This window comes from Bicyclus anynana, chromosome 21 (assembly GCF_947172395.1).
Source record: "Bicyclus anynana chromosome 21, ilBicAnyn1.1, whole genome shotgun sequence".
NCBI lineage: Eukaryota > Metazoa > Arthropoda > Insecta > Lepidoptera > Nymphalidae > Bicyclus > Bicyclus anynana.
The window spans coordinates 2,870,193-2,925,040 of record NC_069103.1 but is presented as its reverse complement, the minus strand read 5'-3'; the positions used below and the strand labels follow the sequence as shown (position 1 = coordinate 2,925,040).

The following is a 54,848-nucleotide window of genomic DNA, read 5'->3' as shown; positions in this document are numbered from 1 at the left end:
CGTAAACATTTGTATTCTGATAACTTTCGAATCCAAAGATTTCAGGAGAAAAAAAAGAAGATGAAGAAGAAGTAATGGCAGTACGCACTGGCAGTGTGGTTAGCTGGTTGTTTAGTTATCAACAACAGCCAGTGACGGCACTGCCTCTGCGTGCTCCCCTGATCCACTGAAGAAGAGAAGAGAAGAGAAGAGAAGACTACTTTTATCCAATAGTGTTCTATTAGTAGGAGATACGAATTAAAAACCACCTTCACCCATCTGTTTAATAGATGAAAAGTGTTTTAGAACGTTAAAAATATAGGTATTGTATGCTTCTATTAAAAAGTGGATGCACAATCAGCGACCAATAAACGACCACTCAATGAGTGCCAAGCACAACTTCGTGGCACTCAATTCAAGTAATCGCATTTGCAAATACAACCTTAAATGCTTAAGGTTGAATTTGCTCTGAATTTGGGATTTTTTTTTAAATATAGAACTATATTTATAGGCCTTTAGGTATAATTTTTTAAAACTGTCAAAGCAAAATTGACCAGTTTTTAAGTGAAATTTTCTACATGATTGTGTATCCTTTTATTAGAGGTTAGTGAAGTATTGCAATCAATCAATCAATCAATCAATGTATTTATTTGCAGATACATGCGTACGAGTAGGTACATATATTGAATAATTGTTTATTAAATGACAGTGATAATTAGTAGCTATGCCATTTTCAATGCGTATGTGTCAATGTCAATATATAAAAGTTGGGAAATTAAAAAAAAGGAATAATAATAAATATATTTTTCAACTCAATAAACAAGTAGTTCCCTTGCTTCCACACTAGTTGTCACTGTATCTTGGAATAATGATGGGTAAAGGTCGTTTCTAATACGGATCCTAGTGTATGTATGTAGTACCTAGTGCTAACATACCGCATTCTGTTTACAGCCACAAAAGAACGAACCAACAAACCTTCTGGCAACATGCAGAATCGTAATAAATAATAGTATGCATTTTACCAGGAGGTTTGTTCTACTCTACCTCCTTTGGAGTCTAGTCTAGAATGGACTGAACAAAATGCTTTCTATCAGTTTTATTGCTTGTTTTATTAAGAATATCCAATTTTATATCTTGACACTATCCCACTAACAGCCAGTCTATTAAAAAAACGCAAGTATTATAAACACAAGAAAATAACTTATAAACATTAGTTTGTATTTTTAATACTTGTCTGATATAAATGCAACGTGAAAATTTTAAGGACTTTTCATACAAACTTTGAACCGCTATTTCACCCCACTCTCATTTTAGTTTCGCAACATGAAGAATCTTATAACCAGCATATAGCATGAAATCGCATTGTGCCAAGTTTCAGTTAAATTCATCCAGTAGTTTCAGAGTTTAAAAATGCCTGTTTTTAACTTTCTTGACTTTTTTTATAGATTCGCTATAAGTGTGAAAATAACATGATAAAGTGCTTGATAAAACAAGAAATAACAATGATATAAAGCATTTTTACAGCCCATTTACTCGACACCAAAGGGGGTAGGGTAGAACAAAAGTATGGACCAACAAACCTCCTCGTCAATTACAATCGTAATGACTAATGTGCATGGTTTTCACTATACGACTTAGACGAATTATTGTATAGGACCTGCATCGCTAGACGTTACTTTTCTGTCAAAGTACATGATCAACGATCTAATGTGATTATAAAAACTGTCTATAGTAGGTATCCATGTTTCATTGTTGTAATCGTTTCGTTAAAGGAATTGAATGGTTTAAAAAACGGGCAAAACCTTTTTGTTTAGTATAAGATTTAACTAAGCTCGCTTTCCTTTTTAAATAACAGACTTTGTTCGTGAAAATGGGTGCGATACTGGTCCTTCTAACTATGGGCCTCATAAGAAGGCTCAAAGTAACTCAGCGTGCGATGGAGCGAGCTATGCTTGGGGTTTCTCTGCGTGATCGAATCAGAAATGAGGAGATCCGCAGACGAACTAAAGTCACTGATATAGCTCAGCGAGTCGCGAAGCTGAAGTGGCAATGGGCAGGCCACATAGTTCGAAGAACCGATGGGCGTTGGGGTCCCAAGGTGCTGGAATGGCGACCCCGCACCGGAAAGCGCAGTGTTGGTCGACCCCCCACTAGGTGGACCGAAGACATCAAGCGGGTTGCAGGGAGCCGCTGGATGCTGGCGGTTCGAGACCGTTTTGTGAAGTCTATGCAAGAGGCGTATGTCCAGCAGTGTACGTCCATCGGCTGACAATGATGACTGGTCCTTCTATCTGAACTTCTTGGTCTGAGCTATACGATTACTTTGGCCTACTTAGCCCCAAAGTAGCCGCATAACCCGTGTACTTAGATAATGTTTAAAGCCAGTTTCGGTTGAGGAGCTGTTTATATATTTGTGCTTAATAAGTTGTCCGGATCTCTAAGCGACGACAAATTTTTTCATGTAAAATCAAGCATTCATGATTAACGTAAAATTTTGATCCCACACACACTCGTCATTCGCTCGTTTGCTAAATGTAAGGCCGGAAAACCGGACACCGGTTATTTTGGCTGAACCTAATCGGCTTTATCTATCCGGAACCTGGCAACACTATGAGTATCGGACTTTAACGCTGTTCTTCGTCGTAAAATTGCTGGTTTTTGGAATTTAATCCGTAAGTCAGAGGACAAACTTGTTAAAGTCGTCGCTCAGATATTCCCTGACAACATATTCTTCAAAAACTGGGCGGTTCCACCCAGTTCCTATTCTTGTGAGGATCAAATATAACCTATGTTATTTATTGATAATGTAACTCTGCATGGTCCAATAGCTTCGGAGCCAAATTAAGAAAAAATCAAATCTTACCCCCTTTCAATATCTGTTTAGATACTTCTAAACTAACATTATAAATAAAAGGGTACAAGATTTGATTTTCTGTGGCAGGACCGTCTATCAGGTCAGCTAGTTATTAATAAAATGACCTAGAAATAGATAAGTAGACGAAAATAGTGTAAAATTCGCACGTAATAGCAGCGTAGTGATGTATTGAAATAAATGCAGTTGCTTTCAGGTGCATCGGTGGGCCGGCAGCCAAAGCGTGCCTTGGACACGTGTGGGGGCGACGATTTAATTAGACGTATCCTCATTATGTGCCGTCTTCACTCTTGTAATGCAAGACATTGTTGGCATTCATGTCACAAGGTTGTAAATTCAGTAGCGTACCATCTAAGACACCCTCAATAATGTCACTATTTTTGCACTTGCCAATATAGGTTGCAAAGGAGATGGTCCAAAGTTGTATGGAGCCCAGGATCAGTCATTTTACCCTAGCAGAAATAAAAGAAGATTTTTTTTAACTATATTTGATTTTGTATAATCTATTATCGCCGCGATGGCCGCTATTAAAGGAGATCATTCATTTTGGGCCCTTTTTGAAAGTGCCGGCCAACGAAAAAAAATAGCACGAATCGTTAGAACTAGTCATTTGGAGTAATAGTTAATATGGCATGAAAGTTGTAGGAGGGCTCTGAACCAAATTATACAGGTTCGACGATTCGTTATTTCCATACATTTTGTCAATTTTCAAAAGTGCCCGCCAAGAAAAAAAACTGGTACGTATCGTTAGAACTGTCCATTTGGAGCAATAGTTACTACGGCTCAAATGTTGTAGGACTGCACTGAACCAAGTTATACAGGTTCGATGACTCGTCACTTCTATACATTTTACTGAGTTTTGTAAGTGCCCGCAAACAAAATAAATCATACGTATATACGTTATAACTAGCCATTTGCAGCAATAGTTACTATGGCATAAACATTGTAGTATAACTTTGTGTCGAGTTATACAGTTTCGATGATTCGTCCAATCCATTTATTTTATTGATTTTTTAAAGTACCAAAGTTCACAATGCTGTAGGTTCAGACCAAACCTACAGCATTCTTGACATACTAAATATTACTCCAAATGGGCAGTTCTGACGATAAGTGCAGTGATAAGTGCATATTTTTGTAAAATGGTACTTTAAAAATCAATAAAACATATGGATTTGACGAATCATCGAAACTGCATAACTGGACACAGAGCTATACTAAAATGTTTATGCCATAGTAACTATTGCTGCAAATGCTAGTTACAACGATACGTATTATTTATATTGTAGGTGGGCACTTACAAAACTCAAAAAATATGTATAGGAGTGACGAGTCATTGAACATGTATAACTTGATTCAGAGCAATCTTACAACATTTGTGCCGTACTAACTATTGTTCCAAATGGGCAGTTCTAACGATACGTATCAGTTTTTTTTCTTAGCGAGCACTTTTGAAAATAGACAAAATGTATGGAAATAACGAATCGTCGAACCTGTATAACTTGGTTCAGAGCCACCTGACAACTTTTATGCCATATTAACTATTGCTCCAAATAGCTAATTCTATCATGTTTTTAATAAATAGTGTAGTAAATAGTAGTCTGTGACGGATATGACGACGCTTGATCTCGTGTTGGCTTCAGTGAGCTCGTGGCGTTCGAGCCGTCCACATCTCTTATTGTGTAGTTTTTTATGGGTTAATTGGGATAGGCGGGGAGAGTGACTTGAGTGGAAAAGGGGAGTGTTAGTCGACTATCAAAGGTACCTTTAACCCTACACACATCGTTCACAAGTACGTGACTTCACTCAAGGTCATTCTCTACCAATCTAGGGTCTTATTTTGGTTACAGTTTGATTTGTAAATTAAGTTGTCCTGACAAGTGTTGTGAATCATAACCTTTGTTCACATTAGTTTTCCTAAATTTGTAATCACTTTTGAGTCCTATAATATCAGAAGTGGGATAGAGAACTTGTGGCCCCATAGTAAACAATGTTAACGACGTAGTTTTAAACTACCCTAAATCAGGCCAATCGTTTTTCATGATAAGTTAAATCTGGTATGAGAGATCATTTTTCATAAAAAGAGGGTAACAAATAAAGTGAGTATAGTACACCGATGAGTTTTACATTACGGTATTGTTAATTTTGAAAGTTAATAGTGTGTGAATCGTGATTTCAAGTTTTAAGTATTGACGGTATAAATTTAGTATTGACGGTATAGACAGAAATTGTTTAGAAATTGTGTTTCGCGGTGTTTTCGATGAATTTTTGCGTTAAAATATAATGACAAGACGCGAAATGTTGCCGTATAGATTTTGTGTTAATAATTGCAACTTATAACTGTTTGAAGTAGTCTGTGACGTATATGACGTCGCTCGATCTCGTGTTGGCTTCAGCGTGCTCGTGGCGTTCGAGTCGTCCACATCTCTTGTTGTGTAGTTCTTTATGGGTTACTTGGGATAGGCGGGGAGAGTGACTTGAGTGGAAAAGGGGAGTGTTCGTCGACTACCAAAGGTACCTTTAACCCTACACACATCGTTCACAAGTACGTGACTTCACTCAAGGTCATTCTCTGCCATTCTAGGGTCTTATTTTGGTTACAGTTTGATTTGTTAATTAAGTTGTCCTGACAAGTGTTGTGAATCATAACCTTTGTTCGACATTAGATTTCTTAATATTGTAATCACTTTTTGAGTCCCATAATAAATAATTGTATAATCTACGTATTTACTTTCGAAATAATATTCATTATCTCTCAAGAATTGCAACAATAATAAGGGTAATAATGGCGGATAGATGACATTTCAATGCATAATCGATTTGACGTTTGCTGTCAATTGTCATGTCATATTTGCTATACGGGCGCCATCTTGATATAACTCAAAAACTTGGGTTTTTATTTTATTTATTTCTTTTTATTTAGTTAGATTTATTCACTTTAATAAATTTTAATAAAATCCTTTTATTTTTAAAATTTTAATGATACACGGGTACGGGGTACAAGAATGGACCTGAAATGGGCCATCTCCTTTTGCCGAAATTGCGAATGAAATAAAAAAATAGTACCTAAATGTATATATGATTAATTAGGATAATGAAGGTTTAAGAATGCCACTGCTGAATATCAATCTGAATTAAAGAAGCTTTCAAAACAATGTGAATATTTTCTATAATTTATTTCTTATACCAATTAAATACCAGATGAGGGTATCTATTATTTATGCCGGATCTCGTACCAATCGTTAAGATCGAAACACTGCGTGGTGGCAGAAATATAAATAGAACTAAAATCACTTTAAGTAGTTACCTACATTAGTGCATTTACCAGAAGGCTAAGTTGGCTGGAGCCTAGGGCGGCAGATTTTAAATATGACCCCATAAACTTTCTCTTCTACAGAAATAAAGAAAATGTAACGATAATTTTAATATTTTAGTCCTGTACAGTCTTACTATAATATTAAAACTTGCAATTTTACACAATTTATTGTATTGATTCGATACCTATCGAATTTCAAAGTTCAGTAGAGGCTGCAAAAATTCAATTGCCTACATTTGTAAATTATCCGCCACTGAGTAGATACCGACGATATATTATTAGGTAGGTAAGTGTATTACAGATTGCTAAGATAAACAGTTATGATATTAAAGTAATTTCTATACAAAATGTGTTTTATTCACCTTTATAAGACTCCTTCCCCTTAAACTAAGCTCAAAATCTCCTCACCTTATAGGATTCTAAGCTTACTCCATGCAGCTATAACGTGGTTAAAGACACATAGTGTCAAAACTCATTATAACACCTTGAACATCATGGCTCCGTATTAGGTACCTCGTCGTCTACCCGGCGACGCCGCGCTTATAACTCGCCGTCCGCGCGCTTACATCACTTTATATGGTCCGAGAGCTGGAGGACATGCAGGATAAACTTTCAATTTGCCTCAACTACCTAAAAATGACCATCAGATTTGACTATACATATAGTGACGTAAGCGCGACCACGGCGCACGGTAAGCGTATCTGGGGGCGAATTTACGCTCCTGTGTTCTTTGAAGTATGGAGCTACATATAAAAAATACGGGACGGCTCGAGACGACACGGAGCCGGTTCATGTCCGAAGCGTTATAATGAGTTTTGAGCTTTATGGTGACGTTTGATTCATTAACGGCCACTGTCAGATGTAAACGATAATGAACGGGACTGACGGTGGAACAGGGTCTCCGAGACACCGGGGATCGTCAGGACCAACAGCTTAACAATTCGAGACACATGGGTGTGTACACAAACCACTTTTGAATTTTGAATTTTCGAGCTGCTACTGGCAATAGGGACGATGACTAGGTTTCAATATATTGATTTTTATGAGATATTCGGGTAAATAACCCAAAAATAGCAAATGTAAAACCAAGATTGACTGGGTGTTTACAAAATAAAAAAAAGATTATAAAATTTAAAAATCAATTAAAAATCTTTTAACGTAATTAGATGAAAATATATGAATTTTTAAGAAATTAAATATCACGTGTCTCAAACGGTGAAGGAAAACATCATGAGGATACCTGCATACCAGAGAATTTTCTTAATTCTCTGCGTGTGTAAAGTCTGCCAATCCCCATTGGGCCAGCGTGGTGGACTATTGGCCTAACCCCTCTCATTCTGAGAGGAGACTCAAGCTCAGCAGTGAGCCGAATTTGGGTTGATAGCGACGATGATGATATGAATTTTTAAATTCCTTACATTCAATGCGACATTTTTCACTATATGAAGTATGAACATAAACATTAAACACACAAATAATGAAGATATTTGTAATTTTGTTTGAACCCCCAGTCAAAGCTTACGAACTCTCAGCGCCCACGTCATTCTTTCATGACATTTATTATAGAGCGTTTATCAGCGATCCGTGGCCTTGCTGCAAAATTGACCCTTTCTAAATCACTATAACTCCAAGTTATACTAGAATCATCTACTATTAGCTTAATATAAATACAATTTAAAAGACTGTCATCATCCCTATATCGTGCATCAATTTGGTCCCAGGGTACAAGAATGGACCTGAAATGGACCATTTCCTTTAGCCGAAATTGCGAATGAAATAAAAATATAGTACCTAAATGTATATATGATTAATTAGGATAATGAAGGTTTAAGAATGCCACTGCTGAATATCAATCTGAATTAAAGGAGCTTTTAAAAACAATGTGAATATTTTCTATAATTTATTTCTTATACCAGATGAGGGTATCTATTCTTTATGCCGGATCTCGTAATTATCGTTAAGATCGAAACACTGCGTGGTGGCAGAAATATAAATAGAACTAAAATCACTTTAAGTAGATACCTACAGTAGTGCATTTACCAGAAGGCTAAGTTGGCTGGAGCCTAGGGCTAGAGATTTTAAAGACCCAATAAACTGTCATTCTTTCATGACATTTATTATAGAGCGTTTATCAGCGATCCGTGGCCTTGCTGCAAAATTGACCCTTTCTAAATCACTATAACTCCAAGTTATACTAGAATCATCTACTATTAGCTTAATATAAATACAATTTAAGAGACTGTCATCATCCCTATATCGTGCATCAATTTGGTCTCGTGTTGGGCTGAGATTATTCTTAGACCAACGATAATGATATATACGAGTAGGTATATAAATATATAATGCAAATAAACACAAAACTGTGCATGTATGCGCTCTGTGGAGTATATAAATTCGAATCACTTTTTGTGGTGATTTAGTATGCACGTATCAAATAGTAGAAAATCATTGCCAACTTTCAGGAAAAATATGCACAAAACCAAATTGAAAATTGAAAAAAAAACCGGCAAAAAAACTGAAAAATTTGAACGTTTCAGGAGTAACATGTTTTTTTTTGTTTATTTCAAATTTCAACATCACTTTACAGTTTACACACATTAATGGACTACGCCGTTATCAATAACAAATATCAGGCATTCAAAGAGGTAGCTTTTTTATATTATTCTTGCAATTTCATTTGATACACTTTTCAGTATTTGTCGGAAGAAAATTTTTAACTCTTATAAGCATAATTTTAAAAAATATTGAGACAGGATATGAAACATACGAGTATGGTTTATAATTTGGCTGATACTTTGCCAATTTAGATAACGTTTTAGTTTTGGTTTTAGCATTTATTCAGAGTCTCTAGTGGGAGTTTTCAATATTTCCATACTAATACTATCGCGTTAACGTAAACACGAATTTATGAGGAATTGAAACAGTTGTGCAGTAGTGCCACTAGATGGCGCTGTTTCAATTATTTGGAAATTCGCGTTTACGTTAACGCGATAGTAACAGTATCAAACTGCCACTAGGCCCTCAAAGGCCCCTTTCTAAGGAATTGAAACAGCGCCATCTAGTGGCACTACTTGACAACTGTTTCAATTCCATATAAATTCGCGTTTACGTCAACGCGATATTTATTATAACACACAGATCTGATATCAATACTGTAAATCGTCATTTGTTAAAAATGTATGAAAGATGATTTGTAGCATTATATTGTTTTTTTTGGAAGCATTATGTTTTACTTGGTTAGATTTTAGTGCACCAAATTAACTTGTACTCTCAAATCTTTAGCGGCGATTACACCAGCCAAATACTGAAAAGTAATACCGTAGCTTACATTATAAGTATCTAAAGGTTGATTTACATAGCCGGGCAGCAGGAAGTTCGACGACGAGGCATCCACCCTCACATAAACATATACACAGCCATAGTTCGGGCAAAAGGATGCGATCGCTTAGGCCTCATTCGCACGAGAGTTAAAAAAACGTTACGATATAACCCAGCGTTCACGCTTTTATAACGTTCTTAATTTAATTCATGGTCTATTTCCAACGTCCACAATTGAAAATGCATCACTTCTCAATAAAAAAGCATCTGAATGTATGCATTTGTTAAATTGGAACGCTTTTTAACGTCCGTTAAAAAAACTCTCGTGCGAATGAGGTCATAAAGTTGAACAAAATTGAAATACGTTATTAGATGAGCTTACACGAAAATTGCATGTATCGACCCGGCTATGTGTACAGCAACCCTTACACGAATCTCGTACAGTTAATAACACCGACACACTATACCATTGCCACTAATCGTTACAATATCATAGATAGAGAGCCCACGACAAAACCGACAAACGGTTTAGACATTACTTTTTTTTTGATATGTGTGATTATTGCTGAATTTAAAAAGCGTAAAATATTTAGAATGAGATGAATTGGAAAAAAGTCCAAGATGTTTTTTTACAAAAATATTGGCCATTAAAGTAATGATGATGATGATGATGATGATGATGATGATGATGATGATGATGATGATAATGATATAGAAAACAAACAATGGGAAACCATAAATAAAATGAAAAACGAAAAAAAAACTAAAGATTTTAATAAAAGTAATGTTTTAATTTTACGACCCATTTTAACTATACAGACATTTCAATTAAAATGAGATTTTACGCGCGATTCCGTTATGGGATTCCGCTTTCGGTGCTGACAGACGAACCGATTTGTATGGTCGGTCTGATCACGTCAAAGTAAAGTTACCAAATACTGGTACTATCACAAGAACAAGTCGCTATTTGGCCGCAATTCAAACAAAATATAAAGTCCAGGATCCGGGGAGCATTTTTACAATTTATTACTATCAAGTTAATTTTTCGTGAGTAGCTTAATTTTGATGAGACGCTCAATTTTTATATTTACAAAAATTCTTGATTCTGGTAGCTAACTGGGTTACCAGGTAATAAAAATTTCAGTAAAAAACATCTGATTAGTAACAACTTTTGATAAACTCCCTTCCTCCCAACTTGTAGGTAGGTATCAATAACGAGGTTTATAAGTTGTTCCTCGAGTACTTCGGTCACATTGCCAGGAGAGGAGATAACTTAGAGAAACTTGTTATCACTGGCAAAGTGGAAGGGAAGAGACCTCGAGGACGTAGCCCGATGCGTTGGTCAGATCAAATCTGCACTACTCTCGATACAAAAGTAGACGAAGCTCTACAAGTCGCGAAAAGCCGAGCCGCATGGCGTGACATCGTGCGGGAAAAAGTCGTGAATATATGATAGGGGTCACGACCCTCAGTGATGAGGAACACGACGCGGAGAGAGAGAAAAGTTGTCACTAATCAGCTGTTTTTTTTACTGTTGCTTAATTAATAGTTATACAACTTAACAGCCCCAATGTCCCACAAATTGCGTAATACATTAAACGTTCCAACGCTCAGATATTTTTATTACCTGGTAACCTAGTTAGCTACCAGAATCATGAATTTTCGTAAACATAAAAGTTTAACGTCTCAGCAAGATGAAGCTCTCACGCAAAATTAACCTGATAGTAATCAAATTTTAAAAATGCTCCACGAATCCTGAGCTAATGCCTGGTACGCCTCAATAACCAAGATCGCGTCGTAAACGATCTACAATCCGACCAAAATCGTGTCACCTGAGAACACTGCCTGACCATTGCATACTTATAAACCTTATTAATCTAAAGGTGCAAAATGTTCACTTAAACTATTATTTTTTTTAATGTTAATCTCCCTATTTAACGCAGTCAGTTCGAATTCATCTACAAAAGTACAAACAAAATAAATAACTAGCAGTAAAATTTTAACCGACAGTACACACTTGGTTATTATTTTGAACAATAATTAATAAAATACAACAGAATTATGCAAAAAAAAACAAACTACCATACAAATAACATGATTTGAAAGTGAACCCACTTAGATTTTGGTATAGATGCAATTAATATCCAACTATTGAAATAGTAGTAGAATATAAAGGATTCGACAAATTGAAGTCAATAGCAATAAATGTTATCACAACAATCTAAGTCTCCATGATCAGCATGTAACGGATATCCATCCACCATAATATGCTGATCAGCATTTATGAGGAATTTTATGGTGTTTCTGACTTGCTGATCAGTATTTATGGGAAATTTGAAGGTGTTACTGACTTGCTGATCAGCATTTATGGGAATTTTTATGGTGTTGCTGACTTGCTGATCGGCAGTTATGGGAAATTTTATGGTGTTGCTGACTTGCTGATCAGCATTTATGGGAAATTTTATGGTGTTGCTGACTTGCTGACCAGCATTTGTGGGAAATATTATGGTGTTGCTGAATTGCCAACTTCTGTACCAATTACACGTACTATCCAGCGATATCCAAGCATGCACTGTCGGTTATAACATTATACGGTTTCTAACTATCTGTTAATTAATAAAAAAATATACAGGTACTGCTTACGGAGAATTAAGCGTACAAAAGTAAAATAACGTGGACGTTGGGACATAATATGAAAATGATGCTAATTCGGTTGTACAGAAGACCTAATCCAAACTAAACCAACAGATGTATTTGCCAACCTATAAACAATATTTGATGTAAAAAGGGTACACTCTTGTTGGTACTGCCATGTAGAAAGGGTACACTCTTATTGGTACTGCCATATACGGTTGGTACGGCAATTTTAGTGTCTAGTAATTTTTGTACAATCGAATTAGCACCGTTATAGCTGAGTACATACTGTGTTCGCATATCTGCTACGTATAATTTGAAATAAAGGCACACTTGTCAAACAAAAACATACCCTATTGAACACTGTAATAAAATCGTAAATTCTGTGCCGTAACTTAACTTTGTATTTTCATAAATTTTGGTACAGAGAAAAATTTAACCTTGCAGCAGAACATACATCCCACAGTATTTAAAACAATTTGTCTGACACTAATACATGAACAGTCAAAATACCAAGCACACTACAGAGAATATTTAGTGTGGTGACAATTTGTACAGATTTGCGAACACAGCGTGTGATTTACCCTCGAATGTATCTTTTTGACCTCATAACAATCGACATCAGCAATAAACTACGCTAACTTATAAAAGTGTACTTTACAGTAGAGATTTGTAAAGAGTTGTAAAGGTATAAACTTGATGACATTTATATTAATAAAGATACGTCGTATTTAAATATTTAAATTGTTTATTCTAATACCCTATTTTTATTTTCCTTTATTTATATCTTTTGATATAGCACTAGTTAACGGTTGCACGTATTTTTAACCCTCTTCAAGAAAAGGTTTCTCAATTCGACCGTATATACGTATATTTTTGTCAATAAAGTTTTACATTCTATACACATCTAACTGATGTTAGCGAAGTCATGTATCATGGCATCTCACTGTCTTTTATCAACACTCCTCAATGAATATTCCCCAAATTTCGTTGAAGTTAAATCCCCTTAGTATTTATATTGTTTTACTGACATTTCTTAGTAATAAAACAATGCTATCAATTTATTAAATAGCTTGTATCTGATTTTTATGAAGATTTAAAAATTTTAGAACCGCGCAACACAGTGACCCGAAGTACAGTTATTGGCAAATTAGCGATGCCCCGCTCACTCGTTTTCACACCCGCGCAGTTCTTTCCCCCCGTCGCCCGCATATCATGGGAGTGCCATCAAAGAACTTGCCAAGCTATGGAAGCAGTGCACTCCCCCCCCCCCCATCCCCGCACACTCCGCTAATAATAGTTGGCGTAATTTAAATACGAATTTTGAAATCACAAAAAGTACATCTCATTTGAACTTGAGCGTGGTATAAAATATTTCGTAATTCCGTTATTTTTGCATATTTCTTTACGATTTTTTAATCACAGAAATAACCTTATTCAACATAAAAAAATGTTTCAGCCATAATTCAAGTTAGCATAGTAGAAGTTGCTGGTGTCGAAATAACAGGTGCCTTACTTTGCTAGGTTGTCAGAGTGAAACGTATTTGGCGCAGAATAGCAAAATAAAGCAATTATTCATTGGTATTTCATAATTTAAATCATTGTTGGATTCGCTAGACATATTGACTTTAACATAAATACTCTTTGTAGATCAAAAATCTACATTCGAGGAAAATATAAGTAATAAAAATATTTAAAGCAAGTAATAAAATCATTACAATCCCTGTGAGTAAAGCATTACACGTATTAAAAAGACAGTGGTGAAGTTAAATTATTATACATATTACGAGTATATATAAACGTAAAGAGGCTAAGATATAAATAAAATTGAAAATTTTGGCGACGCTATTTAAAATAACATTTCATTTCATATTATCTATGTAACTGTTTATGTGCTGTGTATATGCGATACAATCGCAGAAAACTAAATATAAGGTAAGAAAAATGCTGACAGAGCAAATATTTTGTCATACGTGTATGAAAATGATTGATGCCCCGACGACTCAGTTGATAACGCACTTACTATAGTTAGATATGCAAAAATTATCAAGTAATGTAAAATATTGCATTTTCATTACCTTATTATTTAGTTATGCGTCAATACAATATATACTATACTAAGTCTAATGTACTATTAATATAATAAAGGCATGTCTACATCACTGTTTATAATTTATTAATAGTATTACCTTCCCAATGTTCAGTTCCTCAATCCAACGTTAACACGGTTAGGTTGAAAGGAAATAGGAATCGGCCTTGGCTAGTTACCACCATACAAAGACGTACCGAAAAGCGATTTATGGTAGGCGTCCACATTACCGCACCGTACAGTGCCCGTCACGAGATATTGTGTTAGTGAAGTTAGCAACATTTGTACATAATTACGCTCCTGTCTCTTTTTAATATTCGTTAATGTTAAATGCGCTCCGCACGTCTCGATACCGTCCAAACGTCACCTCAATGGCTCCACGGAAGATCAGCGCGGTTTCCTCACGGACCCTGCAATATGCTGAGTGGAGACCCTTTTAGGATCACATCATGCTATGCAATGTATTTTAAAATGTTTTTATTCTCTCTTTCCTTTGTATGATGTGTATTCTGAATTTCTTTCTTTAAACTGCGAAATAAATCAATAACGGCACAAACGGCGCGGGCGGGGAGCCGGCTAGACGCGACCGCGCATCTATACTCATTTCGCAGCTAACTTCACAAACATAAAGATACGTGGCGAGCACTATACATGTCGGACGCATGTTACCGTAGATAAAATCCGTTCGATGCGATCCGACGATACGGATCGGTGGACGCACTTGTATATTTCAATACAAAGAATACTAAAATCCGTTAGATGCGTTGCAACCGATGCGTACGAAGCGGATCTGTGGACGCCTGCCTTTAGCGTTCTTGTACGATGCCACATAGAAACCGAGTGAGGTAAAGGTAGAATTTTGTACCACTTCCAAGTAAGTACAGTTGGATGCAATCTTTATAATAACGTCTGCGACATAAGATGCGGGATATTAGCTTCGCAAGTTCGTTAATGATATGCGGGCGACGGGAGGGAAAGGACTGCGCAGGTATGATGTCGTACCCCCCTCCCGGCCCCGCGGACTTTCGGGTGGTTTACGAACGAATTTGAAAAGTGTATAAATGTCTCCCATTGACCTCTTATAATAAAAGGACGCACAATCATGTAGAAAATTTCACTTAAAAACCGGCCAATTTAACTTTGAGTTTTAGATTGTTGGTAAAGAAAATTATACCTAAAGTCCTATAAATATAGTCCAATATTCAATAAAATCCCAAATTCAGAGCAAATGCAACCTTAAGGATTGAGTTTAAGGTTGAATTTGCAAATGCGACTATTTGAATTGAGTGCCAAGAAGTTGTGTTTAGCACTCATTTAGTTTTTGGTTTTGGTTGCTGATTGTGCATCCATGATGTCTCCATGTTTCCCCACCGTGTCAACGCGGCATTACAGTAAAACAAATTTAAATACAAACTACCGACAAATTAGGGCGGCCAACTAATAGCTCCCAAATCACGACCAATCACAAGAACTTTTAATATATAGGAACATAAACATTTTTACAAAAATATGCAATTTTGTTTTTTCTCATTATTAGGTAATCATATTTTGGTTTTGTTTAAACTATCACCTTTGTTCATGAGACATCAAAACTTACGAAAATTACAAAAAATTAACATTTCTGTTAATTAATTTTAAGTTTATCGACTAAATAAGACAAATAGCAGTCTACTATACTCGTTTTGCAGTATTTTAAAGACTTTCAAGCTTAATTTTAATTTACAAAAAAATATGACAATTTTGGTCATTATCGCCATCATTTTTAAATCATGTTTGACATGACAACGTGTTGATTCGATGGAGCCGGCTGCACACTCGAAAAAAGATGACGTCATGCGTCGCACCCTCGCTCTAGGGTTGCCAACTTTTTTTACAAGAAATAAAGTATATTCTGGTCTATGAAGATTATTAAATAGTATTTTAGAAAAACGAACATTTTCTTTTGATAAATGCAAACATTCCATCAGTATTTTCTTATGACGTTGTCACGTTTAATTAACGCCAGTAAACCTAAACGTTTAAAAAACACCGACTTCACAGACAATCGATTTTTTTTTAAGATTTATAACAATGCGACAAATATTTAATTTTGTAATTTAAGAAATGTCGCATTTTTTAAAACTATTTTGTGACTTTTATAGAACGTTTGAAAGGTCATGAACAAAAGATATTAACTATTTTAAAAGTATTTGAATATGTACTTGTTAGTCTACGAAAATATTTTACAACATAAAAGCGATAATATTAAAATGTTTATAAATAATAATGAAGTATTTAAATTACATGAATAATATTTATAGTTTCAAGGTCAATAGTTACTACATGCTACAAAAGGTTTTGCGACAGCCTTAGTCTTTGATGACGTAATAGAAAGAATACTTAGTATATATTATGTATACTGTTAGATTGTAAAATACGTCAGTTTATAATCTCACTCGTGATATTATAATCTGCCGTCATATTGTGAACTTAAAATACTGATTACAATTTAACGTGATATTTTTCGGTATATAATCTATCGGAAGTGAAACCGTTAAATTGTCAATCAGGATAAATTTACCATAGGGTTACAAAAATATTACAACGGGCATAATAAAAATATTAAAAAATTACAATGGACGAAAGAAAAAAGTAAAAGAAAGAAAATCGGAGGGGAGGCCAGTGCGTTAATTTTTTTAAACACTTAATGTATGTAATGTAACACTGTTCTTCCATTAGTAAAATGTTGTTATTGTTAATTATAATTTAGTCAAATCTAAAGTTAGGTTAGGTTAGGTTAGAACATGACAATTCGCATGCCCGTAGGTCAGTTTTTAGGTGTAATAAATAATAAATAAATATGTGATGTCACAATTCTTGAAGTATTTTATTTGACTGACATATGTGTTTCATTCCTAACACCGAACGGTCTGCTGTAAGGCCGACCAATCAGGGGCAAGTTCAGACAGTTGACGTTTTAAGATTGCAATTTTAAGGTTTCACTTCCGCTAGATTATAATATACCGAAAAATAACACGTTAAATTGTAATCAGTATTTTCAGTTCACAATATGACGGCAGACTATAATATCACGAGTGAGATTATAAACTAACGTATTTTACAAATTAACGGTAACATTTATATCTCTATCACACACTTACAAATGTATATTATTGCTTATTCGCTCGCACAAAGACGATGATATGTGCGCTGTTGGGCTTTGTTCATAAACTTTAATCAATTATATCAATAATAATTAAGGCTGAAGCAAAAAATCCACCATTGCAAAAGTGATCCAATTATTTTCCAACTGTTAGATCACTTTAGCACTGGGCTCAATCATCAGCAAACACAAGGGTACTTAAGTAATAATGACGGTACAAAAATATAAATAACAGTACGTACTATAAATAAAAATTGTTTTCGGAATTTAATTCGGGTGACTTTTAACGTAACTTTACTCGTACATTTCAGTTTACCTACGTAACAAAAATCACCATCTTGATAAAGGAATCTTGAAGTAAATAATTGTTGAATTATCGTTAAACATTTTCCGTGTATAGTTCTTATGCAATTTAAATACAGTTTAAAATGCAATGAATGATAGTAAGCACTTAAAAAAATGAGATAAGTTATATTATAAGGCGAACACCGCTGTCTGTAATGATGTGCTTTAAGTGCATTTTTATTATTTGAACTAGTTTTGAACCCACACGGGCCCCTTAGTCATGAGCTGGTTCTTGCAACGCGGTACGATCCAAACGTATAAAAGTGTACTTTTCAGTATGCGCACTCTCCGCTCATTATAGATGTAAGTATAGTAATTTATACCGAGTGATTTCAATTACGTGATGATATAAAAGTATCTACTTTTACATATATCATCACGATTTTACACTCCCTCATTTTAAGACATTTGACATTAAAAACGTTTTTGCAAAAATTCAAGTTAGCGTAGTATAAATTGCTGGTGTCCAGCTTTCCTGAGTAACTCTGTATTTTATTATTATATGCGTTTTTGTTTTCAATGATTTTTGGAAGACTATAAAAACAATTTTTATTTATACATACTTACTTGACGAGTACAAATTTCACAAACGCCTACATATGTATTTATTCATTATCCATGGAATATTTTAATACCATCATACAACATACAAACGTAGAGAACAGTTTAAAGCAAGCAGTTCCATTATCTTACTAAATGTATATAGCAATCACAGAAAAACTCTACCATGATGCACTTGCGTCCAATAATGTATTGAGATATCTATATCTTTTTTAAAAATGCATTCGCTGTTAGAGCGCGCGCACGATAAGTTTGCGCGTGGCCAAAATCGGAACTAATCAAAAGTGCCGTCATATTGTCATCTATCTCTTTTTTAAAAAGAATATTTGCCATATCTTCTTTAATAAGACCAATATACCCATTCCCCTCGCAACTAGTCGGGAAAGACTATTAGGAATGGGAACGACAATAGAACGGGGCAGGGATCGAACCACCACCCCTCGGTGAGGAGTGCGACCGCTCTTACCGTTAAACTATTAAGGCTTCACTTACCTTTAAACTATTAAAACTCTATCTATCTCTTGGCGGGTAAAAGATATCACTAATGATGGCAACATAATTGCACCGCCATCGCCAGTCGCGCGTACACTTATCTTGCGCGCACTGTACCACTGACTCATCCCGAAAAATCTATGGTTCCCGAGGGATTTGTGAAAAACTAAATTTCACGCGGACGAAGTCGCGGACGTCCGATAGTTTTACAATAAATCAAAATCACCAGTTGAAAAGTTTGTAGTGAGTTAAATTTAGCGGAATTATTGCAAATTGTTTTTTATCACTATAATTACATTTAAAAATATTTCTTTCTATTTTAATACGTCCTTAAAAAATTAATTATAATAGAGACATCGCAATACATTATTGGTGCTTCCAATCCTCGATACAATGAGCTCATGCACTATAAACTGTGACCAGCTAACTCGTCTTTAAAAAAAAACAGAGTCACTGAATTCTATGGGCAAATCAGAAAATTCAGTCAGCAATGCTGATGACAAAGATATTGGTGTGTTCAGTGGCGTGCATAAGGTTAACTAGATTAAGCTCTATACGTGCAAATTTTACAAAATGGAAAATCTCTCCAATCATTGTAATAAATGCTCAGGGTATGCATCGAGTTTATGCATCTATGAGGTGCACGTCACTGAATGTGTTGCTAACTAAAGATGTGTGTATCGTATCGACATATTCGTAACTTTAAACTCGTTTTTTTAAGTGTTTTAACTTTAAAACGTATTATTAAATCAAAGTAAAATAGTTCGAATGCTCCTAGTTTTAAAGTCGTAAATTATGGTAGCGATGAAAAATTTTTCAAAATAAAAATAAACCATGCATAAGCTCATTTCAAATTTATTTATACAGAAATAAGTGAGAACCGACAAATTTATTAAGAATTGAAATTTTATTGAGTAAATGATTCTTATTACTCCAATTCATATTATTAAAAAACAAATTAATAGAAAAATAAGATGTAAATTTATCATATTTTTGGACTTTGACGTCTTTTTCGGACGTTTAACTAAGTCAAACAATAAAAAAAATCAATTTACTAAGTATTTGATATTGTATTAATATAAAATTAACAAAATAATATTAATACTGACAAAAGTTAGTATACGTTTTTTTAAATTAAAAAAAAAACAAACTCTACACACATTAAATGCCAATTTTAACATTAAAAAAATTACACTATTTTTTTATCTAAAATGATACTTATTCGATTGTAAGCCCTAAAATAAATTTAGTGTACTGAAAATTGTGTGAATTTTGAAACATTTTTAACGAACTAATTAGCATAAAACAGAGGTTTTTGAATTACTAACGTATGTTATGTATGTATGTTAGTATGTCCGTGACATATTGAAAAACTACTGATCCAGTTTCGATGGAGTTTGTGTTTTAAATGTACATTCCTCAAAAAAATGTTTTAGTATGTAAATTCTATACTGGATGTACAATTTCCTTGAAAAAAAAAAATTTTTTTTTTTTCTATAAGAAAAACTTAGTATAACAAAAATCTAATCAATTCTCAAATAAGTTTCATAAAATTTAGATTTGATTTTATAATAAAATGACTTCTAATACAGCCCTATCTTTTATATCATAGAAGGACTGTTAGACCATGTTTCTTAAATTTTTTTCTACAATTAAAACTAAAAAAAGCTCAAAACGAATTTTCCGAAATAATTTATCGGGGCTCCCTTATCAATTCATTCTAAAACACTCGCCATTTTTAAACTTCTCTCACCAAAATCCTACAATTCACTAGACATGCACACGAGAACTTAAAGCATGAAGAAACTTGAGACTACGATTTACGAATTTGTTCCTAAACATATAGTACATTAAGGTATATTTTAGCTTAGCATAAGACGTTTATTATGTTATGAAGGTGCACTCGACGATATCTCCATGGTGACCGCGGCAGGTACCTGCATCTGGAAACGGATATATTACTATAGTCTGGCAAGTTCGTTGACAACACTCCCATGATATGCGGACGACGGGGGGAAAGACTGCGCGGGTGTGAATTGTGCGTGAAGGAAAGTGACGAGAATCAGTGTTGGGTTTTCATTCATCGCTACACGCCCCACGGCCCGCGTGTAACATCGGGAGTGTTACGAACGAAGTTGCCAAGCTATACTAAATATTTTCATCATAGTTACTGTCGTAATTATATCGCGATCAAAATTATTTCTTAAAAATTCTTAATAGGCAATTGACACTTTTTTTTAAATGGTCTTAAATTGTTCATTATCGTTCTACTAGATTGAAAAAAGATATCATATTCTTTTGTGACATGATTACATGAAAATTTTAATTTTTAAATATTTTTTGACAATACGATCCATAACTCCTGTCGGCCATGATGGTCTATATTTCAACTGTATACAAACAGAGCAACGTTTAGCACAACAAGTTACATTGTGACGTCACAAAACGGTGGACAGTGTTTTTGACGTTTGAAAAATTTTAAAAATATACATGAAATTTAAATTAAGCTATGAAAGAAATCCTTAATTTTTATTAATCAATATTTCGATTCCTTATTCCATGTACTATGCGAAATTAATGTTGTTTATATTGGTTGTCAAGACAACCAGATAACTTATATTTCTTCTTTTTTTCCTGGGCCTTTTCCGCACTTGGCCACTAGGGTTGGCCGTTGTACGTAGGTTCTTTTGGTGCTGGTCCCCGCTGGAGTCTAAATAACCCCGCTGGAGTGAAAATAACTTATACATATCAATATTATTAAAACTGATTTTTATTTAACATTTAATAGAAAGATTTTGTTATTTTTGTTTATTTGTGTCCTTTTTTCATATGTTACGAATGGATTTGCCAAGCTATAATATACAGGAAGAAATTTTTTTTAGTGCGGATATTTTTATATTTTGTACATAAACAAAATTTAATTATCACGTATTTTTTCTTTTTTTTTTTTAACTCAAAAATAACAAAATTATCGTTAGCTAAAGTTATTTACTTTTGAACAGAATTTTAGGGTCACCCTATTGTGCGTTTATTTTATTTTCGTTTGATACCTAAAGGACGTCACCAGATTACTTTTAAGCTGAATATATCTTGTTTAGTAATAATATGTACATTATTTTGTTATTTTAGAGACATAAATTAAAAAAAAAAATTACATAAAATGTATCGAACTGTTTGTAGATTTATATTCTATTAATGATACAGAACCACGAAAAAAAATATCCGCACTAAAGACCGAATCACCCTGTATAAATAAAATAAAAAAAAAAAAAAATACTGCTGGAACACGTCCATCATGTCCAACGCGCGCTCGTCCAGCACTGCTTTCCAACGCTGCAGCCAGCTCCAGACCTTTGTCATTATAGACCCTCTGGAGTGTCAGTTACCTTATTCTTCTGGCCGTGCGCCGGCTGGAACACGTCCACCATGTCCAACGCGCGCTCGTCCAGCACTGCCTCCAGCGCTGCAGCCAGCTCCAGACCCTCACCGAAGGTGCTGCCACTCTCCGCTGACAGGAACGAATGAAAAATTAGCGACTACATCTTGAGGACATTAACCATGAATAGGAAATAGTAGTCTAAGACGGATATGACATCGCTCGATCTCGTGTTGACTCGTGCCGAGGCTAGATGGCGCGACTTGTTTCCGTAAAGAGTAGGGATTTAGAGAGGGGTAGCGATCGGTTGGCGGAAACGACTTGCGATAAAAGGTGTACGTTGTACGGTCGGCTTTAATATGCTCGTGGTGTTAAAGCCGTCCACATTGCTTGTCGTGTAATTACTTTGTGGGTCACTTGGGATAGGCGGGGAGAGTGACTTGTGTGGAAAAGGAGAGTGTTTGTTAACCCAACGTTTACAAGTGCGTCATTCTCTGCCACTATAGGGTCTTATTTTGATTACAGATTGATTTGTTAATTAAGTTGTCCTGACAAATATTGTGAATCATTTTCTGCTAAAACATGATATATTTCTCTTTCGTACGTTTACAAACTAAGGGCGACATTTTCTGGTTACTGTTTGTACTCGTATGTAAGAGGTACTTCTATACTGATTAGGTAATTGTATAGTATATATTTATCTATTTAACTCCAATGGGACATAAGGGAGCGATATTTTCTATTTCTTTGACTGTCTTTTTCTCGACTCAAGATAAAAATTATTGTTGTTGAATCATGCTACATACACTGGCAATAGATTAAAGCATAAGATACCATGTGAAGTTTCTTTGATCCTTAATATTACGAGTTTACAATCATTTACCGGAGAGCTTAAAAAATTTAAACGCTGTGCAATTTAAAGGAAGAATATACAAAGTACTAATCAATAAGGAATATTACACGATTGACGAATTTTTATGGGATAAATATTTTTATAAAAGTGTCAATAGGCATTTTTATAAAAGTGTTAAGTGGCAATGGGCGGGGCACATAGTTCGAAGAGCCGATGGACGTTGGGGTCCCAAAGTGCTGGAATGGCGACCCCGCACTAGTAAGCGCAGTGTTGGCCGACCCCCCACCAGGTGGACTGACGACATCAAGCGAGTCGCAGGGATTCGCTGGATGCAGGTGGCTCAGTATCGTGATGTTTGGAAGTCCCTACAAAAGGCCTATGTCCTGCAGTGGACGTCCATCGGCTGATATGATGAAATATTTTTATATAAAAAAATGTAACATTTTAATATTTTTGAATTGAAATTATTTTCATTTGATTTTTACTAGCATTTTTTTTATGTGTATAATGTAATTCTTGCCAGCCAGGCAGGCAGATTGTGATTAAACCACACTTATTGATCAACCGCATTCTGGCAATAATTTTTGATTTTTTTTACAACTTGGCTTAAGCTGACAAGATATTTAGTTGCTAAATCCCAAATTGTATACCAGATTTTTCCATCATCACTTTTAAAACATCTTTCAACTATTAAAACAAGTATGAAGACATACTTGTATCTTGTATAAATTTTAACATAAAAATGGAACTGACTTCAAAGACGTATTTCAGTTCTTTTAGTTTTAACACAAAATTATCAACCCGATTTTCATGAAAATGAAATGGGACGAATCTGGAAGTATACTTTTTTAAGCAAAAAATAACATACGCGACGAATAGAGAACCACCTCTGTAAGCGACGCAATTGTATATTTTATTTGTAAATGTTTTAGTAAAATAAACTGGCCGGGCATATAACGGAACGTATAACGTTCAAGGGAAACTGTAAGTTTTGACAGATTTTTGAATAAACCCAGTTCGTTACGAATTATCCAACTGTCAACATCCCTTGCAACGATATACGTCCCGAAGAGCTCATTTTCGCCGAATATTTCTGTGTTTTGTTTCGTCCGTTACAACCTCCTTTTTAGAAGTCGGTTAATAAATACGTTACCTTGATTAAAGAACTCCGTAAAAGCTTCATCTGGTATCTGGTTTAGTACTGATGGGTCCAGGATATCGTCTGGAGGTACTTGTCCCACCTCTGTTGAAACGTAACCAGAAATTACATCATATTATAACATTAATAAAATTAAATGTGAGGTTTATACCTGTAGAAATTAATAATTATTGTGTTGTTGGGGTATTGTATTACGTAAATTAAGCAATGGGAGTAGAAAAACCACTTTATGTTAGTTATCTGGAAGCTCATTAAAAACATAGACAAATATTGATTTAATTACACATATTAAAGTTTGTTTATATTAACAGACACAGTGCGTCACAGACAAGTAGCATGGCAGACACCCACAGACACCGTCTATTCACACTGCCCAGCAGGTAGCTAGAGACACTTAAAGTCCTTTTCAAGCGAAGGAAGTCCCACAGACGCGGCGCTAATGGCTTAATGGCCCTCATTGTCATTTGATAATGGCGTTCTTATTGTCGTTTGTGTAAGACGCTGTCAATTTTAGTTCAGGTTTCATAAAAAGGGCTCTACAGACATGAATTACACAGACAAAATATTCTTTCCGCGAATACTGGCCGTGCGCGGCCCGTGTCTGTCAACATCTGCACGGCCGCGTTACTATAGATATAAATACGTTAATAAACACTGTATAGAAAAATATTATTTTGTCTGCCACGGCACGTGTCTGGCACGCTGAATGTCTGTAGATATAAACGGACCTTTAATGATACATACCTAACACATGCGAGTTAGTCACAGTCATGTATTCGTTTTCGCTCAAACCACCCATTGCGGTATCTTCTGAGCTGTCGTACGCGGAGGAGTTCGAACAAACGTTGATCTCTGAAATAATTACACGTAACACATACAAACTCACACACACACCCATTCCATATACAAGTATGAGTGGATTTAGGATTATGTTCAACAAATTGTCTGACAAAATTACCATTTTCTTTCTTTATCTATTTGCAAAAAATGGCTGAGGTTGTAATATTTTTTTATAACACATTTGCTCTTGTGTCAAGTGTCTCTTATTTCACCATTTTCAATATAGTAATGTAAAAGTGCTCAACATTTTATGAATAAAATTAACTTAAGCTACTCTAAGCCTCGTGCCAAAAAATCGTCCAATAGGTACTTAAAAGCCTATCAAAATTTCATCATAAAATGGAAAACAAGCAATAATGCAAATTCATTTTTAGAAAGTGTGTTTCCCTCGCAAATATGTTGTAGAACGTCATACGTGCGATTTGCTAATTACAGCCTCTGCTTACGCCTCTGCGTCGCCTACGGCTCAGGCGAGCAATATTGCCTCGGCTATAATTTTCAACTTACCGCACTTTTATTATAATGTACTATTATTTTATAAAGAAAGAAAGAAAGAAGGTTTCTGAATACGACTGTATACCAGTAGACAACAGACTGTATATATTTTTTGCAGAATAGATAAAAAGATATATTTAAAATGAAGTGGTAGCATTGTCAGAGAATTTTTAAGAGGCATATCAGACCCGCCAAAGTTTGGAAGATAGCTTGAAAAGAAAAGGTCCACCACCATAGCCTCGTTTAGTTTTCTGATTCACCATAAATATCACATACACAGTTAAGCAGTATGGTCATGAATAAATATTTTGTTCCTTGGTCTATAGAGAGACGAATATCTTAGCATTCCATGGATTCACCGTGCGGGTGCTGGATCCATCGCGTGGTAGAGTGAAGAACTCCGAGCAGAGTCTTGAACTTGTGACTACAGGATGTAGGGTTAAGGAATTCCATGACGATCGATTAACACTCCCCGTTCTCTGCTCGTCCATTGACCTCGTAACCTTTTAAGACGCTAGGCGCACGAGGTCCATTGACCTCGTAACTCTTGGAGACGCTAGGCGTACGAGGTCAATTGACCTCGTACCGCAGCGACGTGTTAATGCAAACTTTTTTCTAACTGTATTTGTACATTGCGAGTGCAACTGTACACCTTGGTTAACGCAACCAATGATGTTGATCATCTTACCAGACAAGGACTGCGTGTGGTTGGGCGGTCGCTTCGGCACGAGTCTCCGGCGTCGCTTGGCTCGGCGCGGTGCACGGGGGGCGCGGGGCGCTCGCACGGCGGGCACCCACGCGCGCTTGCGGACAGCCTTCGCCGGCTTACTCTCGCGGCTTAGGAGCTCATAGTTATCCTGCAAATTATTTATCTTATCAACATTTTTAACCTATATTCGGCTCACTGCTAAGCTTGAGTCTCCTCTCAGAATGAGAGGGGTTAGGCCAATAGTCCACCACGCTGGCCCTACGCAGACTTCACACACGTAAAAAATTAAGAAAATTCTCTGGTTTCCTCACGATGTTTTTCCTACACCGTTTGAGACACGTGATAGATTATAATATACCTACCGAAAAATAACACGTTAAATTGTAATCAGTATTTTCAGTTCACAATATGACGGTAGATTATAATATCACGAGTAAGATTATAAACTAACGTATTTTACAATTTAACAATTATATACATTGATCGTAGATCGTTAGATGGGCCTCTAAAGCGTCGCGGAATTTTCATTGGTTTCGCACATTGAGTATGTCATCACTCGTAACACATTTTTCTTTATTCATATCGTGGCTTGTATTATTACACTTCCAAAATGAACAGGAAGACATAATTAAGGGATTAAAATAAGAAAATACAGTAAATACTATATAAGTCCACGTCCACTCACAGCATGCTCTTGTCTATATATATAAAAATGAATTGCTGTTCGTTAGTCTCGCTAAAACTCGAGAACGGCTGAACGGATTTATCTTATTTTGGTCTTGAAATGTCCGTGGAGGTATAGAGAAGGTTTAAAAGTTGGGAAAAATTGGGATAATTGCCGGGAAAACCATAAAAGCAACCGTTTTCTATTTTCCATACGTTTAAGAGTCAAGGGGTAGGATAGGGTAGGGGTAGACTAGTGTAGAATTGGGATAGGGAAGAAGTGCACAAAAGTCAAGGCGAAGCTTGTCTGGGTTCGCTAGTTACGTAATAAAATAAGATGTGCGTGCACGTCTTAGGGTAATGACATAAAATTAAGCGTTCTTTAATATGGAGGAGCCTATCTAAGTATTTATATCGATGCCCGCACTCACCCGCTTCCACGCGTGCTCGGCGCACAGCGGCGTCTGCTCCTGCAGCGGCAGCAGCGGCTGCTTGCAGCGCTCGCCGCCCGCGAACACCGCCGCGCACGCCGCGTACAGCCGCTGCTCGGGCGCGAGCGTCGCGTGCGCCAGGCAGTGCCGCGCGCACGGCAGCGGCGAAGCGCTGCAGCGCTCCTCCGCGCACGCGGCCGTCTCCGCGCGCACGCTCTCGCTGCCCGACCAACCGCTTTGTCTACAACACATTATAAAATAAATTAATGTTAATTTTTTTTTTTATTCTTTACAAGTTAGCCCTTGACTACAATCTCACCTGATGGTAAGTGATGATGCAGTCTAAGATGGAAGCGGGCTATCTTGTTAGGAGGAGGATGAACATCCACACCCCTTTCGGTTTCTACACGGCATCGTACCGGAACGCTAAATCGCTTGGCGGTACTTCTTTGCCGGTAGGGTGGTAACTGGCCACGGCCGAAGCCTCCCACCAGCCAGACCTGGACAAATTAAGACAATCTCAATCTGCCCAGCCGGGGATTCGATCTCCGTCTTGTAAATCCAATGCGCATACCACTGCGCCACGGAAGCCGTAAATAAGGGAGGGGAAGGTTTTTGAGGTCCCAATAAATTAATTTTATTTATTTCTACTCTGTATTATATTTCTCACTGAAAACGACTAATAATTTATTTATTTATCACACTAATAAACACACAAAATATAATTATAAAGGTATATATATTTATATGATTATTTATTATGTTCTTATTATTAATTAGTAACACTTCTTCTTGTTGTTACCGCCCGCGTCACCACATGGCTCCACGGAAGACCAGCGCTGCGCTGGTGCATCCATCACTAGCGTAGCACATGCTGAGTGGTGACCATTTTGGTACCACACACATCATTTTTTTTTTTGGATTTAATTTAGTTATATTAGTTTAATATCTCTAATTTATTAGTTCACTATATTTTTAAAATTACTTTCTTTAGTATTTAAGTATTTGTTGTCTTTTGTGTATTGTGTGTGTGTGTGTCCAAATAAAATAATTTTGTTTCTTTCTTTCTTTACATAACAACCATTTCACAGGACCGACCAATATCGACAAACCGAATGAGAGGAAGTGACATGGGAGGTAGGACATAAAATTACGGTTGAATCTATCTATATATATAAAAATTAATTGCTATTCGTTAGTCTCGCTAAAACTTGAAAACGGCTGAACGGATTTATCTTATCTTGAAAGGGAACTGGGAAAGTGAAAGACGCTGTGACGCGGGTGGTAGGCTTTTACCTCTAATACATTGACATTTTACCTTGATTAACTTACGACGCACACAAGATTTTATGAGACTTTTTAGACAAGTTTTTTAAAAGACCAAAATGAAACTAAGTCGCTTTTTTTATGTAACACAATTTATTATCTCTCGTTCAGAGAGATTCTTATTTGACTGGGTTACATCCAGTAGCGTGCAGTCTTGTGTAGTCTCGGATAGTCTCATGGGTAGACGGCCTAAAGCGCTACGCTGTCGGAGTTCTGTTGCGACAACGGAGTGTTCCACTTGATCTGATCAATTAATTATTGAGTGCCGTACACAATGTCCTGGAATGGCGACCCCGCACCGGAAAGCGCAGTGTTGGGCGACCCCGCACTAGGTGGACCGAGGATATCAAGCGGGTTGCAGGGAGTCGCTGGATGCTGGCGGCTCGAGATCGTTGTGTTTGGAGGTCCATGCAAGAGACCTATGACCAGCAGTGGACGTCTATCGGCTGATAAGGTACACAATGACTGGTAGCGTGCGTCGCCCAACGCATCTCGCATCAACGCAGGTGTGGCATGCAAAGCGTTAATCCGTTGCAATGACGTAACGCAACACACTAATGAGGCATCTACCTTACCTGGTGTTGTTGTAGCTACTAATTGTAAAGCACTAACTTAAAAATACTAATATTAAAACAGGCGACTTTTTATTTTATTCATTTACCTTAATTTCCTCCTTTCTTGCAAAGACAACACGGTAGACATTCCTCGCATAGCTAGCAAGTGGTTCATAGTTTGCGGCGGAATACGACAAGACTTGCTGCTTTGACCACTCAGCTGTTTCTGTACAAAGAAAATACTCATTATATATTACGTAAAACAGGAAAATAACAAAACCATACTTACAGTGGAATTCATAGAAATAATGGGGGCGCCCCCAGGAGATAGTTGAGTGTCGAATTTAAACTCCATGAATTTTTGTTGAGTGTCGAATTTAAACTCCATGCGTTTTTGTTGAGTGTCCCTCCTGTCCCCTGGGGGTGCCCTTGCAACGTCTATGAATTCCACTGTTAGTCATTCATTTTATAAAACTCTAAAAATCTATGATTTTTTACTTTTTATTTTGTAGCACGAGTTCTACAATCGCTAATTACGTACAGTGGCATACACTACTCTTTCTGTGATAAAAGAAATAAAAGAATTAACAAAACTTGCTAAATAATATATAATTGGCGTTGAGCGTGTGTTTAAATTCCATATTTTATCTATGGTCTTTGGCGAGCTGCAGCAAGGTGGCAGCCCTGACCACCTGGCGCCGCATAGCCGCGCGGCGCAGAGCTAGTATCGCCTCGCAACTCTCCGCCGCACTCTCCTCTACACAAATCGCTATGAGGCCTAGGTCTGGTAATAATAATGATACCTTGATAAGGGATGCCAAAGCTCTATGTTCTCTATGGTCCTTGGCGAGCTGCAGCGAGGTGGCAGCCCTGGCCACCTGGCGCCTCATAGCCGCGTGGCGCAGAGCTATTATCGCCTCGCAACTCTCCGCCGCACTCTTCTCTACACAAATCGCTATGAGGCCTAGGTCTGGTAATAATAATGATACCTTGATAAGGGATGCCAAAGCTCTATGTTCTCTATGGTCCTTGGCGAGCTGCAGCGAGGTGGCAGCCCTGACCACCTGGCGCCGCATAGCCGCGCGGCGCAGGGCCAATCTCGCCCCACGACTTTCCGCCGCACTCTCTTCTACGCAAATCGTTCCGACGCCTAGATCTGGTAATAATCAGTATCACTTAAGACAGATATTTTTAAGAAGTGACCTTAACTATGATGACAGACATTTAACAAAAAATTTTGAACTTTAATCAAGAAGTCTATACCACTTGGCACTTTTAGAGGTTGTTTATTTAACACAATCAAAATTTATAGATTTGTTGTCTTTCTTTGTGATGTTTCTTATTTCTTCCAATCAAAGTACTCATGAATGATTTGAACCAAAATTATTTAAGATTTATTTATTTAATCTATGGCTAGGATCTTTGTGGTATTGCAAAGAAAATTATTCCTTACACAATTTTCAAACATATGAGTTTAAAATTAAAAAAACGTAATGAGAAAACATATGGGAATCAAAAAATGAAGATGGATGAAAAATTTTTTAAATATAAGAATACTTACAAATAGTTATCATAAAAACCGCGATTTATTTACCGATTTCCGGCACATTATCGTCATCGCTGCTACTGCTCTCGAGTTGACGGAAGGCATTTGGCCTCTTGTCTTCTAGAGGACCGCATTGGAACAGCTCCTCGCCGGGTGCGTGCCACGTTACATTGGGCAAAGCAAGTGCTCTTGGTTGATGAGGTATCCGTTGCAAGGCCTCATGTACAGTCGGACCTCTGCCTTTACGTGGTTTCGGTTGGGAGGTTTTGGCTGAAACAAGCGTATAAAAATTGGTTAGGTTTGGAAAATTTTGAACTTTGTCATAAAGTAACAGTTTTTAAACAAACTCATTGACTCTAATCCATTGACCTCTTATAGTAAAAGGTCGCACAATCATGTAGAAAATTTCACTTAAAAGCTGGGCATTTTGCTTTGACAGTTTTAGAATTATTGGTAAAGAAAATTATACTACAAATAAAATAATTTAAATATAGTGCAATATTAAATAAAATCCCAAATTCAGAGCATATTCAACCTTAAGGATTGAGTTTATGGTTAAATTTGCAAATGCAACTACTTGAATTGAGTGCCAAGAAGTTTTGTGTTTTTTGGTTGCTGATTGTGCATCCACTTTTTAATAGGAGATTGATGCTCTACACCCAACCTACATATCCCAAGTTATGTGCCATGAGGTGGATTGGGATGATAGAAATACAAAGAGAAAAACAGAAATTAATTATACTAAAACCACACTTAATGTGTACTGTTTCAAATAAAGGTAAAAAACGCATGTCACTTTATAACTTATCTCTTTTGAATTATGAATTTTTATTTATAGGATGTTATTCAAAATATATAAACTATATCTATTTGTTCTAAGCTAATTAATCAAATTAATTTTCATTAGTTTAACAACAAATTAATTACAACTATTATTAGGTGACTAATGAATGAATAGCTAGAATACCCTCATTTTTAATTTGTTTGTTAGAAAACAATGCATACAGAGTATGGCTTAACAAACAAATTAAAAATGAGGATTTACACCTCATCCTAAGTACACCAGAAAAAAATCCAGATGTCTTCCATATTGATTGCTGGTAATAGCACTTAAGGGAATTGATGGTTTATGTTAGTTATATTATATACCAACTTCAATCTGATATACTCAGATCATATTTTATCATAAATATATGTTTGTCATACATATTTCATCAGTATATTATATTTGTTACTACCTACTGTTCTATGAAATCCAACTGATATCCACAGTACTGTTATATATAACCTGGTTTCATTAGAGGTTATAATTAATGGTCTTAAAAGACTTTTTTGTAATTTTAGTAGCAATTTAACTTAATATAAAGTAAATATAAAAAATATATACTTCACCTGCTGCAGGTTTTTTAACTGTTGGCAGCTTTAATGTAGGATTAAGTGGGGTGAAATTTGGTTCAGTTTTAATTGTTACAGTGTTTTCAATGACTCCTTGTTCCCTTTTAAAGACATCCAAAAAGGTTTCCGAATTGCTCTTTTTGCCTGACGTTTTTTCACTTGCAGTATTATTAGATGTATTGCTTGATGGTACATTTGTTGACGAACTACTTGGATTTTGTAGATTCTGATTGCTTGAACTAGACACGCTAGCACTACGAACTTCAGCCAATTTTGGTTTCACCTGAGTCTTTGCTTTCGGAACTTTGGCATTTACTATTTTTGTTTCAACATGATTTGGTGTAGCAGTTTTTAAAACTGGTGAAAAATGGCCATTCAGAATCTCCTTATCTTGTTTGATAATCCCATTAGTTAAATGAGGAGTGATGATAGATTCCGAAACTTTAAGGCTCTCTACATGGTTAGGTTTTATATCAACGCTATTGTCAAAAACAAAATTATCTTCAGTGTGGCTGACAGTTATCTCATTGGCAATGACGTCTGAATCGTGAAATGTGTACAATTCATTCGGATCTATCTTAAATTTTGTATGGAAGAAGTTGTCACTAATATGAGGTATGTACTGTTCACTGTCCGAGTCGTGAATGTACATTACTTCACTACCGCAGCCGCCGGAGACACTCTCAACGGCCATTTTGTATTGTGTCGCACAACTGCCATCGGATATATTTTGGGTAATACCACTGAAACTGTAAACAATACAATGAGTATTAGTGCTTTTATGTCACCATCATCATCATCAGCATATTTTAAAGCACATTACAGGGCCAGACCTTAAAGACTCCTTATAGGAGACGGGATATGGTGCTTAGACCCACCACACTGCTCCAAGGCTACTGCTTTTAAGTATAATACCTAGTACCTTAAACATTTTCTGCTTTAAAACAACTTAGGGGTGAGTGAGTTGTGAGTCCACTTAAAACACAAAGTGTATAACTGCACAGTGTACAAAACACATCTTAACATGGTGATAATATTCACATATAACCCCCCCGTGACATGTTTTTGTATACTGCACAATTTGGAATGTTGTACGACAACTTTAGTGCGGACTCAAAGTTTGATTTATACTATACCGTTATAATCTATATTCTTTCATAAATGTAGGTAAGATCACAGTTTGAAACATTTATTGCTCAAAAAAAGCTGAAATTCTCTATACTTAGTACTGACAATCGATGTTAGTATAGCAGTAGTATTACATACACTGTTATTTTCAAAGAGAATAACATAAAGTAACTTTAATGACAGCAATTGGCATTTACTACAATATATGGAACTAACATGCAGTTTATCATCATCATCATATCAGCCGATGGACGTCCACTGCAGGACATAGGCCTTTTGTAGGGACTTCCAAACATCACAATACTGAGCCATCTGCATTCAGCGAATCCCTGCGACTCGCTTGATGTCGTCAGTCCACCTGGTGGGGGGTCGGCCAACACTGCGCTTACTAGTGCGGGGTCGCCATTCCAGCACTTTGGGACCCCAACGTCCATCGGCTCTTCGAACTACGTGCCCCGCCCATTGCCACTTCAGCTTCGCAACTCGTTGAGCTATGTCTGTAACTTTGGTTCTTCTGCGGATCTCCTCATTTCTGATTCGATCACGCAGAGATACTCCTAACATAGCTCGTTCCATCGCCCGCTGTGTGACTCTGAGCCTTCTTATCAGGCCCATAGTTAGCGACCAAGTCTCGGAACCATAGGTCATCACTGGCAACACGCACTGTTCAAAGAAGTTTATACAAAGAAATGCAGTTTATACAAACAAAATATTGGTTTGAACAAGGGCTTACCCCACATTTTCTGATGCACTCAAATAAGACATGCTGCATTCATTTTATCATCTAACAATAAAAACAATCTGTGTAGTGAATTACGAAGCTATATAATTGGTCCCTTTGCTTCATACTGAAACAAGAAAGTTTTCTTAATGCAATAGCGGCGTATATTGTTTGTATTTGTTGCAAAATACGTATTATTTTGCTTTTGGGAGATAAGAATTCTATGGAATGACAAGTACAATGACATCTGTCACAGTAATAATTATTCATTATTTTGCCAAAAAAAAACAGATTTCATCGCATTTTACATGTAGTTTGTATAGTGAAATGCGATTCAAAGTTAAATAATTAAATATTGATGCATGAATAAACACTTAGAGAGATTAAAAAGTATTTTTTTTACAATATCAGTTTTAACTCTCACATTTTAATCTAGATGATTCTTGGAACATTTCTTGCATTTATAACTTTGTAAACTAGTATTAAAGCACTAAATCTAGTAGTTAATTACATTAATTAACGCAAACTTGTTTAAAAACGAGAGGCTTTTCGAAAAAAAACTCAAACTTTTATTCAATAACACCAAACATCAAAATTTGACAGATGAAAGCAAATGGCATCCAAAATGAATTTCGTTCAGTACCTAACACTAACAGTATTTACGCTAAAATATCAGTACTGTTTTCAATAAATTTATTAAATAATTTTACTACTGATTTTAATGAATAATTTTTACAACTTCATTAATTTATAAAAACAAACAGCTGGTACACATTACCTATAAATCCAATTTTGAAGTTGGGTACCGACAATTTTTTCAGTTTATATTATCCTTAGACCATTAATAATATTAATGGTCTAAGATATTATCCTATGACGATTAGCTTATGTTGATTATCGTATGTGAAATCAGGAAGAAACAAAAAGCTCTACATCTAACGGAAGAATGTATCATTATTTCAATATTGTTTCTATAATATTAATTTCATATATTATTATAATGACCTAATAAAACGTAGGTTCTACTTTAAAATCGACTAACAAGTTTATTCAAAATATTTTATAGAGTATAAAATTAGTTATATTGATTTTTAATGAAAAGAGTTTAAGTAACGTAAGTAACTATTTAAAGCTGGTAAAATAGAATGGAATAAAATGTATTTATAGGTAAAGCTAATCACGAGTTTTGATATAACATATTTTTTCTTTAATTTTAAAATAGAAATAGATAAATATCAATAACTACTATTAAATATCACTCATTATGTCTGTCCTTAGACCATTTAAATAATCTTTTTAATGGTCTAAGTGTCTGTCAGTCGGCCGGTGGTCGGTTTGTTAGTCGCGGTCTCTTTACTTGGTAACACTGTTTAAGAATGTCTATTGTATATTGTATTTTAAAGCCGAAAATTAATATCTTAAAATATTTATACAATACAATTGATATAAAAAATTAATATTTCAAGTATTTTGTACTAAAATTGTTTTTATATGATAATTATTTAATAGCACGATGCTCGTATTTGCAAATTGAAAATACAATATATACCAATTTTTAAATTTGCCGCTTTTTACATTCAAATTTGATTTGAGAACCCCTTTATTCGAAGCGTTGTTGTGAATCCAATATGGCGTTATCTGATGTTTTAATATTTTGAAGGTACGTCAATTTGACGATTCTGTAATGTGTATTCCGGTAAATATCTTGTTTTTAGAAAGTTTTTACCATGAGGGTATTATTTGCGTTCAATATTGTGTATTTAAATAAGTTTGTAAAGTGTAGTGAAAGGCTTACAGATTGTATTGTTTTGTTTGTGATTTCCGATAATTTAGCGATCCATTGTCATTAAAAAAATTAATTTTCAATATTAATGAACTGTTTTATACAGATTTTATGAGTGAATAAAGTAAAACCACGGTGTATTTTACAAATACCTTGACGGATTAATGCGAAACGTAAGACATCAACCGATTCTAATTACAGTAATTATAGGGCCTTCGGTGATTATTTTGAGTGCTGCGATTTATGATGTTTAATAATATTATATGATTGTTGCAGAAGTGTATAAGTTTTAGTACAAATGGGAGTGAAATAAACAAATAAGCCGGTGCATAGGATTAGCGCCCGAATATCTGATTGATTTTTTGAGTATAATAGTTAATTTAAGAGTTGACTAACATGACAGACACAAGACGAAGAGTCAAACTTTACGCTCTGAATGCAGATCGACAGTGGGATGACAGAGGAACAGGCCATGTGTCGTCGTGCTATGTAGAAAGGCTAAAAGGTACCTCATTGCTGGTCAGGGCAGAGTCAGACGGTACACTTTTGCTAGAAAGCAAAATACAACCCGACACAGCCTATCAGAAACAGCAAGATACATTAATAGTGTGGTCTGAAGGTGACAATTTTGATTTAGCATTAAGTTTTCAAGAAAAAGCTGGCTGCGATGAGATATGGGAGAAAATTTGTCAGGTAAATACATATGACCTTGAATCTTATTTCCATCACATTTTGAAAGTCTAATTTATATTTTTCTAAATATGTTTAGTAGTATCAAATTGTACTGACAAAGTAACCACTTTCTGTCTATTTATTTTGCAAAGAATATTTATTAAACACCATTTAAATATTGTTGTTTTTTGAAGGATTTTTTATAGTTTATTATGTCTTCTGTCTTATAAACACAGTAAGTAGGCACACAGATTTGTAATATACAATTTTATATAGACAAATCCTTGAATGAATGAGTGAAAGTTAATTTTTGGGGGTTAAATCATTCAGTTATGTTTCTAACACTTTGAAAGTCCTGGGTTTGATCCCCAGCAGGGCTGATTCATTGGTCCAGGTCTTTTAGATATCGTAAAAGGGTGTGGATTTTCATCCTCTTTTGCATCATCACTTACCATCAGGTAAGATTGTAGTCAAGGGCTAACTTGTAAAGAAAAAAAAATAAGACATTCTCTAAATGTCTGCTGTCATCTTCACTAGACAGCCAATAGGCAGGTTTCACCATCTTTGATAGTCTAAATAAGTTTTGGTAAAATGGCCCTTATTATTGTCAAGTTGATAGATTATTTCATAGACAAAATCAGCATTCATAATGAGCCTATTTTTTTCTAGGTACAAGGCAAAGACCCTTCAGTTGAAATAACACAGGACATTGTAGAGGAGTCTGAAGATGAGCGATTTGATGAAATGTCAGACAGTGTCCAGCCAGTGGAGCTCCCTGCGTGTGAAATGGGACGACTAGAGGACATAAGTGAACTAGTGAACAGCTGTCTCGTTTCACCAAACAGGAAAGACAAGTTAGCTGCAGCTTTAGAAAGCCAGCACTATATTAAGAAACTTCTAAACCTCTTCCATATGTGTGAGGATATAGAAAACGTTGAGGGTCTACACCATCTCTACGAGATATTCAAAAGTATATTCCTCTTGAACAAAAACACACTATTTGATACAATGTTTGCAGATGACACGATTTTTGACGTTGTTGGCTGTCTAGAATATGACCCCAGTTTACCCCAGCCCAAAAAGCACAGAGAGTATCTTAGGGAGCTAGCGAAATTCAGAGAGGCTATTCCCATAAAGAATAAAGATTTGCTCGCTAAAATACACCAGACATACAGAGTACAATATATACAGGAGATTGTTTTACCGACCCCCACAGTTTTTGAAGACAATTTGCTAAGCACATTGTCAAGTTTTATATTTTTTAATAAAGTAGAAATAGTGAAACTTATAGAGGAGGATGATAAATTTCTAACGGATCTATTCAAAATGTTAATGGATGACAAAACTGGTGACACAAAGAGGAGGGATTTAGTTCTATTTTTGAAAGAATTTTGTAATTTTTCACAAAATCTACAACCACAAGACAAAGATGCATTTTATAAGACGCTAGTTTCACTGAGAATCCTGCCAGCACTAGAGATAACACTAAGTATAGATGATCAAAAAACTAAGACTGCATCTATAGATATTTTGACGTACATTGTTGAGTTTTCACCGTCAGTAGTCAGAGACTATACATTACAGCAAGCTAACAATACAGAAGAGGTTAGTATGTATTATATTTTATAAATTTACTAGGGGTGTTTTGCATTTTCATCAATATAGATTCTAATGTAAATTTGCTTTTATACAAATATTTTTGTATAATCTAGGGATGTACCCATATTAAATAACCCATTTTTCACAACTGTTTACTTCCTCCCCTGGTGATCGCCCATAAGTCAACACCTGTCAAAATATGTGTATATACTGCTAAATAAAATTTAAAATAATCAAGAGACAAGCACCACAAGATGTCATAAATAGACAATAAATTATTATGTTTGGGGTTTCATCTTTTGATATTTTTTTTTTCAGGAACAAATGTTATTAAATATAGTCATAGAACAGATGCTCAGGGACCAGGACCCTGAGTTAGGCGGTGCAGTCCAGTTGATGGGTGTTCTACGTATCCTTCTAGACCCAGAGAGTATGCTCGCATCAGTAAATAAAAGTGAAAAGGCAGACTTCCTCAACTTCTTCTACAAACATAGCATACAAACTTTAATAGGTATGTTTTATTAGCAATCTTTTAACCAAGTCTTTGGCTTCTTGCCAAGTTACAAGTCAATTCTCTTTCTACAAATGCTATGCTTGAAAAAAGGATAAATGTATGTTCAGTTGTTAGGTCTTTGAAGGATTAAAATGTGATCATGATCACATCTTAATAACAAATGTCATCAGTGTTATTTTTTTATTTTTAATTTAATTTTCCATTTTTGATAAAAATTATGACCCTTTCAGAGCGAAATTCTTGCTCCTTTAATTTTTTCAAAAATTCGATCAAGTGGGAAAAAAAAATGGTTGGCTGGATCGAATTGAAACTTTGTAGGGTTTTTGTGGGTATATTGAACAGTAAAAGGCACACTTAACGTCAGTGGTTTCCGTAATATTTTTGATTGGGCGCTTGATTTTCCAAAAAACGACAAAAAGCCCTTTTTTGGATGCTTTTTGAAATTCATGTAATGATTGAAAAAAAATTTTTTTTTCAAAATTCAATTGCCAATCCTTGTAGAGAATTTATTCAAGTTTTTAAAACCAACCTCAAAATTTCTGTGCGATCATTGGTTCCTGAGATATTGGTAATCAAAGACAAAATGATCTTTTTCCATTCAAACATCGATATCTCAGCGAGAAATGCTCGTATCGAGATTTAAAAAAAACTAAATTAAATCTGAATAAACAAGCTATCCGGTCCATTTGGAGGTTGAGTCGAAAAAATTTTTTCCACGTCCGTAGATTAAAAAAAAAATCAAAAAAATTTCGAAAATTTTATTTTCGGTGGTTTTCTTATGATTACTCGAAAAATATTTTCAAAAAAAAATTTTCATACTCAGATCCAAAAACTAAACACTTAGAGCTACAATTTGCTTTTTTTTTTGCTGTACGACCATTTTTGTATAAGTTACAGCCTGTTGTAAATCCCCCAAAAATTTGGATTTTTTTTCTGCTCCCTTAATTTTTGTGAGAAGTATATATTACAATTTGTTAAATGGAAAATTCCTTCTCCAATGCAAATTTGTATGCAGTGTATTTTTGCTTCAATGAAGTTTACGCCACTGCACATTATGGACCTAGCAGCTGCATGATGAATCCATGGAATGCTAAGATATTCCTCTCATCTGTTAGGATATAATAAAAAATTATGGTTTTACTAGCAGACTCCCGCAAATTCGTCTGCATGAAAATCGAAATACACTTTCAACCCCTTTGCCACTTCTATGTATATTTTCGTATGATTTATATATAGAGGCTGCTCAGGAGTATTTCCCATAACTTAAGGTTATATTCTTTACTGAAAATCAATTAAAAACGAAGGAACATGTGTTCTACAATATATATGTTCGGGGTAAATAATAAAAAATGAAGGACTTTATCACAAACTTGCAAAAGCCTTCCTTAATCTGGACTTATCTCAAAATCCATCCATAGCAAACATTTACCAACTGTTAACTTTTTCCTTGACAATTTTCAAGTTTGTAGCACAAAAATTTGTACTAAACTAGCGAGAGCCTTTAGACCACCTTAATCCGGCCTTGTCGTAAATTTTGTTTGTAGCGGACGTCTACTAACTATAAACCACCTCCCTGCCATGTTTCAAGTTTGTAGCATGAAAGATGAAGGACTTGGTTTTAAGTTTACGAGAGCCTTTAGATCTCCTTAAACCGGCCCTGTTGCAAAATTCCTTTGTAACAGTGGTCTACCAACTATAAACTACCTTCCTACCAAATTTCAAGTTTATAGCCTGAAAGATGAAGGACTTTGTTTAAAACTTGCGAGAGCCTTTAGACCTCCTTAATCCGGCCCTGTCGATAATTGATTTGTAGAGGACGTCTATGAACTATAAACTACCTTCCTGTCATATTTCAAGTTTTTAGCATTTAAAATGAAGGACTTTCATATAAACTTGCGAGAGCCTTTAGACCTCTTTAATCCGCCCTTATCATAAAATCCGTTTTTAGCGGATGCCTACTGACTATCTTAACTGCTTGTTTATTTTTAGTAAAGATAGACATATTAGTAAAGATAGATATTTCTACTAAAACCAAACGCATTGTGCAATGTTTATCAACAAGAATAAAAAAATGAGGGTATAAATCGTTTTAATTAACTTGTTCCTAAATTAATGAACATTTTGATTTGATTATTATCTTTTGAACAACATTTAATGGGGAAACAACACAATTAAAATTAACACAATTATTACCTAAATATTCATTTCTAATTTGTTGATAGACATTGCATAGAGTCTGACAAGGCCTTAGACCAGAGTTTCCCAAACATTTTTGTGTCATAGACCCCTTGCTATGTTTTTCCGTGTTGGGTAGACCCCCTACTTATTTGATATTGATTTTCTGTATCCTAGAACTTACACAATTTTTTTACTTATATAATAAATTTTTTACTTCATAGTTACTTTTAAAATAATGTATATATGTTTTGATATTATAAGATAATATGATGTAAAAATAGGTACTATCAGTATATGTGTAAACCATTTTCATTTAATAGACCCACAATTTTTTTTTCGCTGACATAGACCCCTAGGGGTCGATTTAGACCACTTTGGGAATCATTGCCTTAGACAAATGATCAGTCTTAACTCCTATGGTATAAGACACAGGCTCACTGGTATTCTGACAGTGTTTCTCCCATCTTCTTGATGTGGCTCTGCAAGTTTTCACAAGTCCCTGTATCACATTGACTGCTTCTGACCCATTGTAATTGCCAACTAACCTACCAATAAATAATGAATAAAATAGCCTTTTATTTTGAACAGCTTTTGGTTACATGAGTGTTGTGTTTGATTTAATTGATTATATTATGTCCCGCTGTTCAAAGTGTCTTCTGACATAGGCCTCCTCCAGCTGGTTCCAGAGGCCTAAGTCCTCAAACCTTCCTGTAATCTTTGTGACTCTAAAAAAAAATTTACTCATGATTCATTGTATTTTTTGTTGTAGCACCCTTACTGGACAACACAAGTGGGGAAAAGCCATTGAAAGAGGACTATCACACAGTGCAACTGCTGGGCCTGGTGCTCGAACTATTGTCATTCTGCGTAGAACATCACACCTACCATATCAAAACTTGCATATTAAATAAGGTAACTTATTGTTTTACCTAAATAAGTTAAAGTATGATAGTATTCTGATTGTTACTATCACACTTTAAATGTGTTCTGTATGTAGATCTAGAGATTAGGACATTGATTGTTACTCCTGTACACATTTCCGCTTTTAGTTATTTTATTAAAAGTACAGAACTTTCATTTCAACTCTCTTTGATCTTCTATTTCTATTCTTATGTACCATATACCTTACCTGTAGATTGATTTTTTCTATTGAAAATAAATGTTAGGAACGAGTATCCAAAGCTGCTCTAATAGGATCTTACCAAATTTGGATAGGTAGGGAGAACAACACGAGCAGAGAAGGGGAGTGTTAATCAATTGTCAAGGAATTCCTTAACCCTACATCCAGTAGTCACAAGTCCTGGACTTTGCTTGGTGTTTTTCTCTCTACCACACGATGGACCCGGCACCTGCACGGTGAATGCTAAGATATTCGTCTCACCCAAATGTGTACAACTCTTAAACCTCATTAAACTAAATCTAGTACAATTAAAACTAAATATTAAATCAGTAGAATAAATCATTTTCACTTTATTGGAATAGGAGGGGCAGCGACAACCCACACCACTCCACTGTACATTGTGGAATAATAAATTAAATTTGTGGAATTCAATAAAAAAACCGTATAGCCTCATTAACAACCCATATTCATCTCATTGCTGAGCACGAGGCTCCTCCTATGCTGGCCCAATGTGGATTGGCAGACTTTACATACATTGAGAATTAAGAAAACTCTCAGGTATGCTAGTTTCCTCGCGATGTTTTTCTGCCTCTGAAGTTGGACCTAATAAAACCCAACCTACGCCCTCCAAATCAAAGGCAGAGGTCATATCCACTGGGCTATCCCATTGTCTAAAATAGTAAATACTTTTTGTAGTGACATAATTTTTTTTTTGTATTTCAGGACCTCCTCCGTCGCATCCTAGTGTTGATGAGATCAACGCACACGTTCTTAGTGCTCGGCGCGTTGAGGTTTATGAGGAAAATTATTGCACTGAAAGACGAATATTACAACAGATACATTATAAAGGGGAACCTTTTTGCACCAGTCATAGACGCTTTCCTTAGAAATAATGGCAGGTATGTGTCAACTTAACCTAATTACTATTTTTTTTTATCATTGACCTCTTTTAATAAAAGGACGCATAATCATGTAGAAACATCACTTATAAACTGGCCAATTTTGCTTTAGCAGTTTTAGAATTATTGGTAAAGAAAATTTCACCTGAAGGCCTTTAAATATTCTCCAATTGTCCAATATTTAATAAAATCCCAAATTCAGAGCAAATTCAATTTTAAGGATTAATTTTAAGGTTGAATTTGCAAATGCGACTACTTGAATTGAGAGCCAAGAAGTTGTGTTAGGTACTCATTGAGTGGGGATGTTTTTTGATTGTGCATCCACTTTTTAATATTAGATTGATAGGAATACCCAACGACCTTTTGACGGCCTTCGTGGCGCAGTGGTATGACTGATGGCTCTACAAAGACGTACAGCCAAGCGATTTAGCGTTCCAGTACGATGTCGTGTAGATACCGTGATACCGTAGATGTCGTGTAGTAACCTAAAGGAGTGTGGATTTCATCCTGCTCCTAACAAGTTAGCCCATTTCTATCTTAGACTGCTTCATCACATCATAAAAAAAAATATCACCACAATGTTATAAAAAATCAGAGGAATTTTCTCTTAACCAAATATTAAAAAAAAAGTTAATAAAAACCCAAGTTTTATATTTCTTTTTTTTTTTAATTATTTTTAATGCTGCGGTTTCCTCATCATTATATTGTGATTGTAGAGAGAGTTTTATATGTATGAGCTACTAGTAAGAAATAAACTAACCTCTTTTGTCAATTTGTGTGGTATATTTTTTAAAAACCTTTATTAAAAATTTTGTTTACAATTTTCAGGTATAATTTATTAGATTCTGCTATCCTAGAATTATTTGAGTTTATTAAGTTGGAAGACATAAAATCACTGTGTTCACACGTCGTGGAGAACTACGGCAAGATCCTTGAGGATGTTGAATATGTACAAACTTTTAAGGCTTTAAAGACGCGATACGATCAGCACCAGGACAAGTTAAAAGAAAGGGATAGGGGTAAGTTAAAACCACTAATTTTTAACCTGTCTGTCTGTAAGTGTATGTTTCTCTGTATGTTAGTAAAATATTATTATTAGGAAAAAAACCGATTTCATAAGTGATATTTTTACGACGGTCCTGTCATTAAGTATAGAGCATAGTCGGACGCAATCTTTATGACGTCTCTGAACACAGAATAAATATCATACGGAGCGAAGAATCACTTGCGGATAAGATACTGTGCAACTCCGCTACGCATTACTTTCTCACTTCGATCCGCAACCTTGCTCAAGGACCTGTAAGATGCCATGGCATCAAGGAAGATGCCATGGCATCTTACAGGTCACCCAAAATCTTATTTTGCGTAGCTTAACGCACAATGTTCGGAAACATAATAACATAACGATTTGAATATATTTAATCCATCCCTAATTTTATTATAAAGCCTCCGACAGACTACACGATTTCTAACGCGGTTCCGCTTTTTGTTTCCAGTAAGCGGCAGCGTGGCGGTCGCGGAGGCGGTGGTGCCATCTCTGCTCCGCACGCGGTACCGGCGCGAGGCGCGGCAGCCCGACGAGGAGGAGGAGATGTGGTTCAACGACGACGACGAGCTGGAGGACGACGCGCCGCTCGACTCGGCGCAGCCGCACGCGCACACGCACGCGCACCACGCGCTAGACGCTATAGGTGAGACACACACACGCACGCGTACCGGCGCGAGGCGCGGCAGCCCGACGAGGAGGAGGAGATGTGGTTCAACGACGACGACGAGCTGGAGGACGACGCGCCGCTCGACTCGGCGCAGCCGCACGCGCACACGCACGCGCACCACGCGCTAGACGCTATAGGTGAGACACACACACGCACGCGTACCGGCGCGAGGCGCGGCAGCCCGACGAGGAGGAGGAGATGTGGTTCAACGACGACGACGAGCTGGAGGACGACGCGCCGCTCGACTCGGCGCAGCCGCACGCGCACACGCACGCGCACCACGCGCTAGACGCTATAGGTGAGACACACACACGCACGCGTACCGGCGCGAGGCGCGGCAGCCCGACGAGGAGGAGGAGATGTGGTTCAACGACGACGACGAGCTGGAGGACGACGCGCCGCTCGACTCGGCGCAGCCGCACGCGCACACGCACGCGCACCACGCGCTAGACGCTATAGGTGAGACACACACACGCACGCGTACCGGCGCGAGGCGCGGCAGCCCGACGAGGAGGAGGAGATGTGGTTCAACGACGACGACGAGCTGGAGGACGACGCGCCGCTCGACTCGGCGCAGCCGCACGCACACACGCACGCGCACCACGCGCTAGACGCTATAGGTGAGACACACACACGCACGCGCACCACGCGCTAGACGCTATAGGTGAGACACACACACACGCACGCGCACCACGCGCTAGACGCTATAGGTGAGACACACACACACGCACGCGCACCACGCGCTAGACGCTATAAGTGAGACACACACACACGCACGCGCACCACGCGCTAGACGCTATAGGTGAGACACACACTAGGCAAACCGTCAAACTATGGCCTATATTTGCCTAGGTCATAGTTTGACGGATTTCAACATAAATGAGGTGTATCATTATTTAGTTTTTTATTAAGTTGGCTTGCATACAATTATTATTGAACTACCTACAATATATTACAAATTGACAGATTTACAATATACTAGTGGACCCGTCAAGCTTCGCTTTGACTTAAGTGCCCTTCTTCCCTATACCTACTCTACACTACTCTACCCCTACCCAATCCCTACCTTACGCCTACCCTACCCCTTCCGACCCCTACCCAACAAATACCTCTACTGTACCCTACCCCTTGACTCTTAAATGTTTGTATGGGAAATAGAAAAGGGTTGTTTCTATGATTTTCTTGGCAATTATTCAAATTATTCTCACCTTTTAAACCTTCTACAACATTTCAAGACCAAGATAAGATAAATCTGTTCAGCCATTCTCGAGTTTTAGCTAGACTAACGAACAGCAATTAATTTTTATGTATATACATAGAATGATTGAGTATTATTGTTTGTCTGATTCCCATTACTTTTAAACAATAGGCTACTTGCCTCTTAAAACAGTGCCTCAGTGCCTCTTGCCTCTCAAAAAAACTCTTAAAACACTCTTAAAAAAGTTTAAACAGTGTTTAAACTGAATTATGGAAGTATTATAAGCTATATTTTATTTTGTCCCCTCAATAATAACCAGTAAAAAAATTAATATAGATGAAAAAATATCTACGTAAAATTTTTGCCGCCGAAACACAACACATTAGCAAGTGACGTCATTCATAGAGATAACAGCAAGATTTGCAGTGATCTGATTATATCACATCACCGCAAGCGCCAATCACAAACCAATGCCTTGTAGCGAATGACGTTACAGTTTATGATTTGCGTTTGCGGTGACGTGATAAAAATACAATTTTGTTTTATAAAAATATTACAATTACGAGATAATTTTCACAAATAAAAATGTGATTAGAGTTTCTAGGCATCTAAACTGCCTTTAAGCAAAAAATCTTCTTAGTTTTGTACAGCAGGCGAGTAGCTTATCGGACAATGTAATTTTGTAATAAATTTTATGTTATTTTTTCAGGAAAAATAGTGGAAAAGAAGGTGTGCTCTAGCGCCGACGCGGTGAACGGGCCCCGCGTACTGCTGGGCGCGGCCAAACCGCCTCACACCGACGCTCAGGTATCCGCGCCCAGTTTACTCAATAAGGTAAACCATACCTTGGTACACGCCCACATACAACAATTATGTGCTTACATCATTGTATAATAATAATAATCCTTCACCAAGAGCTTGCTCTGAAGTACGGTCTCCTGGATCAGAGGTTGCCTTATTACAAGTACACACCGGTGCCAGTGCATGAGCGCGGCGGAGTCCGGCTCTGTTGGGACCGTTCTATCATCATGGACAGGACTATTCTTGTAAATAAGCCTAACATTGTGGTACTGGACCGGGTGTTTGTGGTGGACATCACAATTCCATATGACGAGAACCTTGTGAGAGCTGAGACGGAGAAAAAATGTAATGCCATGTGGCATGTGGAGTCCACTGAAATCATCCCAACCGTCATATCTGCCAATGCTTTGATCCCAGTCAGCCTCGCTCACCATCTAAAGCGGCTGAGGTTCCGTGGCAGTTCGCTCGCATCCAAGATGCGAAAAGCGGTCTTGCTAGACTCGACTAGGATCGTCCGCCGGTTTCTTCACCTGTCGCCCTGACCCCCGGCCGTTTAAGCCGGTTGCCTTAGTTTTTTGTATGAAAAATGCGTTTGGCGGCAATTTAATTTGACAACCTATTTGCAACGTGTCGAACATTGTCTATCATTAATTTCATAGCACTAATGAATACCAATTGAGGGTATATATTTCTAATGCCCGATCTTGGACCATAATTTTTAAAGTAATTTTAGCAGACTCAGGAGTGGATTACAAAAATAAGAAAACCAATGTCGAACAAAGGTTATGATTCACAACATTTGTCAGAACAATAACAAATAAAAGCCTAGAATGGCAGCGAATGACCTTGAGTGGAGTCACGCACTTGTAAACGTTGTGTGTAGGGTTAAAGGCAGGTCGCTGATGACGGTAGCCGTCATATGTCACAAAACGCCGCTTCTAGCTTTATTAGGTGGCGACGTTTATGGTGTATTTACGTCCCGTGTGCGGCGACACTAATAGTCTGAGATCCGGCATTAGGAATATATACCCTTATCTGTTATTCATTAGTGCTATGAAACAAGGGATAGATAATGATCACAATGACACATTGCAAATAGGTTGCCTAGTTAAATTGCGGCCAAACTCATTTTTCATACAAAATGTAGGAAACCATGAACTATATCAAAGGCAACCTAAATACAGTTAAATTAAGCATAAAATAAGCCTTCATTTGACATATTAGACAACTAAATAACTGAAGGGGGTATATAAATAATATTCTTCACTCTTCATATTTGGCAACACCACAATTGCATTATAAAAGCAGGCAACTTTTACTTTTCAATTCTTTTCAAGCATATTCTATATTAACTAATGTACGGTTTTTTTAACTAACCATTAAGGGAAGGAGATTAAACAAATTAAAAAATATATATTTAACTAGGCTACATATGTGCATTATATTATTTATTTCTTCTCCAAATTAAATAACAGATTAGGGTATATATTTCTTTTGCCGGATCTTTTTTTTTTTTATTCTTTACAAGTTAGCCCTTGACTACAATCTCACCTGATGGTAAGTCATGATGCAATCTAAGATGGAAGCGGACTAACTTGTTAGGAGTAGGATGAAAATCCATCATACATGGTTAATCTCATGGTGAGATTAACCATGTACGCAGGAGATATTATAGTGCACAAGTGTATAGGTAAACACAGGTGCACTCTCTCTTCCCTCACTCTCGATATCCGATGGGACGGCAGACCGACACGACTGGTAAGAGATCAGGCGCAGGACCAACGGCTTTACGTGCTCTCCGAGGCACGGGGGTGTACTCACACCGCCAACTTCCCAACTCCAGGCTGCTGTCATGATTTTTCTTGTAAGAAAAACACATATATATATATTAACATATATATATTTATCATCACAGGGTCTGGTGGATTACGACGGCGACTCCGATGAGGAGGAAGACGGCGGCGCGTCCAGCGGCAGCTCGAGCGGCGCCAGTTCTACGGACGAGCGCGACGCGAAGCGGCCGCGGCTCGCGTAGTGACCGACCATTCCACCCCTGGACCTTTCAAGGAATATAAACCCCAGTCTCGCCCCCACTGTGCATCGGAGTGCCGTGAGGATTGGGTATTTGACAATTTTTTTTTTTTTTAATTTTTAATTGTACATAATATATTAAAATTATGCTAATAGTAGAGCAATTTTGTAGAAGTTACTGTGTATCTGCGGTGAATACTTTGAAATACGGCGACGTGTTTGCGTCGCACTTATGACGTCACGCGCTCGTAAAATTGTTAGATTTGTATGGGCGTCCAAACAAGATTACAAATGTCTTCGGTATTTGTGCGTTTGTGTTAAGGAAGCTATAAATATATGATTTTTCATTTAATTACAGTAAAGGGTTTACGATTGTTAGTGAAATATTTTAACCTTTTTTTTCCCGACATTCTTCGTTTTTATGTATTAGTTTCATAAAAATCAATATATTCAAAGGTAGTCAAATACCCAATTGACCATACTATTTGATAAGATGAAACGGATGCAGACGTCTGTCTGTCCTGTAATTATTTATTGTATTGAATATATTATTATGTGTATTTTTCTCACTAAACGTCATTGAGGAGCAGGTTGTCGTTGGTATTTAATTTTAAGGTTCAATTCGCCTTAAGGCCGGTGTATATCTGGCGATGCGCGTTTGTTACAATAATATTATTATTATAAATACTGGTTGTCTACAATGAACATCTATGTTCAAATCAAAATTCTTTTATTTCAAGTAGGCTGACTTTCAAGCACTTTTGAAACGTCAAAGTTGACTATTTGTAAAGACTCTACCACCTGTTCTGCTAAGAAGAGCCACAAGCCACTCCAGTTTACTTTGTCAGTTGGGTAATAGTTGTTGATTGCAAGACCTGCAATGTTCATAATCTTTTTTTTTTTCGAGTCAAAGAATATTTGCTATGTTATTTTTTTCATTTTATGTTCAATTTTCCTGTGCCCTTTTTATTAGTCTGAAAGATTACGTAAATTAAAAAAATAATAATTCATGTGCTAGTAGCAAGTAAAAATTATTACCTACGCATTTTTTATTACTGGACTATTGTTGACATTGGTAGCGTTTATCTTTAAATTGACTAGCAATTGTTTCAATATAGTAGTTTGAATTTTCACTTTGCTGCGTGTCGCCAGATATGTACCTGCCTTTAGTGCATGTTTGTAAGTAAGCAAATAATACTTCGGCGTTATACTCTGTACTGTCAATTTGTATACGAACGTAATTATTTGACAATTGTATACAAAATGTCAGATTAATCGACGCCATTGTATTTGTTAGCTTAAAACGCCAGGGCTTCGAAGGTACGATTTGGTATTGTGTGTGATATAAAATATGATCAAATTAAAGAATAACTTGGTTCAATATTAGTGAATACCTTTTGAACTGGGTATATTTGCTAATAACTTTGAAATCTTTATAATTGTGTACTTTTATAGTACATCCTGTAGAATATTTAAGTGTTGACCTCTATGGTTTTATTTCATTTTGGTATTTTACACCCGATGTGTATTTTAAATCCGATCCATTTTGCAGAATATCGCCGTTTGTGTTGTGACTATCCAATTTTTCAATATTGATTGCTAATTATAGACTATGTGTGACCCTTTGGCCGTATAGTGAAAAGGGTATGTCTTGAAACACTAAGGTACAAGTTAAAATTAGAGATTTCGAAAACCGCTTTAGGCCTAGAATGTGTCAATAAAGCCTCAATAGCTCAACGGTAAGAGGGGTTGGATTCATCAAGGGAGTGGTGGTTCAATCCTCACCCCGTTGGTTTATTGTCGTACCCACTCCTAGCACAGTCTTGCCCGACTAGTTGGAGGGGAATGGGAATATTGGTCATATTATAAAAAATATGGCGAATATTCTTTAAAAAAAAAATGACTTGTCTCATATAAAAGTTGAAATATAGTTTTCTCTTTCGTCACAACGCAATGAAAGAGAGAGCGATTGCGCCGCTATTGGTCGACATTTCCTTTCTCCCGTCTCGAAAAATGTTGTGGTGCATATTACGCTTACTGATGTTATAATAGTAGATTATGAAACGATTGCATAATGACGGTCATTAAGCTGCACGTACGAGTTGCATTTTATAAAACGAACGAAGTGAGTTTTATAATAGAGACACGAGTGCTTTAATGCTAAGTTATGCACGTTCCAGAATCTACTTTATCTAATCTCATGAAATAGGAATCTAACAAGATTAAATACTGCTACATTTTCCGCGACAAAAAGAATATGCATTGGTGTTTAAAAACACATTGTGTATGTAAACTTATAATGTCCACACCATGAACATTTATTCCGTGAACATATTTTGTTTCATTTTTTTTTCAAGTAAAAACAAATATGCAAATAGTTACATATTAGTGTGTGGCCGACAAGTTGCTCGTAGTCTTTTTTTTTAGTGATCTTTTTAGGCATTTTATGGCATTGCGAAAGTTATTTTCACGTTTTTTTTTTTAGTAAACAGCAATTTATATTGCAACAAAGGCAAGCACATGAACAACACATTTACTCCTCCCCACCATACCTAATTTAACAGTTGAAATAAATCATCTAACACATTGGTTCCCAAAGTGCTCCAGATGGACCCCCAAGGGTCCACGGGGGACTCAACGTTACCAAAAACCTTATTAAGATCTTGTAAACTATATTAGCAAATAAAGGATTTGACATTTGAAAAAAATGGGGGTTCACGGCAACGTAAGCGGTGTCCATGAAATTGTATCTAGTTGCATACTGAATCGGGCGTTTTCTAAATAAAACATGTGAGTATTTTTCGAGTGCTTGTGCTGTGAGTACCTTGATGTTAAAAAGTGAAGTTTTTTGATTGGCCAACTTTGGTTTTTTACATCCACTCACAGCACAATAAATTCAGCAATTAATTCTCACTTTTTGTCGAAAACTTAGCCGCGACAAAAATTTCCATTGTTAGATATACATGTTTTTTCGAAATTTGGGAAATGGTAGAAATGTTGCTGCAGGGGGTCCAGCGGAACCAGCTAGATTTCGAAAGTGGTCTATGAGAAAGAATAGTTTGGGAACCTCTGATCTAACAGAAGATATTGTACACCCATAGGCATGATGCTCAACAGCATGATAGGCATGATGCCGAACGGCAAGACGTCTAAAGGCAAGATGGACATGATGCCCAACGGCAAGATGGGCATGATGCCCAGCGGAATGGTGGGCATGATGCCCAACGGAACGATGGGCACGATGCCTCCCAGCGCTGGGTTTAATACTCGTAATAGTAAGGGGATATCTCTTTTATTTAAGGGTCATAACATCAAACGGCGTGACACTAAATAAGACCCTGTTAAAATGGTTGCTACACTAGTCGTGTTTTGCTTCGGTTATCGAAAAAAGAAAATGCAGTTTTGTATTGGTTAGGTCGACTGTTGAACGCAGAAAATAATTTTAGGCCTCCCGCAAACGTGGACGTGAAACATATTGACATGGTTATACTACGCGGCCTGGAAGTTGAACTATGGGCAGTAATACATTTGCGACGTACCCACGAGTAACCATAGCAATACGTTGTCGCCATTACAGTCGCGTACAAAATTTCCAATTATTGGACATCTTTAATTTGTCGGCCTAACACGGAGCACGCGTTTTTAATAACAATAAGAGCCTTTTTTCACCTTTGCATATGGTAAACCATAGCATGACTGATTTGCTCCATTTTACTTTACCTGTGATTACAAGTACTGTAACAACACTTTCCGGCGTCTATTGAGCCTAGGTAGCGCGGCATGAGATAATTTTGTCATAAAAAGAAAAAAACAAGCAGGCCTGTACCCGGCGAAACGAAACAAACCTTAAATCAAACACACAAACACGCTTGATCAGTCGCAAAGATAGGTATAGTCGGATGCAATCTTTTGACGTTTGACGAAGGAGGCCCGTACTCAACACTCTCGGGAGGAGATGACCCCACTGCTGCGTCTACATCACACTCTCCTTGTGCTACTGGATGCCTGGAGGTATTTTTTTAACAACCTGATAGTAAGTGATGATGTAATCTAAGATGGAAGCGGGCTAACTTGTTAGGACCTGTAAATCTACACCCTGTTCTATTTTAGACCTGGACCAATTAAGAAAGAAGCCGGGGATCGAACCCAGGACCTCCGTCTTGCAAATCCACCGCGCATACCACTGCGCCACGGATGTTTTGATATACGAACTTCCCAATATAACAAAAACTATAACAAAATCGCGTCCACGTTTGTAGAAGCGCTTTAGTTGTGTTGTAAACTGTATTGTAAATAGCAATAAAGTGAAGGTAATTTAACTTTACTAGAATGATAGTATATAGAGATTTATATGTTGTTTAAGTATATGTTATTCAACTGGACTATTTGCTAACACGGTGGTTTTTCTATAATTTTAAATTTTTCTCGTAAATTTTATTTTCAGTTTCGACTAATTATTATCACCATTATCTTATAATATACCTGACCTTTCGAAAGTGCTTGTAAACTAAGCCTAATTGAAATAAATGAATATTGACTTGACTTGATTTGACTATAACTAAAATAACCACGAGGTGAATGTTTGACTAAAACTCCGTGTAATAAATGAAACAAATAAACTAGCGGACGCCCACGACACCATTCGTGTAAAATTTTGTTATTCACAACTTTACAAAAAGGACCAGATTTCTCCGGGCTAAAAATCCATGTCTTAATCCAGGGTAAAATCTATCTATATTGTAAATTTTAGCCAAATCTCCTTTCGGTTTCTACACGACATCGTACCGGAACGCTAAATCGCTTGGCGGTACGTCTTTGCCGGTAGGGTGGTAACTAGCCACGGCTGAAGCCTCGCACCAGCCACATCACACCGCCACAGTTTAGAGTAACATACAGTAATGATGCTCATTAGTTGGACCATATATTTAAATATTTGTAAATTGTTTGACAAAACGTGATTGCCCATACTTTCTGCAGTCAAATCTTATTTCTAATTACACTAGCTTTAAAGATTTGATTGTGTTTGGATCGCGCCGCGTTGCAAGTACCAGCTCATGATTAAGGGCCCCGTATGGGTTCGGAACTAGTCGGGCATACTCCGATGTTGTATTACGTGAGTTATAGTCGTGTTTCATAGTAAATTGTATACGAATAATACTAACGATACTATGAATAGCTTTTCCACGGTTAACACAATTATTAACTTGGGAATTTGTTTTTTTAAATCACCGTGTTAGCGACTTACCAAAAGGTCCGAGAGCTAGTGAACGATTTGTTGAATGTCCTTTACCCCATAAGATATATTTATGGAGATATTTTTTTTATAGGATTTCTGACAGAGTAAGGTGAACTTAATGTTACTTATTTTTAAACTTTAGCTTTGTACTTGAGAGAGGAGTAATTTACTATAGGCGACCTTTAGTAAATTACTTTCTTTTACTTTTTTTTTCTACTAATTTACTATAGGTGAGTCGTCGGTGCGCTATAGCGTTGTGCTTTAGCCACTTTGTCTCGAAACTGTTTTTCTGAATAACGATATTTAGTGAGAAGTTTTGTGTTCTTTTCTTGTGTAAAGAAACAATAATTAACCGAATTCCAAAAAGGTGGTGGTTCTATGTTCGGCTGTATGTATGTTTACTGTTTTTTCGTTACCTTGCTTAAATTATTTATTGGGGAGCAACTTATCATTAATAAATCGTTTTCCACCTCTCAGCCTATATTAGTGATAGAACGTAGAGATATCATCGCATGTTTAAAAAAGGAAATGTGTGATAATTAAAAAAAAATTGTTGTTTTTTTAAACTTTTCCTAGACAATTTGTCGGTTGGTAGCAATGAGATGTTATTACTTTCAGAGACTGCACTATTTCGTCAATTTGTACATGTAATTTTACATCATATTATTCATTTCACTTGAGAAAACTCATTATATCGCCTCTGACACGGGTTTGCTCCGTATCGCCTCGCCGCCCGCACTCTTACGTATGTATGGTGGACAATTTCGGGTAGATATTTGAGTCAAGTTGAAAACTTGTCTTGTACATCTCCTTTGCAACTAACACAGAGGTGGAGACTTGACTGGGGAGTAGTAAAATTTTTTTTAGAGAAGTTATAATTTATGTCCTATAAATGTGCTTATAAAAATTGCTTGAAATATGGAGTTTTTACTGAACGTTCGTGTCCGAGGCATTACAATGAGTTTTGATCTACAGTTAACTACCTCAATAACATTTCACTTATATTCTTATGTACTAAAATCACTTACCTATATTTATTCGCACTGTTCGACTTGCATGTGATGGACGTGCCTCTAGAAATCTGTTATAGTACAGAAATAGTACAGTACTCTAGAAATGCTAATATCTCGTTTGTTTGTAAATTAAAGTACAAAAAGGGAC

General features: G+C 36.4%; 2 protein-coding genes across 4 annotated transcripts; one reads left to right on the top strand and one right to left on the bottom strand.

Moving 5' to 3' along the window:
• Positions 1-18,067: 18,067 nt before the first annotated feature.
• LOC112047226 (INO80 complex subunit D) lies at positions 18,068-34,538 on the bottom strand. Its single transcript, XM_052888046.1, has 12 exons — positions 34,366-34,538; positions 33,954-34,068; positions 32,090-32,841; positions 30,746-30,967; positions 30,141-30,307; positions 29,259-29,377; positions 27,272-27,512; positions 26,157-26,325; positions 24,878-24,985; positions 24,128-24,217; positions 22,132-22,253; positions 18,068-20,688 (listed from the first exon to the last, which is right to left on the bottom strand). The coding sequence occupies exons 2-12, from the start codon at positions 33,983-33,985 to the stop codon at positions 20,635-20,637; spliced, it is 2,076 nt and encodes a 691-aa protein (XP_052744006.1). The 5' UTR covers positions 33,986-34,068; positions 34,366-34,538; the 3' UTR covers positions 18,068-20,634.
• A 990-nt stretch (positions 34,539-35,528) lies between these two features.
• Positions 35,529-49,040, top strand: LOC112047227 (serine/threonine-protein phosphatase 4 regulatory subunit 3). 3 transcript variants are annotated; one of them, XM_052888045.1, is made up of 10 exons: positions 35,529-35,601; positions 36,001-36,417; positions 37,066-38,001; positions 38,314-38,506; positions 41,457-41,599; positions 42,531-42,706; positions 43,535-43,725; positions 44,203-44,397; positions 46,329-46,453; positions 48,336-49,040. In XM_052888045.1, exons 2-10 carry the CDS (start codon positions 36,121-36,123, stop codon positions 48,453-48,455), a joined length of 2,376 nt encoding a protein of 791 aa, XP_052744005.1. In that variant the 5' UTR covers positions 35,529-35,601; positions 36,001-36,120; the 3' UTR covers positions 48,456-49,040. The 3 variants fall into 3 exon arrangements, with proteins under 3 accessions (XP_052744005.1, XP_052744004.1, XP_052744003.1); XM_052888044.1 differs by lacking the exons at positions 46,329-46,453; positions 48,336-49,040 and having other exon boundaries at positions 35,548-35,637; positions 44,203-44,564; XM_052888043.1 differs by lacking the exons at positions 35,529-35,601; positions 46,329-46,453; positions 48,336-49,040 and adding an exon at positions 35,653-35,897 and having other exon boundaries at positions 44,203-44,564.
• Positions 49,041-54,848: the final 5,808 nt, after the last annotated feature.

Bases quoted from the DNA above. Each gene is read 5' to 3' on its own strand.
- LOC112047227 (XM_052888045.1), top strand. From the start codon at position 36,121: ATGACAGACACAAGACGAAGAGTCAAACTTTACGCTCTGAATGCAGAT. The intron at 41,600-42,530 runs GTAACTTATTGT...TTTGTATTTCAG, and splicing joins AAACTTGCATATTAAATAAG to GACCTCCTCCGTCGCATCCT. The intron at 46,454-48,335 runs GTAAACCATACC...TTATCATCACAG, and splicing joins CGCCCAGTTTACTCAATAAG to GGTCTGGTGGATTACGACGG.
- LOC112047226 (XM_052888046.1), bottom strand. From the start codon at position 33,985: ATGTCTTATTTGAGTGCATCAGAAAATGTGGG. The intron at 30,308-30,745 runs GTAAATAAATCG...GATTATTACCAG, and splicing joins CGATAATGTGCCGGAAATCG to ATCTAGGCGTCGGAACGATT. The intron at 20,689-22,131 runs GTAACTGACACT...ATCCGTTTCCAG, and splicing joins CGCACGGCCAGAAGAATAAG to ATGCAGGTACCTGCCGCGGT.